Source organism: Sander vitreus, chromosome 4 (assembly GCF_031162955.1).
Source record: "Sander vitreus isolate 19-12246 chromosome 4, sanVit1, whole genome shotgun sequence".
In the NCBI taxonomy this organism is placed as follows: Eukaryota; Metazoa; Chordata; class Actinopteri; order Perciformes; family Percidae; genus Sander; species Sander vitreus.
The window spans coordinates 34083888-34155071 of record NC_135858.1 but is presented as its reverse complement, the minus strand read 5'-3'; the positions used below and the strand labels follow the sequence as shown (position 1 = coordinate 34155071).

Sequence of the window (71184 nt, the reverse complement as noted above, 5' to 3'; positions counted from 1 at the left end):
ACTTACAGTGCTGCTCATGAGTTTAGGAACCCATGCTAAAGTTAAAAAGAGGAATAAAAAAAAAATCATCTTTTGGAAATTGATGCCTTAATTAAAAAAAATGAGGAAAAATACAACCTTTAAGGACACCAATTTTCTTTGTGAATGAATAATGTATCGTAAAAAAATAAATGTTCTTCCTTAAAATACAGGGGGCATAAGTCAGTACACCCCTATGTTAAATTCCCATAGAGGCAGGCAGATGTTTATTTTTAAAGGCCAGTTATTTCATGGATCCAGGATACTATGCATCCTGATAAGGTTCCCTTGGCCTTTGGAATTAAAATAGCCCCACATCATCACATACCCTTCACCATACCTAGAGATTGGCATGGTTTTATTTCGGTTAGCCTAATAGCTGGTTTGATTTGCATTGAGAGATGATTTTATGGAAAGTACCCCATGCCAATCTCTAGGTATGGTGAAGGGTATGAACAAACACAAACAACGAACGCCATATAACTTTGTTTTATTATCCAGAATTTCACATTTTATTCTGCTTCAGCTGATCTGCTGTGCACCGACTAAATAACTCTTGGTTAATCAACTCTAAGTTGAATTAAATAATTTGAAATACCAATTGCACACGGTCTCTAAATACCAAATAATTTATTTGAGGAAATGATAAGACATGCATGTGGAAGTTTTGGACCTGTAAAATATAACCCAAGAGGATTGTTCAAGCTTTTATATTTTTGGAGAAAACAGCCGTTACTGATCTCAAAACATTTTTTTCGAAACCTTTCTTTGATAGAATTTTAATGTTGAGAATTTCGTCACACCTCAAGTTGCATTTGAAAGGCGACAAGTGCCCTAATGACCAAAGTTTAGTCTCAGGAGGTCGACAGTAAGGTTTGTTTTTGCACGAAGCTAACTCCTTGTGGATTGCGTTTAAAGAACAGCTCCGCGGGGACCAGTTACCGCGTCATTACTGACAATGACCTTTTGCACAATTTCTCAGTAGACTGATGCAGTACTATTTCTTTCTAACTTTCTTTCTATCCTTTCTTTTTAACAAAACATGACTATATGACTATAACTAACAATATGTCTTACTAAAATTGATCAGATTTGTTATTAGAGCTTGTTGCTCAGTAGAGTGATGCAAGACATGTTTGTTCCGGTGGTTCCTTCCTTTCTGATTTTCTTTCTTTTGAATAAACATAACTATAACAATATTTTTACTAAAATTGATCAGATTTGTTATTTGGGCCGTAATTAACAGATCTGATTATCGGCTATGACCTGACTGATCCACACCAAAAACTTTGTCAGCGCCCTTCACATCCGGTTATATAAATGAACTCACTGCCCGACTCCATTTTGAGTGCCACAGTAATCTCTGGCTTTATGTTACCTACTTTCAAATTGCTCCACACAGTGAGGTACACAGGTTTTATATTTGGGGAAAAGAGAGCACTGGTACAGTCCTGCATCAGTACTCTGTACAGGCAGATATTCTAAGTCGGCTTTGGGGACACTTGGGACTTGAACTGTTGTTACTGTCCTCGTCTAGGTTGACTACATGGAGAAAGGCACTATGACAGGTCTGGCCCTGAAACACATGCTGGAGAACAGCTTCTTAGAGTCAGAGGGCGCTCGTCCTTCCAGCCGCAACATCCCCCGAATCGGACTGGTCTTCACAGACGGACGCTCGCAGGACGACATCACAGAGTATGCCAAGAAGGCCAAAGAAGCCGGTAAGACTCAACTGCCGTGAGGGTCTAACCACATCTACAGTAATTCTCTTATTCCAGTCCCTGGCTGCGCAATAATGCTGACATGAAATGTGTACACAGGTATCACCATGTACGCCGTGGGCGTGGGAAAAGCTGTGGAAGATGAGCTTCGTGTAATTGCATCTGAGCCTCAGGAGAAACATTTCTATTACACCACCGACTTCACCGCCATCAGCAACATCGCTGAGAACCTCAAACTCAACGTCTGCCCAGGTACAAGACTCAGGATCGCAACGCGGTGGACAATGCATAGGGTCAGTATCACACCTGAAAGTCTGAACCAAGGTCCGGACCAAGGATCATGTTTTTGTTACGTTGTATACATTTGACTTGGTAAGTTTGGTATTGGCTACGTGACCACGGTGCTATCCGTGTCACGTCCTGCCTCCTACACGCTCTACCCAGGCGCCACCCCTCGCCTTAACCAAGCGAAGTATTCCAGTATGTGAGAATGTGTCTGACACGGACAATCTCCTGTTGTGTGCTACGTGTGAGAAAGGGAAACAAGATAATGCCAATGACCTGACTCACCTTACACTGTCCAAATTTTATATTAGAAAACAGCTTTGGTCTGTAGAGCGTAGTGGAAAATTAGTTGCAAAGTAACACATTTGTTTAGTAAAAACAAAAAAAGTACCAATGGACGAAGTGGATTATTTCACTTTTGTGCAACTCTCTCCCCTTTTATGTATTCAGCTGTCCTATAAAAATAAAGGCCTAAAATGCCCCCAAAATATAAATATAAGATTATGTTCAGCATAAAGTTACATTCAAAAGATGACTCACATGTAAAAGCAGTCCCAGTGTAAGCTGACAAGTCACTGTAATGATGTTCTTTGGCTCCATCTGCTGACAGAAGTACATGATGACAGCTGGAAAAAAACAAAAAACTCACTTAAATGTAAAGAAATAAATACCCAAAGAACAAAGGTCAAACACAAGAAACATAATAAAATAAAGGTAGTTTTTTTTCAGAGTTTTAACTTGTTGCTTTAATGTGTGAACATTTTAAGGTGGTCCAAAGGGAAACACTAAAGCTAAATAATTCACAAACTGCTGAAGTGCAGTTTAAACTGCATTATGTTTTATGATCATCAGTTTCTTCTTTAAGAAAAAAAGAAATATCTGCATCTTGAAGACAAAATGTGTTGAAGTGAAACACACTTAAGCAAAACCAGACAACCCAAGACGTTATGAATTTGGTATTTCCCCATTATTTATATAAGTGTATATATAAGTGACATTTATTTACAATGTTTGGTGCGTTTGCCAAAGTGCAGTGTGAACACAAACCGAAACCAAATTAAAAATGCAACAATGTTGCAACTTCACACCCGATTTTTAGCATTTATTTATTCTCTGGTATGATTAATGGGGACTATGTATTGTTATATGTTGTGATTGAATGTGCCTGACCACAAACGAAGTTCCCTCACGGGAAAAATAAAGTTCTTTTGATTTGATTTGATTGAGTCTCCCGAACTACATGTGTGAACGTGACCTAAAAGTGAAATTGTTTGTCTGTCTGTAACCATTTCTTTGTGTCTTTGCAGAGGAGAGTCAGGGGGAGATTGAGGTGAAGGACCCGTGTGCCTGCGAGAGTCTGGTGGAGTTCCAGCAGGCCACCATGAGCAGCCTGGAGCAGCTCACGCAGAAACATATCCTTTAAGTCTTTGTCCAAGCACCAAGGAACCAAAACACTAATTATTTAATATTCTTTAGAAGCCTCAGTGACAGGCAAGTTTCTAATTTGGATCGGTGGTAAGAAACTGGTAGCAGTTCAAAACAAGAACAAACAGATAAAGTTACCAATGACTAAGACAGGAAATACATTTCTCTGTGCAACATTTGATTCAGTGGTAATATAAAAAAAATTAGATTTTAAGGCCAAGATAATGGATATTACAGATGTGGAACTATGGCTTAAGCTACATTGTTCTTTTGACTGATTTGACGTCCATTGACAAACCTATACCTTACATCAGTCCCAAATTCTTCACCACAACTGTTCCAGGTCTCGCCTATACACTGTATATAAAGATGGACGACGCGTCTTCACTTCCTCCCACTGTACAAAAGTGAAGCCAAAATCTCCCAGATACGGGCGCTGCCATCTTGTAATTTTGTAGCCAGAGTCTGCGCAGTAGTGATTGGGCAGTGGAGACGCGGTATCAAAGTCCCGCCCATACACCTGCCCGACCAATCAATCACAGCTGTCAATCATGACGTTTCAGCCTGTTTGTACAGCATTAAGTAACTAATAAAAACCAAACTGGTCAGAAGAATAGACACTTGACCAAACCGTGTGATCAGAACTTTCTAAAATGACGGAAACCATCTTTGGAAAAAAATTATTTGACGTGTACTTTGATTTTTTTTAGTTCAGTCCATGTCCCATCTGCTAACATGGAGGAGGGCGGGGCTTATGACCTATACTGCAGCCAGCCACCAGCGGATGATCCAGGTGTTTTGGCTTCACTTATACACTCTATGCATCAACCCCTCCTGCCACGTAACAAACAAATCTGGGAACATTTAAACAATAAGGCCACTGATATTTTGCTCTTGTCCTAATTGTCAACAAAGAACAATGAATGTATCTACTAACAAGTATTATGTGTGTATGAAAGCCTGATGTATCTTCTTCCTCTGTGACTCTCGCATGATCGTGTGATATCACGAGAATCCAGCTGCCGTGCAAGGTACACTTTACACGTTTAACACGTGCATGTCATTATTATTCCTTAATCAGCTGTCTACTATCTGGGATGACTGCTCGTCTGGAGCAGCTGGAGAACCAGCTTCTCTCCAGGAAGTGAGGAAGTGATCTTCATGACAGTGAGCGGACGGGACGCCACAGGGAAAAAGAAAGAATAACAGAGTGAGGAAGAGGAGGGCACATCAGAAACCTTTCCAATCAATGGACAAAACCAAAGTGTCTTTTCACAAAGCCTTTGTAGCCTTCAGTCGGCTCGTTGCTCTTTATCCTTTATGAGGATGACATGTATCTGAAAGCTTATGATATAGAATCATATTTCTGGTATCAATGTAAATTACCTAATTTGTACACTTTGTTTAAAAGAATACAAAATACAACAAACACTACATCCACTTTCCCACCCATCACTGGGCAAAACAACTGCAAACAAATGCCTTCATAAAACAGATTACATTTCCAAGTTACCCCAGGACATCTGTTCAAGAGTTATTTCGGTATTTTGCAACATGGATCCTATTTTCCCATGCATTACTGTCTAAGTGACTGATGTGAACAAACATCTTTGTAACCAGCAGCCACAAACTGGAATGTAATCAAATACGTAGGGCAGATGTGAATCAGCAATTTCAGTTCACTAAAAGTTCTGTTTTTTATTATTCTAAGGGTCTGACAACATTATGGAGAGGATCCCTACAGAGATGGACCTTTTTGTTAAAGAATAAGATCCTTTTTGATTAAGCAGAAACAGCCTAGAAATCGCTATTGCCAAACTCACCAGACTTCATTTAAATAATCAATACTTTTAGCCTGTATAGAGCCAACACATTTATACATGTAAATAGGTAAATTAAGGGGTTTAGTTTCAATCAATCCAGAGTGGTGACTGTTGGAAAAGTAGAAAGACGAACCAAGACGGCTTTTGATAGTTTTATTTTGTTTCTGTTGACTTTGAATGAAGTGTGTTTTTTTACGATGATAAAGATTGTTCTTCCCATCAGTCACTTAGACACAAAAACAGAAGTAAATAGGGTTGAGAAAATACCAAATTTACCCTTTCACTTTTGGGATTTGTGTGTACCTACATAAAGGATAAACAGTCACACACACAAATGGGATTGCAGGCATGTTGGCTATCTTTGTAAACTAGATGTAATCAATGTACTGTAGATATTAGACACAAGCACAAACTAAATAATAGTGAAAACACACGTTTTCATCACGCTCAGTATTCATTCGCCGCCACGCACCATTCGTCTGTTAGTGCCGTTTATACTTGATATGTTTTGTACGGTTTGTTAAATGTGATGTATTTATAGCAGATTGTTTGTTTGCTTTTCTACCACATTAGAATAGCAATTTAGAGAAAAGAGATTTTATAAAATGAAGTGTTGTTACCACTCCCAATATTAAATTGGCTCGGGTCATGTTCATACCAAATCATTACTTGTTTCCCCGTCTAAACTAGTTTTGAAACTCTAAACTAGTTTGGATAACAGGTCTGAGGACTGACGAAGAGGAAAGTGGTTTAGATTTAAAACAAAAAAGGGAAGCTAAGAAGTTTCAAGTATCACTGTTCACTAAAGCTGTGGTCTGTTGTTGACAGAGAAAATGTGATGAACCAGATATGACAGGAACCAGTATTTTACTCAAAATAAATATGGTCTCACATTTGTTAATCAAATTTGTTCTCTACTCTGCACTTTCTAGATGTTGTCTTACAGAGCCCTAAACATGTCTGAGTATTATTAATAGCAAAAAAAGTGGTTCACATTACATTATTTTGTCTATCTTTGCCCTAAAGTGGTCCGTTATATCATCAGCAATGCCTGACCAGTCTGACATTATCTAGTTACTTCAGACTAACGGAGAATAAGAGGCCTCACAGGGCACTGTATGTAAATTAATGACCAACATAACTTTGGTAGATTGTCTGTCTCTCTCTTGTAGTTTTGTATGAAAACAAAAGACCACCACAAATGTATACCCCTTTATATTTGAATGCCTGTATGGTTTGTATATTATTACCTTTTTGTATTTTTTTCGGATGATGTATTACAGCACAGAAGGCAATAAAAGAACTTTTCACTTTTGAGTGATGTGTTGTCTTGGGAAAGGAAGCCTTCATTTCAGGTTTCATTTTTTCACTTGAGAATTCCATATTTGTTTTAAAGGCGAGACACTACATGTGAATAAAGTAAAAACTAAACTTCCCTAGTTGATTACTGACATTACAACAATTATTTTGTTTTTATTACAAGTTTTCTGAAATGGCATTATCTCATTAAATATGCACTAATTTGCATACATTTCCAGAACAGAAATGTTAACATTGGATAATGCCAGGTTATAAATCCCTGTTTCTTTGTGCTGACAGAGTCAAAGGCTTTAACAAAGGGATTTTGGATTTTGGAGACTGTCATTAAAAAAAATCAATTTTCATAGTTTTGGGAATAAATGTTGAATACATGTATAAATCAGGCTATACATGATATCTAAACCAAGTCCTGTGTAAAAAGCTTCAGAGATGGCAATGAAAGTGAAAGGTTTGGTGTCTGTAAGTGTAAAAATTTCATCTACAGGCGCAAATATGCAAAGTGTAGTAAAATAAACACTTACAGTGCTGCTCATGAGTTTAGGAACCCATGCTAAAGTTAAAAAGAGGAATAAAAAAAAAATCATCTTTTGGAAATTGATGCCTTAATTAAAAAAAATGAGGAAAAATACAACCTTTAAGGACACCAATTTTCTTTGTGAATGAATAATGTATCGTAAAAAAATAAATGTTCTTCCTTAAAATACAGGGGGCATAAGTCAGTACACCCCTATGTTAAATTCCCATAGAGGCAGGCAGATGTTTATTTTTTAAAGGCCAGTTATTTCATGGATCCAGGATACTATGCATCCTGATAAAGTTCCCTTGGCCTTTGGAATTAAAATAGCCCCCACATCATCACATACCCTTCACCATACCTAGAGATTGGCATGGTTTTATTTCGGTTAGCCTAATAGCTGGTTTGATTTGCATTGAGAGATGATTTTATGGAAAGTACCCCATGCCAATCTCTAGGTATGGTGAAGGGTATGAACAAACACAAACAACGAACGCCATATAACTTTGTTTTATTATCCAGTTTGACAGTAAGTCCATAAATTATTAAATAAATTATTAATTGTATGTTTGCCTGCATACAAATTTCACATTTTATTCTGCTTCAGCTGATCTGCTGTGCACCGACTAAATAACTCTTGGTTAATCAACTCTAAGTTGAATTAAATAATTTGAAATACCAATTGCACACGGTCTCTAAATACCAAATAATTTATTTGAGGAAATGATAAGACATGCATGTGGAAGTTTTGGACCTGTAAAATATAACCCAAGAGGATTGTTCAAGCTTTTATATTTTTGGAGAAAACAGCCGTTACTGATCTCAAAACATTTTTTTCGAAACCTTTCTTTGATAGAATTTTAATGTTGAGAATTTCGTCACACCTCAAGTTGCATTTGAAAGGCGACAAGTGCCCTAATGACCAAAGTTTAGTCTCAGGAGGTCGACAGTAAGGTTTGTTTTTTGAAAAGGTGAGCAGAGTGCAAGTGAGCACGAAGCTAACTCCTTGTGGATTGCGTTTAAAGAACAGCTCCGCGGGGACCAGTTACCGCGTCATTACTGACAATGACCTTTTGCACAATTTCTCAGTAGACTGATGCAGTACTATTTCTTTCTAACTTTCTTTCTATCCTTTCTTTTTAACAAAACATGACTATATGACTATAACTAACAATATGTCTTACTAAAATTGATCAGATTTGTTATTAGAGCTTGTTGCTCAGTAGAGTGATGCAAGACATGTTTGTTCCGGTGGTTCCTTCCTTTCTGATTTTCTTTCTTTTGAATAAACATAACTATAACAATATTTTTACTAAAATTGATCAGATTTGTTATTTGGGCCGTAATTAACAGATCTGATTATCGGCTATGACCTGACTGATCCACACCAAAAACTTTGTCAGCGCCCTTCACATCCGGTTATATAAATGAACTCACTGCGGCCCGACTCCATTTTGAGTGCCACAGTAATCTCTGGCTTTATGTTACCTTACTTTCAAATTGCTCCACACAGTGAGGTACAAAGGTTTTATATTTGGGGAAAAGAGAGCACTGGTACAGTCCTGCATCAGTACTCTGTACAGGCAGATATTCTAAGTCGGCTTAATAGAACAATAATCAGATAAGAAAAAGTTGGAATTGTACATCACGTGCATTGAAAGTCACAAAATAGTAACACGTTCATTACAATCTCTCAGAGCCCAATGTTATATTTGAAGGTATAATATGTAAAGTTTTCATATTTAAGTGTCTAAAATGACTAGACCGATGTTATATATGTTGTTAAGTTGTGTACCTACATTATCCCAAATGTTTCCAATAATGCCCAAACCCAGATTAATCTGTCATTTTATACAAAGGTACATTAAATAAAACATTACGGTACATGTGGTCGCCTGTTGAGGGCGTCATAATTGTGCATGTGTCAGCATTGTGCTCGTCTGCCTGAAGCTGCCATAATTCGACTTTTTATCCAGTTTTAAGCAACATTTTTACAATACACTTTTTAGATCTTGGTAGATTTTAACTCTATATTTTAACCAGATGAATGATTTTAGTGATCGGATCTTAAATTATCAGAGAAACAAGCTCAGCAAACATTAGTGGCAAAGTTGTGATCATTACAAACTAACTTTGAACTGCTCTAAAAGGAAAGTTTCTGTTAATTAGTTTCTAAGAAAAAGTTTGACAAACGAGCAAACAAGTCAGACATGTGAGGAACAATGTTCTTGAGGATTACCAGTTGATAAAGAGCTGGTCCACAGAGTATTTCTTTTTGTTTCTAAACATCCTTATTAACGAACTTAATTACCTGTTCTCCATTGAGAATGCTGCAACTTGTTTTTAGTTTACTAAAAAAAGCCATTTAAAGTAACTCATCTTAAATATCACCGCTAATAAAGTGGCCTCTGGCGCCTTCTAATTGCAGTTTCTTTTAATGACAGTGATGAGAAAGTCTCTCAGAAGACATATCTAATAAATCCCTTTGATGCTGTTTGTGTGTGTGTGTGTGTGTGTGTGTGTGTGTGTGTGCACTGCGTGCTGGATGCTACATAACAAGCTGCCCCAGTGTGCGTGACCTTTACTGATAATGAGGGCTGATGAGGCAGTTGCTCATTCTGTGTCCTGCAGCATGACTCACTCGCTGAATACACGGAGGATTATTGAAAATGTCAGGAGGTCCCAGAAGTCTTTTCTGTGGAAAGCGCAACAAAGACTTGCTTAGAGTAAGTTTACCGCAATACAGGAGGAAGTGTAGAGCGGGGCTGCTAAACAGAAGAAGTTTTGTTTAACAGGAATAAGTTCCAGGAATCACTGAGAGGTTTCAAAACAAGATATTATTCCTTAGGCATAATCTCCCTGTAACACTACATTTTTATACAGTTCTTCAAGAATGAAATGGGAATGAATAACAATAATAATAAAGTAAAGCTGTGAAGACAACATCTTCATTGAACCTAAGTCGAACTACACGTTTTAATCTGCCTTTCTGCTTAATGGCCATAACCTGCGACTTTAAACTTCTTAAACTGAACATATCAATTGACTGGAGGACGTGACCGGGTAGGAAGATCACAGTGAACGTGAGCACGCAACCCATGATCGATTTGTCCATTCATAATTCCAATAAAGTTTCTTTAAAATACTACTTGATGTTTTCACAGCAGCCATGAAGGAAATCAGACCCTGGAACTGGTTGATCCACAGAGAGCTGACCATTTCTCAGTTTAGCTCTAATGGCAACAATCATTTTATCTTTAAATGCGGCAATTACCTCGCAAAGTAATCTACCAGAATTGTGTGCTGCAGGTATCTGATTTGTTGAAACAATGCTCTGCTGGATTGCATCTGCACAGTGACCCCTGCTGCCCCAGGGCAGTTTGATCAACACAGTCACACTCCCAGTGTGTCAAAAAGTAGTTTTAATAGTTGAATAGGCTAACTCAGACCGAGTATTTGAATTAATGTTAGGGCTGCACGATATTTTGTTTCATCGTCTACATCGCGATGCGCGCATGCGCGATAGTCACATCGCAGGACGTTGCGATGTTGACGCTAAAACTTTTTTGTTGCTTGATAGAAAAGTAAACTTTCTCCGTTCACTTTTTACGTGATTGTTACCGGCCGAGCCTTGCCCTTTAAGACACGTAGCCATGTGATGTAACGTTAGTCCGACGGGGTTTGTTATGGGAAGTGAGGCTCTCTGTGTGTAGAAAAGTACCGTAAGCGGCAGGTGCCACTTACACAGTGATGCACATGTTTTTCCATGGGTAGTGAAGCTACAGTAGTACTAACGTCAATGCCATTTTTTCACCGCAGAAAGCTGCTACCAGCCAGCCTACAGCTAATATAGGTAGCCTAAAGAAACAAGACGTTTGTCCCAACTAACGTTATGGTTCGGAGCCGCGACGCTGGAAACGTAACACTAATCTACAACAGCAGTGTCTGATATAACCTAATTTACACTGATTTAAGTGCTTTGGAATCACAGTTTGTTGCTAGTGTGTGACATGCAACACTTGCACATACTTACTCAAAGAAGCGTTATGTCATAAAAGTTTATGACTTGTTTATAATGTTTAAGACGTGCATGACAGTGTCATGTCACTCTTATGTAGATACCTTCAAGTGTAACCAGATGTTCTTGTCCCATGACATGTGACCTAGGAATGAATGAATATTTATTTATTATATGAATGTTATTTAAGTTTTTCCCCTTCCTCGTCTCATCCTTACCACAACCTGGTGTTTCTGGAAATGCCACTATTTTTTGCAAGATTGTACATTTACTAATTTACATTCATTCTTCTAAAAACAAGTAGACACACAAACACGCACATATACTACATGATCTAAATATGCATACGCACACCCCTGAATCCTCTGATGATTGCCAACCAAACTACATATAAAGACTTAGCTTTAGGAACATTGTTGGTGTCCTGGTCTAAATGCGTTGACTGAGGTAAGTACCGTGGAGTCATTTGGCTTAAAATATGTCACAGTAGAAATGATTAGAGGTTGAAAAAAAAGTATTGAAACAACATGTTTGTTGTTGTATCAGTTCATTCATGTTTCTTTGAACATGTCTGTACTTGTTTCTGTGTTCTGACACAACTGATACATAAATTGTATAACCATGTTGGAGTTTGGTTGGTTGGTTCCGTATTGTCCATGTCTGCAAAATTAAATGAAAGCCAATGTAATATATGCTTGCACAGGACTATTGCTTGTTCGTGGTTTATTTTTATTTTTATTGGTAAATGTTTAATGTCATTCTTTTTTTCTGTTTCAGGACAGTTTATACTTTATGTTCTCTCATCCGTATAGATTGCCAAAACCCAAGTCTGAATGAAGCAATAAGTAGATATAAGTTGGGTCAAAAGCTCCAAATAAACAATTTGACAAAACATGACACACTAATTTTACATAAATTATTTTATAGTAAAAAGAATGACTGCATCTGCTGCTTAAAGGAACTTCAATGACACAACTATGATTTTTAAATATTTAAAAGACTGATCACCAAATGCAGATGCTTTAAATTACTACTACTTTCCAATTCCGAATCAGCTTATTTTATGAGTTTGAAAAGGTGAAAACAGTGAAAACTAAATTAATTTATTTTCATCTTTCAAGCTGACGCCCTGATGCTGAGCCTGAGGTGAGTGACTCTTTTTCTTACTGTTAATAAGAAATTATTGTTCACACCAGAAATGTTCAGCAGTTGCCTCAGATGTTTTGGTAGTGCAAATATTAAGGGTGGTTTTAAATTTGAAAATCTATATAGATAGAAACACTGTCGATGAGTGACATAAATGATAGAACTGTGGAAATTGTCACGATCCAGTTTAAATAGTGTATATCTCAGATTCAATACATCATAAAGTAATGAGAATTGATGCTTTAATGGAATATAATACACAAGAGTGTGTTGTAGAACTTTCTCTGCATATTTAAATGATTGACTATTAATAGTAAAATGTGTAGTGCGTCTTTATTTAATAGAAATACATTCAACAGAAACAGTATAACAATAAATATTGTTATGAAAATAATGAGTACAATACACTACCATTCCAAAGTTTGGACTCAGCTGTTACATTGACATTTTTCTTTCCTTCAATAATAACTCTTTCAAAGGTGATAAAAAGTATGAATCAGACACCAAATAAATTATTTCCATTTGAAATAGTTTCGGCCCAAAAAGAAGAAGAATGAAATGATTCAAACTTCCATTAAGAGGATGTCCCCACAGTGTTGCATGATAGGAGAAAAGTTAAATTGTGATTTGTCAGTACATTAACAGGGATGTTATTTTTTAATTTAGTAACTATGATGCACATCCATCCCTTCATGCATGCGCACGGTTAAATTGTGGCTCCTTTGAAAGGTTATGTAACCACTGTTCCTATGGTGGCATATTTACATACATTAGTCAACTATAACTACAAAATGAAAGGCTATTTTTGCTTTACTAGTTAGTTATGGACTAAGAAAAATGACTCAATTAAATGGCTGCTCAAAAACTACCGCTGGTGGAACGTTTAGGGTGGAATGTTTTCTTGCATGTTACTTAATGCATGAGTTGACGTCGTGAATCAACACAACTATCACACTACGTGATATCACCTATGTCACACTATGACAACTTTGACCATTACTTGTTTTTATTGTCTCTCTTGCATGACACACGCTTAAGTGATGATTGGATCCTCAAGCACTTTAAAAAAAAATGAATTTCAACCGGATTATGCAAACTGAGAATATTTTATTTCCACACCCTTCATACCAAATAACATCTATCTGTACCCAACCAAGCTTTTGTGGCAAGAGTTTCCGAACCTTTGGACGGAAACTCTTTTTGGGGAATTTGGATTTAAGGACCGCAAAATGACTTATATTTGGGTCTATACTGCAATGCCTTGAACTCCATAAACATATTTTCTCCTTTACAAGATCTTCAGCCTTCAAGAGATGAACGTGTCATCTGCCAATGTGACTGTGGTTATAGAGTATCGAGACTCCTTTACCAAAGCTGTGACCAAGAATGTGATTGTCGTGGTTCTTTGCATCTCCATCAACTACATCAACGCAGGCCTCATCCAAACTTTTCGTAACCACCAGGTCTGATATTCCTTTAAATAAATGAAAACAGAAATGAAAGATTTCCTGAAGAATTATGTTACACCAAGTGTCTATTTACAAACGAAGGTAAATATGGTGCAAAATGCGAGGGCTTGTAGACCTGATGTGAGTCTTTGTAGAATACGATGTGAGAACTTGCAGAACAAAAACCTGAACTTGTATGTTAAAATTTGCAAAATATTTGCAACATTTACTCATTTTTCTTTTTTTTAAGTCAAATCCATTTTCCATCAGAACCATTACAACCTCTAGAATCTGTCACTGCAACTTCACATATGTGTTCTCTCGCATCACAAAGTGGCGAATCTGCGCGTCTCGAATTTTGAAACACTTCTTGCGATACATTTGGTGCAAAACTAGTTTGTACTAGTAGACTTAGGCTGTGGATCTCTCAGCGAGCAGAGCAGGATTTCTATCGCCTGATGAGGGACAACTCTGTCAGACTCATTTAGTGTAGCATGGAAGCTTTGTGGAATTAGTAAGCTTGCGTTATTTAACTAGCCAGTCGGCTTTCCTCACAAACAATCGCTGAGTAGGGTTGGGTACAGAAACCCTGTGCTAATATGGCAAAGGTAAATGACTGGTATCTACCAGACCAAATAGCAACGCGGATTTCCTTGCCTCATTTCGGTCACACTGCAATCCCTGCGCTGCCCTTTGGTGCTCCGAAACTGACGTTACAGGAAACTCAAGCATCGCTGCATGTGACGCTAGTTAACCCTACCCTTGGCAGCAGGGAACGTTAGCTTACCGTTAGCTAGTAACTGGCTAAATCATGGTTAAAATGCTGACAGCTAAACAGTTTAACGTGGGGCTGTATTTCACTGGAAAGGATTCCAACACCGGGACGTACAACAGTCTGCAGCTAAAGACATAGAGGAGACTGGCTGCACCTTGAGACACCATGGACAACTGCCAGAGTCGGAAATAAGAAACAACCTGACAGGACCTAATGGAGATGCATTCAATTGCATTTCGTAAATTAATGGTGCATTAAAGTGCACCTCAAGAAACTCAAGCTGTTGATGTAAAGCACCCTTCTGCCACCTAGATGTTCTTCTTTTTGTTGTTTAGCAGAAATTCTATAGTTTAAGTTTTTTTATCGTTTTTATTTGACCATATGGCCTTAGCAATAAACAAATCATCCTTAAATGTTGCTGACTTTTGTTCTGTGCCCTTTTTTTTTTTTTAATAGTATCAGTTCAGGCATCGTTCCATCATCATCATTTTAGCACCGGTCTCGGGGAAAAAAAACCAAACAATACCCAACCCTAATCTCTACAAGTTTTATTGTCTCGTGATAAATATTGTCATAGTGTCCAACTAATTTATGCTGAATTTAAAAGTATTCATCGATAAATTATTTCACAACAGATTGTCAGAAATTGAACAAACAATAAGTTAACGTAATCATAAAGCTGATATTTGCTAATTTAATGTATAATGCTTTTCTACGTTTACTGTAGAATAAAAACATTCACTGCCCTCCTGTGTGCACTTTTTTCATTGCCCAGATCTTCTACATGAATCCACGCTACATCCTTTTTATTCACCTGGTGATCAATGACATGCTCCAAGTGACGCTGACTGTCATGCTGTTCATCATCAGCTACACCCTCTACAAAATAAATGTCTCCGTTTGTGGCACTTTCATCCTGCTTGCTCTTTTCGCCACTGAAAACACCCCTCTGAACCTGGCTTGCATGGCGGTGGAGTGCTACATCGCCATCTGCGTCCCCCTTCGCCACGTGCAAATCTGTACCGTCAACAGAACTTTAATGCTAATTGGATTAATCTGGGCGACAAGCATGTTTTCTGTTCTTCCTGATCTGTTCATCACTTTGGCCACAGAGCCACTGGACTTCTTTCATTCCCAAGTCTTCTGCCTCAGGGAAACTGTCTTTCGTAATCCCTACATTATCAGGAAGAGGGACATTACCTATATAGTGTATCTAGTTCTAGTTTGGTTTGTTATCTTTTTCACTTACTTCAACATCCTGTTCACTGCTAAAACAGCTAGTAAAGATGCCAAAAAGGCCAGAAACACAATCCTCCTCCATGGGTTTCAGGTGCTGCTGTGTATGGCAACATATGCAGATCCACTGTTAAGATCTGCTTTGCTGCAATGGTTCCCAAAGAACTATGCAGACTCCTTGTTTGCTTGTTATATTATCATACAGATCTTACCACGATCCATTTGTCCAATCATCTATGGCGTACGGGACAAGACTTTCAGGAAGTACCTGAAAAGGTATCTGTTGTGTAAAATGAGCCACCAGTAAGAATCACTTCATGGAGTATAATTTCAATTTCTTTACTCTGTTCCAGTTAGAAACTACTATGTTTGGTCAAAATTGAGTTCTATTTCGTATAGGCTCCGCCCTCTAAGCCACGCTATGGGTTTATCTCTTCGCGCATGCGCAGTCGTGAAGATTTTCTTTCCCGCCCTTCCCGTCTGCAAATACTGTATATAAACAGAGCGGACCCGTTGCTCTGCTCCCACTTTTTCTTCAAGCTAGCAGTATGAAGACAAGCTCGACTTCCAGCGGTGTTCACCTCTGCCCCACCTGCTGGACCGGCTGCATCCTGCCGCCGGACCTCCGTCCCCGCTGTGAGACCTGCCTGTGAGACCTGCCTTGGCGCCACTTACGCCTCCTGCCAGTTCTGCATCCGCCTGCCATCTAAAGAGCTTAACCGGCGGGCGGAAGCTTTTCTGGAGTGTCAGGCTAGCGGGGAAGGGGATGGCAGCTGGGCAGACAGACGGCAATCCGTCAACACCCTGGGTCCGCCGGAGAAAGGCTTTGTCGATGAGCACGAGTCCGATGGCTCGATTCCCTCGGATAACGCCTCAGTCACCGGCTGTCCCTCCTCCCCCCTGGGAGAACTGGGCTTCGAAACGGGGATCAATGCCCTCACATTGTGGCTCTCCCCATCTCCGGAATGGCCAACGGCACCGCGCCAGCGGTCTTCCCCTCTGCCTCAGGCGGCTCCACCCTCCACCGCTAAGACTCTCTTTTTGGATCTGCCAGAGATCATCAAGAAGGCGGCAGACCAGAGAGGCATAGCGCTCCCGGCTGAGCTTCCAGCCCCCGCTCGCGGCCTCTTGAGCGGGGATGTTTACCCTCAGGAGTCACCCTCCTCACGGGCTCCACTCTCCACAGAGCTTCGGCCGTTTGTGGAAGAGGCGCTCTCCCAGCCCGGGAAACTGAAGGCTCCTGTCTTTCACTACGCCCCGTTTACTCGGGTTCAAGGCGACACAGAAGCGGGCTTCCCTTCGGTCCCCCCCCGGAGCAGAGCCTGGCGTCTATCCGGCTTCTGAAGGCCACTTCTTTTGGCCACTGGAAGCCTACGCCTCCTTCGCCCCAGGATCAGGTATGTGCTCAGGTCACTGACCGGTCACACCAGTGTGCGGCCCAGGGTCTCGCGGCACAGAACAATATAGCTTTGCTAGCCTCCGCCGTCTCCGCCATGGCCATCACTCCGGGAGCTCTTACTCCGGAGCTAGCCACGGAGATTGGCAAAGCTATGACCGCGATCCTCACCCTGACCACGGCGTTCACGGTGGCGTTGTCCAGAGTCATGGCGTGGCAGATTGTGGCCCAGCGAAACATCTGGCTCCACATGACACAGCTACCCACTGACATCAGACTGATCTGTACGGCCCCATAGCTCCTGATGGACTATTTGGGCCCCGCCTACAGACAGTCACATCCCATTTGCACCGAGCGGAATGATTTCGAATGCTCGGCTCTTGGAAGGCGGCCCCTCCACAGAACCGCCGTCGCCATGACAACAGTCGCGCGCCACAGCCTCTGCTGCCGCTGCGTTTTCCCAGGCTTTGAGCTCCGCTCCTCTGCCCGGCTCCCCTCCGCAGCGACTGCCGGCCCCACATGACCGGCAGACTTCACGGAGCCGGGGGACCATGAAGGTCTAACCGACCCGCCGAGCCACCCAACAAACAGCGGCGTCGGGGCGCGGGGAAGGTCCGTCCCCATACGGTTCAGAGCTGGAAACACGCTGCTCTCACTATGCAGACAGCGGGAGCAAACCAGCAGGATGAGGATGACGATGACCCGCCACCCTTTCGGCAGGGCCCTACCATGGGCTGAGCAACACGATCTACTCATGTCTTCTTGCTAGCTATGTCTGTGAACGACACACAGACATGCGCGCGCCCGCTCTGACACACAGCGCGTCATGGATCAGGCTGACACACATGGACTTGTGGATGTCAAAACTGATATCGCAGGGCTACACACTCCAGTTCACCTCCCCCCGCCTCGCTTTGCGGGCGTGTTGGAGACAACTGTGTCATCCCAGGCAGAATCAGACGCAATGATGTCAGAACTACGGGAACTGCTGTCAAAGGAGCAATTTCCCGCGTTCCTCCCCATTCCTCCTTCAACCGGTGCGTCATGGAGCGTCCATTCCACATGCTGACTATCAGACATGTGTTGGAATGCGTGCTCCACCACGAGTGGTTTACGTCTGTGGATCTGAAAGACGCATACTTTCACATCCAAATCACTCCCAGGCACAGTCGTCACAGAATCTGTCGGTCATCCTGGTGGCACCGGAGCGCACAAGCACATCCTGGTTCCCGACGCTGGTCCAGCTGCTGGCGAGTTCCCCCTGGCAATTGCCGTGGCACGAGGACGCCCTGTCACAGCTGGACGGCGCGATATCCCACCCCCCGGTGATAACCCAGCGACTGTGGGGCTGGCTGCTGAACGGGAACGCTTGCAGAGGTTAGGCTTGCCTCCTGCAGTGGTGCGCACTATTCAGAGCGCGAGAGCCCCCTCTACAACAGCATGTTACGCAGCGCGTTGGTCCGCTTTCCAGCGCTGGTGCACTGAGAGGGAAACAGACCCTATATCGTGGTTGCTGTCTCTAAAAACGGCGCTTCTCCTTGCCCTGACATCAGCCAAGCGAGTGAGCGACTTATGCATGCTGTCAGTTTCGCCGTCCTGCCTCTCCATTAGAGTGGACGGGAGCGCAGCCACCCTACAGCCTAACCCTTCTTTCACACCGAAAATTTTAACAAATTCCTTTCGGTCGAGGGGTTTTTCCCCCCCGCCTCATAACAGCGACGCGGAGGAGGTTTTGGAGGAGATTGTGCCCGGTGCGTGCGTTATCACAGTACGTTTTACGCACAGCGGACATAAGGCGGACACAGCAGCTGTTTGTTCACTATAGGGAACACTCCCAAGGAGTGGCCCTGTCAAAACAGCGTCTGTCTCACTGGCTGTGCGAGGCTATCACCCAGGCCTATAACACGGAGGGGCACATTCTACAAGGGCACTATCGGCATCAATAGCTCTGTTCTGAGGCATGTCAGTAGCCGACATCTGCGCAGCGGCCTCTTGGGCATCCCCATGCCCTTTCATCCGTTTCAATTTGCGGGATATGTCCGAGCCCTCTCTGACCCACTCGGTCTTATCCTCACTCAACGACGAATGATGCCCCGTCGTATGTGTGTTCTGTCTGCTGCCAGGTGCCGTGAGGAGAGTGGCGTCCCACATATATGTGTAGCCTATGTATATATTATGTACATATGTATATATTTTTGTCACTATCACACATCCTCTCTCACTACCATGCACGCCTACAATCATGATATGTGCCGCTGCATGTGTACTGCCTGGGGTACTCCCCCCATCCCACTCTGGGTGGCTGGGAGGAACTCGGGCGTCCCATAATTATCAATCATGTATTACCCTCACCAATCATGCATGCCTGCACTCTCGACTTGGGCCTTACAGCCAGCTAGGCCAAATCATTACCATGGCAGGCTCTGTTACCTAGATATCGGCTTATCTGATACAGTCTCCTGTCAGTGCATGAGAGAGAGAGAGACAGTGAGGGAAAAAAAGTTTAGTCTATGTTCCACTTGTGGGCTCTGGGTTGCAGGTGGCATTGACTACATCAGCTTCGCCCTAACTCATAGCGTGGCTTAGAGGGCTACGCCTATACTCATAAAATCTGGAGTTACAATAACATAACTATCGTTACTGAGCCTTAAAAGCCTCCCCTTTGGACTACTGCAATGGAGTCCTGTCTTGGGTCCCCAGTAAAACCCTAGACAGGCTCCAGTATGTCCAAAAATCTGCCGCCATGGTCTTCACCCACACCAAGACGTGGTAGCACATCACGCCAACCCTCATCCACCTTCACTGGCTCCCAATTAAGTCCCGCATCACATATAAAATCCTCCTTCTCACCTACAAATCGCTCCATGCCCTGGCCCTACACCCACAGTACCTCTTCGACCTCCTCCATCCATACACCCCACCCCGAAAAATGCGGTCCTCAGACGCTGGCCTGCTCTCCATTCCCCACACCAGACTCTGCACCTTTGGAGACAGAGCCTTCAGTGTTGCAGCCCCCCCCTGCAGATATCTGAAATGCTACATCCCTGGACATTTTTAAAGCACCCATATTATGCTCATTTTCAGGTTCATAATTGTATTTTAAGGTTGTACCAGAATAGGTTTACATGGTTTAATTTTCAAAAAACACCATATTTTTGTTGTACTGCACAGCTCTCTCTCACTGCTGCAGATCCACATGCGCAGTAGCTTAGATGTAGATCCAAGGGGGTAAACTTCTCCTCGGACCGCAAACCTCCTATGGCACCATTTTGATGCTAATAAGCCATCACCTCCCATTAGCATTCCATTGACTGCCATTCATGTTGGCGCCACTTTGACAGCGAATAACTTTACATCTGAAGCGTTTAAAGACTCTATTTGTCCATTGTTTAGTTCTAAAGAAACACAACAATGTATAAAAGGCTCCATTACCTTGTACCTCACGTTATGGCTCCGTAGCAGACATTTCTGTAAAAATAGGCTAATGATTGTGTCATAACCACGCGACTTACTGTCGCATAGTAGAGGAATTACCATATAGTACAGGAGAAGCGCGCAGGCAGTTTCGTCTCACATTAGCTGTTTAAGTGTAATTACTAATGTTAACTAGCATTTTAGTTAGCAATAATTAGCCTGTGGCTATGTTATCTCCTTACATATACCTACGCTCTCCGTCTCTGCAATATTCGGAATGATTGAGATTTCTCTTGGCACAGCTACCAGAAGATTTACAACTTTCAGACAGGTTGCTCACGTCACATTTACGTCGTCTCTCTCAGTTGGAGGCTGCGCAGTAACGCTCAGCCATCACCGGAAAAGGGCTTCTAATGGCCTTCACTGGTCTCCGTCCAGAGCAACGAGATCTGTTGGTCTATTCTTATATACTGTCTATGTGTAGATCATGTCAGCTAGCTAGCTCCATAGACAGTAAAAGAAAGGCTGTTTCTCCAACTTCGGTCAGTTACAAGGCAGGATTAGCTGGGAGACTTCTAAATGAGGGCGCACATGTAAGTAGTTCTTCTGTAGATTATGGTGAACTTGTGTGCGTTGTAGCAGTGCTTTGCTATTGAGAACGAGGTAGCATGCTAGCGTTAGCATTAGCGCTAACGCTACAAGCTAATGGTTGCGGTTAGCCAGCTCGTTTCGGCTTGCTTGCTTTGAACAGCTCACCCGGAGACTGAAGACAGGACACATTCAGAAACCGTATCTCACTCAAAACAGCATGGATGGATTTTTTTCAAAGTTTGTATATGTGTAGAAGCACCAGAGACACAAAAGAACACCCCAAATCCCAGAAAAAGTGTTTTTTTTCATAATATGGGCACTTTAGAAAAACTCCTGTAACACCACCTGTTTACCACGGCCTACAACCTTCCTTAGTATAGCCACTGTAATTCTGTAAAGTGTCCTTGGGTTTCATGAAAAGTGCTTTATAAATAAAAGTTGTTATTATTATTATTAAAATTGTTCCTTTTTTTCTTTAGAAATTGTGAAATCATGGAAAATCAGTTGTTTAACTAACGGTGTTCAGGCTGGGTATCTAACCTCAACACTTTTTTGGAACCGAACATCATATCTACTGATGCAGTAGATGGCATTGAATGCCTGTTCTTTTTTTTTTTCCTTGACTTTTTCCCCTTTAATCATATCCCCAATAATTCAAACAGATTCTCATTTAAGTCATCATTTTACACCAAGGCCTGGTTGTGGTATTTGTCACTTGTGTTTTTTCCACCCACTCCTAGAAAACCTTTTATCTTTGCAATGAAAGGTTTCTGTAAAAAAAAAAAAAACCTGTTCATATCAATTTAAAGTAACTGAAATGTTATTGTCATTCTGCACCAAAACATTTCAAACAATACCCGGAACTATTTAAAACACTGAAATAATACACTCATTTGACCTGCAGGGTGAATTCTGTATGAATTCATAAAATAAATGTTATATAAATGTATACTTCAATCACATCTTGTCCGTTTATGTGTGGAATGTTAAACATGTGATTGTCCATGAAAACTGACGCTTTTAAGTTGTTGTTTTTTTATATTTATGATTGTGTCAATGCAGATTTGCAACATTCTGAAAATTCACATTTGTATTTCAAGAAAGCAACAACATTCATACACCTACTACTCTCATGTATGCATAAACATGTTAACATTTATGCACACTCCCATCTGAGGGATTTGCCACCGAGCCATATATAAAGTTTGAGATTTCCTGGAGTCATATTGTTGGCATCCTGGTCTACATGCATTAACTAAGGTAAGTACCACCTGCTGTGAACTGATGACAGATTTTGAACTATGCTCTGACTGGACTGATATTTTATCACTGTGGCATACAGAATACAAAGATGAGGGTTTCACTTACACAAGCCATTCTGTTTCTTATGATTGTTCAATGTGAATGTTTTTTTACCTGTTGTTTTTTTATTTTGAGTTAACACATTTTTTAAATCAGTTCAAAGTAAAAAGAAGAAATTTGTTCCTACTTTAACTGAAACAGACAGTTTAAAACACATGACTCTTCAGACTCTTGTTAATCCTACAAACAATATTAATAACAAAATGCTAAAGAACTATATCTTGATCTGCAATTTGTACTCAGCATTAACATAGGTTTATTTTCAGGGTTTGGAAAGTGTCAAGACTGAAATTACATTGAAAATTATTAAATGAAGACACTTCTTAATATTTACATTATCATATTTTAATTGTATGATTGTAAATGCATTCAATTCAATTACAAGAGAAATATATTGATTTTCAGTTTTGAAGTTGATGAATAAGTGAAGACTTTCCTTGCATCATTATTGTTATTGAGTGGCTTTATGCAGGACTATCCAGACATTGTTTTAACTCATAACACTACTTCTGAATATCCAGCAAATGTTTGGAAAAAGTAACTTAACTTACAAAGGGCCTATTTTGGAACTCAAAATAATTATTCACAATACATTTTTATGATGTCGAGGGTTTTTTCCCTACCATTTTAAAGCTTAGGCAGAGCACCCCAAGCAGTTTTGGGTACCTCCTAAGCCAAATGAATATACAATCAATGTGAGCGTAAAAACTTATAGTGATCATATTATGCTCATTTTCAGGTTCATAATTGTATTTAGAGGTGGTACCAGGATAGATTTACATGGTTTCATTTTTAAAAAATATCATTTTTTGTAACCTTATTTTTCACCCTGTGTGTTGAGCTCTCTGTTTTAGCTAGGGAGTGAGGTCTCACACTTCAGTTCCATCTTTGTTGGCAGTCGCACATGCGCAGTAGCTAGGTAAGGACTACTAGCCAGTCAGAAGCAGAGTATGAGGGCGTGCCACGCTAGCAGCTAGGCGAGCATTATAACATGTGTTACAAAGTGATGCACGTTCGTCTCTAAAGTAAAGGCTGGACTACAGTAGAGCTGTTTGGAGCAGTTTGTGAACAGTGTTTTCTGTTGGAGATGGAAGATGGAGATGGAACATTGGTGTGGACTTTGGGCTTTTTCACTTTGTAAACCTATAATGTGCACAAAAAAGATATATAACACAGTAAAGGAAAGGTAAAAGCCAAAAAGCATAATATGAGCACTTTAATGACTTTTCTCTGATCTAATGATAGTTGTTCTCCAGCGGAGCTCTTTGGCATGTTTTTAAGCTTTTTGAGAGTTATTTATTTATTATCTGCTCTAGGTTTTCCAACGTTTTAGACACAGATATGTTAACAACAACGGTGCACAATTATGTATAATTGCATATTTTATTGAAAAATCTTTTTCCCACCCCCCTGAAAAAAGAATCCTAGGGAAAACACTGATATGTGCAACTAAGTCTTCAACCAAACTTTGGGGAAGACTTAGTTATATATAACTGTTTGCACACATCTTTCCTGGAAAATAAATGTATTTAGATCAAAATATTAGATCAGGAGATTAGACTCTCTCTCTCTCTCTCTCTCTCTCTCTCTCTCTCTCTCTCTCTCTCTCTCTTCCTTAGCAGTGCGCACTGCACACACACACACACACCCACACACACACACACACACACACACACACACACAGAGGCAGGCAGGCAGAGAGGCCTGTGCCTTGCCTTTACAGATAGTTAGCCAACAGACAAAACAAATAGTTACCTTCTGTCTTGGTAACACATAGCATGTGCTACTAGCTTATGTAATATGTTAGCTAAGGTGTATCTGCTGAGGCATTTTGGCCATACAGGCTAATGTACTGTACTTAATGGAGACACTCCAGGTGAACAGCTACAGTAAAATCTGTCTAATAACGTCATTACAATCGCCACATTGATATGCAAATTAGGCGTTAACTAATTTAAATGCACTAATATGCATACATTTGACAAGGCACTGCAGGTGAAGAGGATAAACAAAACAACTAAAACATATCAGCACAGCACTTGCCCAGTTAATAAGTTATGAGTCTTTTCCCCTTACATGTTAGGTTTAAATACGTAGATTAATTTAGAAGAAATGTACAGAATCAGCCTAAAACAAATACCATCTAAATGTTTTTTTCATTATTGGTGCAGTGTTTTTCCTGTAAAATTAACAAAATATCCGCAATGAAATTATTATTATTATTATTATTATTATTAATAAATTATTGCCATTTGAAAAATAAACACAACCATGTCTCCCTCCTTGGTGCAGTCATTTATTCTAAATATAAACAGAAAACATGCACATTATGGCAGAGTTAACCTTTGGTGTTTGTGATTAACCTGGTGAATGCTAAAAAGTCTGTGTGAACTGATTATTTTGTTGAGTATTTATTAAACATATTAAACAATTGCGTAAGGAAAATAAGATAAATTAGTAAGGTAGTCAGAGTTGTGTTAATACATTTAATGTTTTGTTTAAATTTCAAATAAATAATTATTAACTATTAGGCCTTTTTTTTCTTTGAGCCCCTGCCACCCAAAATGTCTGTGCACGTCGCTGCCTAGGGGAAACACTGATGTCCTCTCATTTTCTTTTACACAAATGCACCATTCTGAATTCATTCTGAACTTACTGAACTAACTAACTAAAAATGTCAGATATGTTATATTAGTCTACCTTCTTTTGGTCAAAGTGTCTCTGGTTCTAAGGCTGCGTCTCATTTCTCTGTCTTACCCCTTACCCTTACCCCTTACCCTTAGTTTTGCGTGTTCACGTGAGAGTAAGGGCTGTCCCAATACTCATTTTGATCGAGGGGTAGGGCTAAGGGGAGGGGCTAGATACCCCTTAAACACCAAGCAAGGACGCGAGCTTACTTGAAAAGCAAGGGGTATCCAGATTAATTGCGCAATAAGGAACAATGGCTGCCAGATCGACCAGAGAGACCCATAAATATAAGTGTTTTCGGCTTAAAGAATTTATTTAAAAATTACGAAAAGTCTTGTTTTGTGCTCTACACAGTCCTGTACATATATATTTGCAACCATATTTGTAATTGAAACGTTTTTAAAAAATTGCTAGCTAGCTTGCTATGCTAACACTAACAATAACGCTAACGCTAACGTTACATTGCTGATTTGCACAACAGTCCCACATTTCTCTGCCTTGAATGGACTCCATGCATGTCTACAGTGTTAACTAAACTCCATTAGCAGCAAATTTCGTTTGATATCAGTGCATAACACTACTTGCTTTGGAGACATCAATACATGCTTTACATACACCGTCCTGTATCATACAGGGACGCCTGAGGAAACTCAGCAGCTGATCCACTCTCTCCAAAAGTTTCTGCATTCATGTTGTAGCCATTCAATATTGTATTGGTACTGTATTATTGTAATCTTGTAATTAATTTCTGTTCATGCACCTGTACATTGTTGTTGGTTATGATACAGGACACTAATGAAAGAAATGGGGTATGGAGGGAAAGGTTACTGGCCAAAAGGCATCAGACTGTGGTCTGGAATTTCAGAATAGCTGTAGTTTTTTGTTTTTTTGTGGTCTTGTGTGTCTTTTTTTTGTTTTATACATTTCAGTGCCTTTTTTTATAGGTGTGTGACATGTAAGTTATGGTTATAATAGTTGTAATAATGTTTACTTTATTGAGCAATAAAGACAGCTTTTGTTAACAAAAAGTGTTTCTGAACATCAATGACATTCTGAACATCAATGAATTTAAAACAATGATAACTGAAACATATATACAACACGCCATGCAGTGTGTATACAAATATTTATTGCAAACAGACTTAAGTATGTATGATGATGTAACCAAGTGGCGTTTCATTTCATAGGGGTATGTTTTCACTCCTACCCCTTACCACGCGGCTTTCGAGGGACAAGGGCTAGGGGTAAGACGAAGGGGTAAGGGTAAAACAGAGAAATGGGATACAGCCTAAGTAAGTCTACCACAAACAGGTCTTAAAATCAGTGTTGTCTTATAGGGTCATTGTCTAGTCTATTTACCCTGTACTTTGTATAGTCTATAATCATTGTAAATATTAACTAAAGAATATTTCTTTTCTTTTCAGTTCAAGAGATGAATGCGTCATCTGCCAATGTGACGGTGGTTTTACAGTATCGAGACTCCCTCACTAAAGCTGTGATCAAGAATGTTATTATTGTGGTTCTCGGGATCTCCATCAACTACATCAATGCAGGCCTCATTCACACCTTCTGCAAACACCAGGTCTGATATTCATTTGACATGCAGGCACTAAAAATGAATTTAGAGAAGAAGTTATCAGCTTTACATCGGGTTCATGTTAGCAGATTTCTTGGTATTCTGGGAATATTTTGCTTTGCTCTGTCCTAATTAATCAGGAGAAGGTGACATATCCATAGTGCCATTTTCAGTTAGCATGGAAGTTGCTGTAGTGGTTGCTAAGAAAAGTTAACTCAATGTTTTTCATCACTATAGGAGAACATTTAGAGTTTTTATTTCAGCGAGTCATAGAACCTGTACAGCTGCATCAATCTCATTGACGCTTGGCAAATCTTCTGTGGCCATTTTACTGTCTACTTTTCCACTGATGTATTTAGGTAGCTATTAAGTGACAGGGAGATGACATCTCTAAAAGATTGCTTGATTGCTTGTCCAACTAGTTGTCAATGGGAGCAACACTCGATCTTTATGAATCACTGCACCGATACCAAAATCTTGTAAATTTTGAAATCGCTTTCCAGTTCCTGTTTGTTAGTCTTGCATGGAGAGAACTATTTTCACAGCGCTGTGGAGTAATGTCTGGCCACATCACAGATAGATTCTGGGATAGGAGAAAAGAACTCTCTGGGTTGTTTAATTTTTTTAAACCAATCACAATCATGCTCTGCAAATTTTTCTCAGGAAGGAACTTGTTTTAGTTTTTGCAGTAGCGGTGTAACGGACCATAGTTGATCCGTGGTCCGTACGGATCAATACTCGGTTCGGAATGCATGTTAAAATTGAGATAGATAAATAGATACTTTATTCATCCCAAGGGAAATTTAAGGCATCCAGTAGCTTAGACAACCATAACACAACAAACACACATACAACATATCTCACATACATAACAGTCTGAAGAAGAAATGTAAAGAGTTAACAATTTGTGAAGTGATTACAAAGGTCTGGTATGGACTGACCATGTGATGCAATAACCATGATAAGGTGCTATGGTAGAGTGTGTGCAATGGTGGTAGTGCAAAAGTGAACAGTGCAGGGATTGAACAGTGCAATAGCTTATTATTAAATATTAACTATGACTATGAGAAGACAAGAATGTAAACATAATTGAATTAATTACAAAGGTTAACCATAATTATAGTGTGAAATACATTTTTACTGTCGCTATTACTTAATGTAGGTTGATAAATCTCTATGGAGGGTAGCCATGAAAAGATACAGGCTGCGCAATTTTCTGTTCACGTGAACAGCGCATGTTAAAATCCGGTGCCTAAACGACCGGTAACGTTATCTACCAGACAAAATAGCAATCCAGATTTCGATGCTACTTAAACGTCTGCGCTGCTCTCTGGTGCTCCGAAACAGACGTTGGAGGCAACAGAAGCATCACTGCATGTCACGCTAGTTAACACTAATGTTACGCTTGGCAGCAGGTAACGTTGATGTTAGCCTACCGCTTGATTAAACACGGTTAAAATGCTGTCAGCTAAACGGTATAAAAGTACATCTGTATTTCAATGGATTCCAACAGTGGGACGTCTGCAGCCAAAGCTATGAGCTAAAAGACACAAAGTAGCACTCGCTGTTGTCGGAAAAACAAAACAGATGGGACTAAATGGTGCGTTTACTTGAAACTAGTAAACCTTGTGGTGCATTCAAAGTTATTGTAAAAATACACTATTCTTATCTGTTTTTGTCATTTAACAGCAATTTACTGGTGCAATACGTAAGTATTGCTATAAGTTATTATTTCATTTTTAATAAATCATTTAAATTCCCACCCATTTTTTGTGTTGATCCGAAAATTGATCCGATCAGTGACTCAAAACCGTAATCGGATTCGATCTGTGCGTTTTGTGATCTGTTGCAACCCACAAAAAAAGCCACATACAATATTAAATGAAGTTAACTGTTTAAAAGATACAGTAACATGAGCTATTTAAATTAGCTGGATACATGGTTAAACCACATTAGCTCTTATCAGTGTATCGCCGTGTGTACTTTGTCCACAGCAATCCCACCAATCGGTCCCAGAACGTCCCAGTTAGAGAGGAAATGCCGTAAACATCTTCTTTGTAAATATTCATAATGACTCCCCAAAAGAACTGAGCAGGCCTGCCTTGGTGCAGGATCCAAATTTTCCTTGCCAAACTTGCCATTTTCGGGCGCCCAGATAGCTCAGTTGGTAGAGCGGGCGCCCATATATAGAGGTTTACTACTCAACGCAACGGGCCCGCGTTTGACTCAGACCTGCGGCCCTTTGCTGCATGTCATTCCCCCTCTCTCTCTCCTTTCATGTCTTCAGCTGTCCTGTCAAAACAACAAATAATCTTAAAAAAAAATAAGCTTGAGACTTGGTATCTCAAAGTTTGTTGTTTCCTGATACAAACAGAGTTTGAGAATGGCAACACAGTGAGAGCTGAAGGCAATGGATATCCGGATCCGCCGGGTGAGAGACAATAATCCTGGAAATGTACTTTAGTTGATCCAGACTACCGTTTGTGGTCCAAGTGGCATTGTCCAATATTGTTTGAGCGGGCTTGGCTGATTGCTTGCAGGTAAGCACTCTGCAGTGTTTCCCACAGGTTGAGAATTTACTTGGTGCGCCCAAGTAGAATATATGTATGTATATATTGTATGTGCAAAGAGCAAAATAGGTGAAATGCATTGTCCAAAATGCAAGCTCTGCGACAATTTAGCTTTTTATCCGATTTCTTTTCAATTTATCTGCATACATACAGTATGCAGATAAACAATCTGGTTATAGACGTCATCTCTCAACTCTTTTTGTGACTCAAGTTGCTGATTGTACTGTAAAAAATGACCGGTGCATGGAAGAGAAAGTCTTAGCCTGGATATATATGCTGGATAAACTGGAACCCCAGAAATATTGACCCTTGCCAACTTGTTATCACACTGATATCAGATGGGTTCTGATATTTGGTAGCTGTCGAATGTAAATTATTTACAACTGGCAAATACAGTGGTAAGGATTCCCCATTTAACTTTTGAGCATGGCGCTGTTTTACACTTAACGCTTTCAAACCTTTTCTCCCTTCCTTTGTGCTTTTCTTCCCACCCTCTAGATCTTCTACATGAATCCTCGATATGTACTTTTCATTCACCTGGTTGTCAACGACATGGTCCAAATGACATTAACCGTCATCCTGTTTGTCATCAGCTACATCATACACCAAATAAATGTCCCCATCTGTTGTATCCTCATCCTGTTTGCTCTTTCCACCACTGAAAACACGCCTCTGAACCTGGCTTGCATGGCGGTGGAGTGCTACATCGCCATCTGCGTCCCCCTTCGCCACGTGCAAATCTGTACCGTCAACAGAACTTTAATGCTAATTGGTTCAATTTGGGCGACAAGCATGTTTTCTGCTCTTGCTGATCTGTTCATCACTTTGGCCACAGAGCCACTGGACTTTTTCTATTCCCAAGTCTTCTGTCAAACACAAACTGTCTTCCCAAATCCAATTATCATCAAGAAAAGAGAAATCACATATGCAGTGTTTCTAGTTTTAGTTTGGATCACTATCTTTTACACTTACTTCAACATCCTTTTCACTGCACAAACAGCAAGCAAAGATGCTAAAAAGGCCAGAAACACAATCATTCTGCATGGGTTTCAGTTGCTGCTGTGTATGACAACATATGTAGCCCCCCAGTTATCAACCGTTCTGCTGCAATGGTTCCCTAAAAATTACACAGACTCCCTGTTTTCTGTTCATCTTATTGTACAGGTTCTGCCACGAGCCATTAGTCCTATCATCTATGGCGTACGAGACAATACTTTCAGGAAGTACCTGAAAAGATATCTGTTGTGTAAAATGAGCCCACAGTAGGTATCAGTTCATGTGATATAATACGGATGGCCTCTTAAAAACATTCAAAAGCTTTAATCCTAAAACTTGCCCAATTATTTTGTTGACTTTACTTTGTTCACGTTTAAAACCACTATGTTTGGTCATAATTTAGTTATTGAGATTTAATTAGTTTATTTTTTTTGCTTGGTTTATGAAATTATAGACGAAACAGTTATTAAACTAATGGTGTGTTAAAATTAGGGCTGGGTATTAAACCTCAATACTTTTTAGGTACTGAGTATCATATTTACTGATACAGTAGGTGGCATTCATGTTCCTAACCTTTTTTTGTACTTTACTTTTTTACTTATTTTTAGTACGTATACAAAAAGATTCTGGTTTGAATCCTAATTTTACTTAGGTAGGCCCGTTTGGAATGTGTTTTTCAATACAACCTTTTATATCTTTCTCTGACTTCTGGAAAAATGTTTGAAATCTCTTCATTGAAATAAGAAATTAAAGGTTTCTTTAGAAAAACATGTTCATATACCTCAAAGCAACTGTAATGTCATTTGGCATTTTAAAAACACACCCACTACTCATGTATGAATGTACACCTGAACATGCATATGCACGCCAGGGAATTTGAGGACATTCTCCACCAAGCCATATATAAAGTTTGAGATTTCCTGGAGTCATATTGTTGGCATCCTGGTCTACATGCATTAACTAAGGTAAGTACCACCTGCTGTGAACTGATGACAGATTTTGAACTGTGTTCTGACTGGAATAATATTTTATCACTGTGGTATACAGAATACAAAGATGCAGGCTTGTGGTGTATTTTTCACTTGTTTTGATTATAAATATGATGTTTTTTTCCTGTTGACCTTTTATATCTATAGTTCCTTGATTTCCAGAGCACAGTTTTAAATCAATTCAATGTAAAAAGAAATGTATTCCAACCTGAAACATGAACCGTTTAAAACATATGGCTCTTCAGCTAATCTTACAGACAATACACTAATAACAAAGGAAGTGATGCTTTTGACGATGCCGTTTAAAGAACTATATCTTGTTTTACAATTTGTACTCAGCTTTAGAATACGTTTTATGAAACTTTGGAAAGTATACAGACTGAGAAATTACATTGAAATACACCTGTTGATATTTTCATTACATTTTAATTATATGATTGTAAATGTTTTGATTTTTAGTTTTGAAGTTGATGAAAGAGTGAAGACTTCTTTCTTGTGTCATTAAGTGGCATTATGCAGGAATATCCATTAAAACATTTAATTCACAATGGCAGTTCTAAATGTCCTACAGTGTCTAGGTTTTTCAAACATGGGAAAATACATTCTAAAAACTATCTACCTTAAGCTGTAATGAAGCTCTTAATGATAGTGATAATACAAGATGTAAGCCTATTGTCCAAGCTTCTGAAATTAGATTATGAAGCACAAATTAATGACTAGAAAACAACATTTTAAGAACGAGACATGAATGACATTATGGATTTATAACCCTTCCTGTATGTCTGTCTTTACTGTTGATGGAAATATAATGCGTTGATAAAGAAGGTGGTTTAAAACACCAGTTAGTTCTCATACTCTTTATTATTGTACAAATGACTGAGAAATATGAGTGGGCTGTCTGCAGGTTAACATGTTTACTGTATGTCGCTCATATACTCTAACTACATTTTCAAATGTTATTCCCATAGATCTATTTCATGTTTTTGATTTAGTATGAAGGGCTTTTCACACGGGGAGCGATTGTCATGAACAATAAGAAATTGATTCTTCTGTTTGTGAATTCACTAAAATATAAAAAACTGTTTCCCTAACAGTTATCAGGACATAGACAACGGGGCCTCTGCTTGCCAGAGCATCGGCACAAGACTGGATTTATCAGGTAGCATCCGTAATCATGACTATGCAACTTTAGCTGACTTTAGCTAACAACAATAACAGTCTGTGGTTAGGAAAGACTAGGATTACCACCATTTGTTATAAATCGACCTGTGACTAGGGATAAATTATACCACAGTCAGCTAATCTCATTCAGTTGTACGGCAGGGATACAGTAGTGCACAGAATCTCCATGGTTACCACACATTGATCGCCTGGCGATTAATCGGAGCATTGTCCTTCACATGAGGAATGTAGTAGACCCCGTGGACCCACGCAACTACGCAGGCGAAGTGTATTCCAATATGTTCATTGTTTTTTTTGAATGTCAAGCTGTGTGTTTTAATGTTAATATATTTACCTAAAAATTATCTTACCTTACAAAGGGCCTATAATTCAGAACTGATTAAAATTTTATTGATCTCCTCCTCTCATTTTATTTTCCACAAATGCACCATTATGAATTCATTCTGAACTTAGTGAACCAACATAAAATGTCAGGTATGTTTTATTGCTCTAACTTCTTTTGGACAAAGTGTCTCTTATGCTCAGAAAGTCACACAAATACAGTATCTCACAAAAGTGAGTACACCCCTCACATTTTAGTAAATGTTTCATTATATCTTTTAATGGGACAACACTGAAGAAATTACACTTTGCTACAATGTAAAGTATTAAGTGTACAGCTTGTATAACAGTGTAAATGTGCTGTCCCCTCAAAATAACTCAACACACAGCCATTAATGTCTAAACCGCTGGCAACAAAACTGAGTACACCCCTATGTTAAATTCCCATAGAGGCAGGCAGATTTTTATTTTTAAAGGCCAGTTATTTCATGAATCCAGGATACTATGCATCTTGATAAAGTCCCCTTGTCTTTTGGAATTAAAATAGCCCCAAATCATCACATAGCCTTCACCATACCTAGAGATTGGCATGGTTTTATGTCGGTTAGCCTAATAGCTGGTTTGATTTGCATTGAGAGATGATTTTATGGAAAGTACCCCATGCCAAAGATATAATGAAATATTTACTAAAATGTGAGGGGTGTACTCACTTTTGTGAGATACTGTATGTAATAATTGCTGTAAATGCTTACTTATAACTGAAGAGTATGTATATTTTCTTTTCAGTTAATAGAGATGAACGCGTCATCTGCCAATGTGACAGTGGTTTTACAGTATCGAGACTCCTTCACTAAAGCTGTGATCAAGAATGTGATTGTTGTGGTTCTCGGGATCTCCATCAACTACATCAATGCAGGCCTCATTCACACCTTCTGCAAACACCAGGTCTGATATTCATTTGACATGCAGGCACTAACAATATGAAAACTAAATTTGTTAAGTCTGGCTGGAGTTCAGTAGCCTGCTATTTCCTTTGACTTCAGTAATTCAGCTTTACATTGTGTTAATGTTAACTGATTTCTTCTTGTGTGGGAAGATTTTGCCTTTGTCTGTCCTAAACAATCAGGGACAGTGAAGTTTCCATTGTGCCATTTTCAGTTAACATGGAAGCTGCTGTAGCGAGTGCTATGACTTAACTTTTAATTTAATGTTTTTCATGACTATAGAAGACATTTATTATTTCAGTGAGTCAACTAACCTGTACATCCGCATCAATCTCATCATGCACTAAGCTAAATACTAAAGGGGGAAAGTTGACAATTTGAAACCCTTCTGAAGAGAGTCATCCAGTGGAGATTTACCAGCAGGTAAATGGGGACCTCCGGGTAATGGCGCCATTTATCTTCATGTACGGCAGAACAGAAAATCAGCAAGCTTTTCCTTAAAGGGATATTTCACCGCTGGAAAGATTAATATGTATTTAAATTGGGTCATTTATGTAGTAGAAATGTGAAATAATTTTTGAAGTTGGTGACTTCTAGACCAAGAAAAGCCAGAAAATGTATTTTTGGCTCATGTGGACGAAAAACAAAAACTCCCAGAATGCACTTGCTTCATTTCCTTACGAGGCCACTCCCAAGCCACGGCTACCGGTTATGGAGGACAGTATCGGAGGGAAATGAATAATACATACTAATACATACTTAATAGAGCAACAGACTATAATACGAACCACAACCTTTGTGAGTTTGAACTTTTAATTAGAAAACATAATATGAACAATTTTACACTCATCCAGAGCTTCAGCAGTTTCTTTATAGCCGCAGTATTGCCCATCAGGAGCTGGATATCTCTGTCTGATGTCCTAAACAACACAGGCAGGCAAAACAAGACAATATGCTTTCCCCAGTCTCTGGCCTTGCAGGACCCATTCCACGAAGTGACGATAGACTGTTAGGCGATATTGTGTACAAAACAGTAAGCGTTAGCGATGCAAGCTATTTGCACCTACAGTAGGCTAGCATAGATGCAAATATAACAACGATAGTTCAGCTGACTACATGGGAAGAACGTTGTGATAATGGGTCTCTAAACTCTGTACATAACGTGAAATACAAACGAAATACTCACTTTATACTCAGGAGTCCGTTTGTCCCTGCAGGCTTTGGCTGGCGTTTCCAATTCACCTTCGGGATCCTGAAATAAGTTTCCAGGATCCCCCTGTCCATGTGTCGATCAAAGCTAGGGTGCTCTGTTACACATGCTGGCGGCCTATGCGTCCATAGGCGCAGAGCGAGAGCACTGACACCACCAGTCCGCCCCAGCTCGAGTCTGCCCAGGCCCTTCCTCCTGACCGCCATGCAGGTCTCGCTCCTCTGCTACAGCAGCTGCTCAGGCCGCCTCTTGTTTCTCCATCATCCAGCAACTGTTCCTCGCTGTATTGCTGCTTGTACAGGTAGCCACGAGCATCGGCTTCGCGCACCAGATCTTCAAAATCCCCTCCTGCCATATCATCTTCCAAACTACCTTCATGCATCGTGGTTAGCCTACTACTCAGCTTTCTCCACAGAGCAAGAGCCGGTTAGCTTAGCTTCAAGATGGCTGATCCTATTTGGACATTCTGGGTGTGAGGTCCCAACCCCTATGGGTGGGTTGAAAACATGCAGAACTAGCTCCTACTGGCTGGAGTCTCTAGCCTCTGGCCAAAAAAGCCTCTGATGATGCAAAATGATGATTTTTGCATCATTAGAGGGTTTTTTCTAAACACACAATACAGAGATCTTTCATCTCAGGGGGACATGAGGGAGGGAAGCACAGTCATTCGAAATTTTCTACCGGGTTAGTACTGATACAAAGCTTAATGCAAATCGGTGAAGTATCCCTTTAAGTTACCTGCTAACGCTCGTGGTAGCAAGGTAGCTTGGCTCTGTCCTGATTGACAGGTCCTAAAGTCTATCGTCTGTTTTAGAATAAATGGGACCATAATTTACTAAATGAACATCATGCTATATATAAGAAGACTTGAAACTAGAAAAATGTTTACTGAAGTAATAAATCAAGTGAGAAGTAGGGTTATTTTCTTATAGACTTCTGTAGAAAAAGGCAGAATTCATTGGCTGAAATGCAAGCTCATTGACTATCGTCCATCAACGATTTAGCTTTTTATTAGATTTTTCAAATTTATCTGCATTCATATGCAGATAATCAATCAGTTCTTAGACGTCGCCTCTCAACTCCAACTACATTTTTGTGTCTCAACTTGGTAATTTGACGGTAAACAATGTTCGGCACATGGAAGAGAAAATCTTGAATAAATGTAAATGTTTAACAAATGTAAATTATTTACATCTGGTGGTTGAGAACTTTTGAGCATGTCTCCGTTTCAAACTTAAAGCTGTCAAACCCTTTCTCTTCCTTTGTGCTTTTCTTCCCACCCTCCAGATCTTCTACATGAATCCTCGATATATACTTTTCATTCACCTGGTTGTCAATGACATGATCGAAGTGACAGTGACTGTGATCCTGTTCGTCATCAGCTACACCATCTACCATATTAATGTCTCCGTCTGTTGCGTCTTCATCCTGTTTGCCGTTTCTACCACTGAAAACACCCCTCTGAACCTGGCTTGCATGGCGGTGGAGTGCTACATCGCCATCTGCGTTCCCCTTCGCCACGTGCAGATCTGTACCATCAAGAGAACTTTAATGCTGATTGGTTTAATCTGGGCGACAACCATGTTTTCTGCTCTTGCTGATCTGTTCATCACTTTGGCCACAGAGCCACAGGGCTACTTTTATTCCCGACTCTTTTGTCTCCCAAAAACTGTCTTCCCAAATCCAGTTATCATCAAGAAGAGAGATATCACATATTCAGTGTATCTAGTTCTAGTTTGGATCATTATCTTTTACACTTACTTCAGAATCCTGTTAACCGCTAAAACAGCTAGCAAAGATGCTAAAAAGGCCAGAAACACAATCATTCTCCATGGGTTTCAAGTGCTGCTGTGTATGGCAACATATGCAGAACCCCCGTTAAAAGAGGCTCTGCTACAATGGTTCCCTAAGAACTACACAGACTCCCTTTTTAGTTGTTATATTATTATACAGATCCTGCCAAGATCCATTAGTCCAATCATCTATGGAATGCGAGACAAGACTTTCAGAAAGTACTTGAAAAGATATCTGTTATATAAAATCAGCACATATTAAGCAATAGCACATATTGACTATAACAAGGTCTAAAGGTAAAAACATTTGTCTGTTTAAACAACTTCCTGTGCTTTTCTTGCATTTACACTTGAGTTCATTCGGCCAAGTAACATGCAGACACTGTAAAGTTCAAACAGCTGTTAGAAACTTGTGTGAATCAAAACTTATCAACTTAGCACAAAAAGTAAGGAAATGTGTGTTTGGTAGATTATTTCTCTGTGGTAACAATGCTTTTTGGCAATCAATCTTATACCGTTGGAAAGCCTGTTTAGTTCCCTTTCAAATGGTGCCCCATTTGTAAGGAACATGCATTTGTGGGATGAGCAACAGCGCTGAGTATGTGGGTTGCGCCCATGAAAAATTTGCCAAATCTTCTCTGCCAATGCCAAACACCTTATTCTGCCATTGACTCGTTTGGTGGATTGGATGATTGAAGTTTGAAGAAACAAGACATATTGGCAATTTAACAATTTCTTAATTTCACAAACAGGAGCCTCAGGAGCGTGTGGAAGCCTGGCACCTCCTCATCATGCTGGTCACCAACCTGGTCACACACTGCTGTGGGATGGCATCCCATTCTTCAACCAGCATTTGTCGCAAGTCAGCCAACGTGGTTGTGTTGGTCACTCTGGCACGAACAGCATGCCCAAGCTGATCCCACAAGTGTTCAATGGGGTTGAGGTCAGGACTGCTGGCAGGCCATTCCATCCTCTCCACTCCCACATTCTGGAGGTAGTCTCTGATAAACCCCGCCCTGTGGGGCAAGCGTTGTCATCTTGGAGGATAGCGTTCAGTCCCAGACTGTGGAGATATGGGATTGCCACTGGTTGCAGAATCTCATCTCTAAATCAGGCACCTGATTGGCAGCACCTGGGGGTACTAGAAGCTCAAAACAAGTGTCAATAGCAACAGCAAAATAACCTGTTTGGCAATGGCAGAGAAGATTTGGCAAATTTTTCATGGGCGCAACCCACATACTCAGCGCTGCTGCTCATCCCAAAAATGCATGTTCCTTACAAATTGGGCACCATTTGAAAGGGAACTTCAGGACTACAGGTGAAAAATAGCATTTATGCTATAACCTGGCTCATTTACAGTCTGTACAGAAATGTTTTATTTTATAAATGATTGTTCATTAATGTGCACTGTCTTGAATAAATAAATAAATAAAAAACTAAACAGGCTTTCCAACGGTATAAGATTTACTGCCAAAAAACATTGTTATCACAGAGAAATAATCTACCAAACACAAATTTCCTTACTTTTTGTGCTAAGTTTACATGGTTCATTACATGTGGAAGCTGTACAGTATGTCAAGTTATTGAGTGTTTCTGATAGACTGCTGTACAATATGCAAAATATGGTAACTACAAGTTTGGAAAAATAGAATACTCAGATTGGTAGGGGTGTAACGATACCTGGATCTGGATCGATTCAATGATTAACGATCCAAAATCATCGAATGTAAATATTGATACAGAATGCGCCTTTATTTTGAAATTCCCACTTCATATTTTTTCCTTCTATGAAAAGGAATAGTTTGTTTTTCATTTAAATGTCTAGAAGAGCTTAATATAAAAGTATCTTTAGTTACTTTACTTGGCTGATATAAAACTAACTGATTGTGCTGAATGGTGATTTGATAAGCCTGTTTTCATCATCCATACATTCAAAAAGCTACGAAAAGTTAATAATAATTCATAAGCATTTCACGTTTTTTTTCAGACGGAGGTCTGTAGCGACTTAAACAACTAGCAACTTCTGCTCAGCGTCATGGAGCTTGTAGCCAGCCACTGTAGCCGGCGTCACGTGACCAGCAGGCAGTCTCCTAGTTTCGTACGATAGCTTACATTTTGCTGTGCATACATTTTCGTATGATTTTGTACAGACACGCTCATGAGAATGCGTTGAAATGATATTATCTCATATCGATCGCAGGCCCATGAACTATATCAAATCAAAATCATATTGTGGCAGACTTTGTAATATCTGCAAATATTTTATTGTTGTCCAAATAATCTGTTGTTTTAATCAATGACATGTTAAAATAAATGAAAAATGTCAATAATGTTTTCTTTGCTCTCTTATAGAGCTCAACAGTCCCGCCCACAGCGAAGTAAAAATACAATGCAATTTCTTCATTGACAAATTGGAGTATAAGCCATAAAATCATTACCATCGATGGTAGACTTTAAACCAGCATGCAGACATGACTCAGCGATTGTATATGCTCATATAGACGCCAAAAATCATGGGGCACTACCCTTGTTTTGAAATAAATGTCTTTTATTCGCGAAGTCTTGGATAAGTACTTCATTACCCACAATCCTGACCAATCCCAGAATCCCACAGTGATGCCTCTGATTGGTGGAACTCATGCTGGTGAGGAGGGGGGGGTGTCAGTACCCGATCTGTGCTGCCTGCACGATCCGTCATGAGGATTTACGACACTGCACGAATCACGATCTGTTCCACGCTTCTGCCGTTAGCCTCTGCAGGGAAGCTAACGTTAGTTTAGCTAACAGCTAATTCGTCTAACCGCTAGCTGACAGCTTGATTCAGTCTAAAATAACGTTAACTCAAACGTAACACTGGTTAAAGCCGGCTACGGCTGATGTAACAGACGTTATATATTTAACGGTTATTTTCAGATTTTATTTTGAGGGTCTTTTAAAGTTATTACATGCTGTCTCAGCTAGCAGTTAGCCGAATTAGCTGTTAGCTAAACTAACGTAGCTTCCTTTATTCAGTATTGCACGGTGGTTTATGGGATGAGTAGTTCCTTCGCTCTGGAATGATGATATGTACACAGTCTTGTACCTTTGACTTTTATGGGATTTTCTGTTAATTTTTTTACTCAAAATGATACGTTGTATGCTTATGAGTCCCGTACCACCTGGTTAGCCTAAGGCATGGTCTAAAACTCTTTATATACGGATTTTTCCAGACGTCAATCGGAGAAATGAATAGGAAATTTACTTCCGGAACCCAAGGTCTCTCAGAGGAGGGTCGGGACTGTTGAGCTCTATTCCTTTCTGCATTAGGATGCAGTCAAGGCAACACACAAAGACACACACACACACACACACACACACACACACACACACACACACACACACACACACACACACACACACACACACACACACACACACACACACACACACAGTGTAACATGCAAACACACCCCTGAATCCTGAACATATAAGGACAGAGATTTACTGGAGTCATTATGTTGGTGTCCCTGTCTAAATGCATTAACTTAGGTAAGTAACTGTGGTTAATTATCTACTACAACTGTCACATGAAGTACTACAAGCCCAGTTAACTCGTGCCTCTTTAACTTCCCAACTGATACTGTATATCATCTCGTAGTCACCAGCTCTGTTGGTTGGTTATTTGTACACAGGTCTGTTTTCAACAATTGTGAAATGTGATACATTTTTCCTGTTGCAGAACTTTTTATCTTTTCATTTCCCTCATTCACATTTCTAAAACACTATTTTGACTGTTGGGTGAGACGACAACAAATTATTTGCAAATAAAATGTACATTATTACATTATTAAATCTACTGAGGACACGGTTTAAAAATCCTTTATTGGTAAAACTTTAACAAACTGAATGAGTAGCTTCTTTCATTATCCTTCATTCTTTTTTTCCCAGATCATACTTTTATTGAATGAGTCTTAATGCATCAATGTCAATTCCTGTAAGTAAATCTTTATTTCTTCATCTTTTAGATTGATGCTCTGATCTTCTGCCTGAGGTCAGTTATTCTGTCTCTAATGCTGTTATCGCTGAGTGATTGACTTTTTACAAGATCCAGCTGTTTCTACTTTGTTTCATCATGATTTGGTTGATTTCAAAAAATTGGTAACAATATGTTAGACTATTTTCAAAGCTTTTGCTTTATAAATAATTATGTTTTGTAATTCCCAAATCCTGATCTTGTAATGGTAATATTTTCTCGTAATCTGTTTAGGTTTTGACTTCAGTAGAGCTGCAAAGATTAATCGATTAGTTGTCAAATGTTAAATTATTGGCCAACTATTTAGACAATTAATCGGTTTGAGTCATTTTTAATAAAACAAAAGTCATCAGATTACAGCTTCTTAAATGTGAATATTTTCTAGTTTCTTCACTCCTCTGTGACAGTAAACTGAATATCTTTGAGTTGTCGACAAAACAAGACATTTAAGGACGTCATCTCGGGCTTTGGGAAACAGTGATCCACATTTGTTTTTACCATTTTCTGACATTTTAGAGACCAAACAACTTATCGGTTAATCAAGAAAATAATTAACGCATTAAACGATGATGAAACTAATCTGTTGCAGCCCTTAGACATCAGCTACTGTTTCTTAGGTGCTGAATCATCTTATTTTCTCTTGAGAGATGAACGTGACATCTGCCAACGTAACGGCGGTCTTACAGTATCGAGACTCCTTCTCTAAAGCCGTGACCAAGAATGTGATCGTTGTGGTTCTCGGGATCTTCATCAACTACATCAATGCAGGCCTCATTCACACCTTCTGCAAACACCAGGTCTGATACATTTTTCATGCTGTGCTACCAGTAAAACATAATTTACTTTAGATATTTGGTAGAAATGAATATTCACATCATCAGCTCTATAGACCTTACTCTTCAATAACACATACATTAAATGTTAGTGATAATTCTTAAACACAAATAAGATGAGGTAGGTTAGTGAAACAGTCAGTCACTACACTTTAACCAAATACATCCAACACAGAAAGCATCACTCATTTGATCTAAAATATCCACTCCTTGATGTCTGAGTGGTGACAATGCATGTCTACATATAGACAACTATGTATAGATTTGTCAACTTTTGATACAACAGTGGCACAAAGTAAAAGTTCACCATTTATACCTGGCATTAACATGCAATCTGTATCTGGATATGCTGTTTGGACATAGAAAACTGCAAGTTCACAGCTGCAACTTGATGGGTCACCTGACCCCGCCTCTTCCTGTAAGCTCAAGCAAGTGTGACAAAAGCTACATGAAGTAACAGTAGCTCTCATGTCTTTCCATGCAAAAAAGTGATTTAAAAATGACTGACGCCATTCCACTACACTCAGCATCCAGATTTGGAACACATGTTAATTCCGACTGTAAATGGGGCAAATGTTAGCACAAAGATTGAAAGTAAATATTTGCTAATGTCAATACTAAAAAAATCTACCCTCTGTTGTTAAAACGTTCCTCCATACTTCTACCCTCCAGATCTTCTACATGAATCCACGCTACATCCTTTTTATTCACCTGGTGGTCAACGACATGCTCCAAGTGACGCTGACCGTCATCCTGTTTGTCATCAGTTACACCATCTACACAATTAATGTCTCCCTCTGTTGCATCTTCATCCTGTTTGCTCTTTTCACCACAGAAAACACTCCTCTGAACCTGGCTTGCATGGCGGTGGAGTGCTACATCGCCATCTGCGTCCCCCTTCGCCACGTGCAGATCTGTACCGTCAAGAGAACTTTAATGCTGATTGGTTTAATCTGGAAAACAAGCATGTTGTCTGTTCTTTCTGATCTGTTTATTACTTTGGCCACAGAGCCACTGGACTTCTTTCATTCCAAAGTATTCTGCATCAGACAAACTGTTTTTCCAAATCCCATCATTATCAAAAAAAGAGACATTACATATTCAGTGTTTCTAGTTCTAGTTTGGATCACTATCTTTTACACTTACTTCAGAATTCTATTTACTGCAAAAACAGCGAGCAGAGATGCTAAAAAAGCCAGAAACACAATCCTCCTCCACGGGTTTCAGGTGCTCTTGTGTATGACAACATATGTAGCACCCCAGCTTTTAACTGTTCTGCAGCAATGGTTTCCTAATAATTACACAGACTCTCTGTTTGCTTGCTATATTATTGTACAGATCCTGCCACGATCCATTAGTCCAATCATCTATGGGGTACGAGACAATACTTTCAGGAAGTACTTGAAAAAGTATCTGTGTAGAGTCAGCATACTGTAAAACATAGGTCTTTTCAATAAAAGTCAAAGAAAAAGGAAAGTTTGCACAACTTCAGGCTCCAATTATTCTGGGAGTTAGACAAATATGTAAGCTCCTGTTTTCAATTCAATTCAATTTTCTTTATAGTATGAAATCACTACAACTGTTATCTCAAGACACTTTACAGATAGAGTAGGTCTAGACCACACTCTGTAATTTACAAAGCCCCAACTATTACAGTGATTGCCTCAAGAGCAAGTATTAGCGGTAGCTATTGCGACAGTGGCAAGGAAAAACTCCCTCTTAGGAAGAAACCTGGGAAAGACCCAGACTTTTGGTAGGCGGTGTCTGACGGCACCGGTTGGGGGTGTGATGAACAGTGGCAATAATAGTCATAATAAAGATAGTGGAACAGTGACCACAATGGTAGTCGTAGTAGTTCATGTCATAGTAGGGCACAGCAGGGGGTTATGGGGTGTAGTGTGGCACGGCAGAGCATGGGTGGACGCGGCAGGACGCAGCAGGATGCAGCCGGACACTGCAGGGAATCGCAAAGCGTAGCTTGGTGCAGTAAGTCCACAGCGACAGCTGCACCCAAGACCCAGGTCTTGGTGCCACCCTATTCCAAGGCGATATTCTGGGTGGAGAAGAAACATAAGGACTTCGGGGAGTAAACTCCCCAGAGCTAGGTTAGTAACAAGCATTTCTGGGACTATGATGGACACAAAAGGAAACAAGTGAAAGAGAGAAGAGAGAGCAGCTCATTGTGTCCTTGGAAGGAAGGAACTTCCCCAGCAGTCTAGAGTTATAATAGCATAACTAAGAGAGGCAGGCTAAAGAGAGGTGCCGGATCGGGCTTGAACGCTCCCCTGCCGGAACGGGCTGTACTCGCCTGCCTCCCTCTACTCTCACTATATTATTGTTTATATCAGTGGTTCCCAACCTGGGGTCTGGAGACCCCTTAGAGGAGCGGAAAAGATCACAGGGGTTATCTGGTTTGAGGTTGAGGTAAAAAAAAACTATTTGCACATGTTAAACAAATTATGATAATACACTAGAATATATAATGTATACAAAAGTCTGTATAAAAACTATATATTTTTGTTCTCGCTTAAAATTGTAGGCAGGCTACTTAGTAGGCCAAACCTCCGGGACCTCTTAACCTGTGGCCCTTGCTGTCATCAGGTCATCTGCTAGCTGCTATCATCCTCATTTTTTCCTGCCGCCACGGCATCACTATTTTATGAATGAAACTTGGCGGAGAAACGTAAAAGTGCTGATAACTCCTCTGTTTCAAAAAAGAAAGTAAGGTTCTATCTCGAGAGTTGCCTCAACTTCAGTTTCGGAGGGGGGGCTCAGCTTTTCTTAGACATAAGTAGGGGGGGCACCAAGGAAAAAAGGTTGGGAACCACTGGTTATCTATCATATGATAGATAAATCTGATGACAATGAAGAGAAGCAGGTGGGCCGGGTTAGGCGGACGCTGCAACTGCTCACTCCCGAACTATAGGCTTTATCAAAGAGGATGGTTTTCAGTTTATTCTTAAATGTGGTGACGGTGTCTGCCCCCCAAACCGAAATTGGGAGCTGGTTCCACAGGAGAGGAGCCTGGTAGCTGAAGGCTCTGGCTCCCATTCTACTTTTAGAGACTCTAGGAACCACAAGTAGCTCTGAGTTCTGGGAGCGCAGTGCTCTAGTGGGACAATAAGGTACTAAAAGCTCCTCAAGATATGATGGTGCTTGACCATTTAGAGCTTTGTCAGTCAGGAGAAGGATTTTAAATTCAATCCTGAATTTTACATGAAGCCAATGCAAAGAAGCTAATACAGGAGAAATATGATCTCTTTTCTTAGTTCTTGTCAGAACACATGCTCCAGCATTCTGGATCAGCTGGAGAGTCTTAAGGGACTTATTTGAGTAACCTGATAGTAAAGAATTACAGTAGCCCAGCCTGGAAGTAACAAATGCATGGACTAATTTTTCAGCATCGTTTTGAGATAGGATGTTCCTGATTTTGGCAATGTTACGAAGATGGAAAAAGGCTGTTCTTGAGGTTTGTTTTAAAGGATAAATCCTGATCAAAAATAACTCCTAGATTTCTGGCAGTAGTGCTGGAGGCCAGGGCAATACCATCTAAGGTAGCTATATCTTTAGGTAACGAAGTTCGGAGGTGCTTGAGTCCCAGCACAATAACTTCAGTTTTGTTTGAGTTTAACATCAGAAAATTGTGGGTCATCCAGGATTTTAAATCTTTAATGCACGCTTGAAGTTTAGCTAACTGACCGCTTTCGTCTAGCTTAATTGACAGGTATAATTGGGTGTCGTCTGCGCAACAGTGAAAGTTAATTGAGTGTTTCCTAATAATATTGCCTAGAGGAAGCATATATAAGGAGAATATAACTGGTCCAAGCACTGAGCCTTGAGGAACGCCATGGCTAACTTTGGCGTATTTGGAGGGTTTATCGTTAATATTAACAAATTGGGATCGCTCAGAGAAGTAGGACTTAAACCAGCTTAGTGCGATTCCTTTAATACCAACTAAATATTCCAGTCTCTGTAACAGGATGGTATGGTCAATAGTGTTGAATGCAGCACTAAGATCCAATAAGACAAGTATGGAATCAAGTGCTTTGTCAGCAGCAGTTAGAAGGTGGTTAGTGATTTTCACCAGTGCGGTCTCTGTGCTATGATGCATTCTAAATCCTGACTGAAAGTCTTCAAATATACTATTTCTATGTCGAAAGTCACATAACTGATTAGCGACTACTTTCTCAAGGATCTTGGAGAGAAAGGGAAGGTTAGATATAGGTCTATAGTTGGCTAAGACCTCTGGATCGAGGGTGGGTTTTTTCAGAATAGGTTTTATCACAGCTACTTTAAATGACTGCGGTACATAACCTTAATTAATTAATTAATTAATATAGACATATTGATCGTGTCTAATAATGTGGTGTTTACCTAGTACTTATTTAAGTAGCCTCGTTGGAATGGGGTCTAGGAGACAGGTAGTTGGCTAAGCTGAAGAGACCTTTAACATTAATTGTTGAAGGTCTATAGGAAAAAAGCAGTCTAAGTATGTATCGGGTCCTGTCGTTCTCTCCAGCCCCCCTGCGCCCAATAGTGAGCCATTAGAAGCTGTGGGCAAAAGGTGATGAATTTTATCTCTAATTGTTATAATTTTATCATTAAAGAAGGTCATGAAGTCATCACTGCTCAGAGCTATAGGAATAGATGGCTCAATAGAGCTGTGGCTATCTGTCAGCCTGGCTACAGTGCTGAAAAGAAACCTTGGGTTGTTCTTATTTTCTTCTATTAGTGTTGAGTAATAGTCTGATCTGGCATTTCTGAGGGCCCTCCTATAATTTTTCAGAATATCTTGCCAATCTACACGAGATTCTTCCAGTTTGGTGGAGCGCCATTTACTTTCAAGTTTTCATGAGATTTGTTTTAATTTGCGAGTTTGGGAGTTGTACCAAGGTGCTAGTTTCCTTTGCATCGCCATCTTCTTTTTGATAGGAGCAACCAAGTCTAAAGTAGTCCGTAGGCAGGCCGTAGCAGCGTCTACAAAGTTATCAATTTGGGAGGGACTAAAGTTAACATAAGGGTCCTCTGTTATATTAAGGCATGACATTGAGTTAAGTGCTGTCGGAATGTCTGTTAGGCTATGGTTCAAACCCAGCACACAGAGAAAACAACCACGGACTCAGAGTGTAGACAAATGAGCTGGAGACACGGAACGCCACGGCAGCAGGTTGAGTGGTGTGGGTCTGAGCGGAACATAAATAAAGGACGTTAGCAGGAGCAAGAGATAATAAGAAGGAGACAAAACAAACGAGTTAGCTAACTGCAACTTGGGAGCCTAGTTACCGCACGATGCAACAATCTGGCGCCGATGGAGAGCCATGCCCAGGAATAAATACTGCCAGGTTGATAGTGGAATTAGATGCAGCTGCGCAGGTAAGAATCAGTGGAAGCGCCCGCAGCTGTACGGAGAGGTAGGTCTTCCAGCCACGCCCCTTGACCTACTTTCAGGCGAGTCTGCCATACACACCGGCAGACACCACAAACACAGTGGGGACACACACATACAGACACCACCGACAAAGTGGGGACAAAACAAGGGAGGAAAGGGACACAGAATGGGAAGAGAACAGCTGCCCACATAACAATGTATTCTTTAAATTTAGCTATAGCGCTGTCAGATAGGCATCTAGTGTAGACACTTTTATTTAATTTCGTATAGTCTGGTAGTAGGAATTCGAAAGTTATTAAAAAATGGTCTGATAATAAAGGATTCTGCGGAAATACTATTAAATCGTCAATTTTGATGCCATATTCTAGCACAAAGGGCCAATACTTCTGGTGCCCCTCCATTTCACATAGATTACCATCCAACCTGGCCTAGGTCGGGCCAATCGCAACCGTTTATCTAATATAGGGCAAGCTTCAGACAATGCCAGACAACTTTTGGAGCATTCGCGTGACACTGTGGTGAGCATAAACATAGCTAGCAACCTAACTAAGTAAAGAGGAGCGTTGTGATGGCTGCAGCTGGTGTGGAACTTACTGTTGAAATACTATTTTCAAATGAATGATGGCAAAAACGGCAATTTTAACAGACATATTGACGCTACACCATTACAACTATAGACTGTAAAAAATAATGAATCAAAGCTTCGGGACTTCTTATTTCCAGCAGAGGACCACTCCACTGTCTATGTGTTAAGGCTGTGGCTAAGACCCAGAACACAGAGGATCACGACACGGACACACAGAGGAAGTTTTAAGTGTCTTTTAATGAATGTTCACAAAAAAAGGCAACGAAGGCAGGGACAGCTTGCAGCGCTGGTGGTGGGGACAGGATGGCAGTGGGCGAAGCAGAGTGTAGTGTGTCTGTTCAGACAGAGAGGGAAAAGGGGAGAGAGAAACAGACACAAACACCCCAAGGACAGCTGTCCCACGACACTATGAGAAAATAAGCCTACTATATACTACCACTATATTTATTGTCGCAGTAAACATTTTCATAATGACTTTATAATCTCATCACTAGTTTCAAGTCTTCTTCAAACCATAGACTGCAGTGAAAATAATTAAGGAGTCAAACCCTGTCATTTCTGCTGCTACGTTTCCTCCAAAACCAAGATAATTATCACCCTGTGCTGAGTGTCAGGATCAAACTGCATGCACAGTGTCATCTAAAGCCCAGTTCAGACCAAAGATTCGCCACGAGACAAAACTATTTAAGAGCGTTGCAGGGAAAGCTGCAGTGGTCTGAACTGGCCTGTCTCAGGTCGACTCACACTAACTGATGGTGATTTTGTGTGTCTTGTCATTCAAATATCTCAAGAACTGTTCATCCGATGTACTTCACACGTGGCGGGAGTGTTGCTGGGGAGCCGATGGCCTGCAGTGTCAAATTTGATGTAATTTGTAAATTGCGTACAATTTTAATAACCTGAACAACACTAGGCAAATAAGTCCGTGGACTTCGAGCATGTTTTCCGCTGTGTCTTTCATAGTGTCTTTCCGAGTGTCTTTCATAGTGTGCGTATGCTGAATATACTAATGTGACAACCGAACTCTTCTTTATTTCCCTGAAGTTAACAACTAAGAGCGGATAGCCTACAGGACAGAAAAAAAAACTTTTATTTGTAAGTTTGTTATTTGTGCTGCCATTAAAATGATTGCGGTCGGTATGTTGTCTGAGTTACAGATGTAAATAAGATTATTTTAAGTCACTTTTTACAGAAGCATTTGACAAATCAATACGAGACAGTAATGTCTCGTATTTAATTGTAATTTTATCTACAATGTACAACTTCGAAACCAAACTTATGAGGCACAGTGCACACACGCACACACACACACACACACACACACACACACACACACACACACACACACACACACACACACACCTGATCTTGATCCCATGACAATTGCATTTAACTACTATATAACAAGTAATTTCAAAATGCATCTGTCACTGTGTGTATGATTGCCACATATGACCTTTGCCAAGGTGGGTACATCTTTTTTTCTGTTATTATCTGTGTATTGGGAGACATGGCTCATTTTGTACATTACATTTTAAGAAAGATTTTCTCTACTCTAGAATGAAACAATATATAACAAAAAAAGAAGTTTTAATATCTCTTAATATCATGGTTTGAATCTTGCTCTCTTGATTGCTTCGAAATGCAAATGATTTGTGCTTAAAATATTATTTGTTTCTGTGTTGGTGTTCCAAGAATAACAGCAAATGTACAGAAAATAGTCTTTTTTTCACAGCAGACATTGTTACTATTAGTAATTTTTCATACTATTTTCATTTAATCAAGGACAGACCTAGTCATCACAGACCTAGTCATCACATTGTTGTGGAAAAAAACAAAACGTTTTAATATCTCTTTATGGCCTATATGAGTCCAAATCTAATAATGTTTTTCATTTAGCATTGTAAAGCTTTGTATTTAAAAGAGAAGCTTCGTTCCAGCTGGTGATTTGTGTCTGGCAAAGAACTCGACCTTCTGATCAATAATAATCTATTATTCTTTTCTCTTCAGCTGTAAAGTAACCAACAGTTTTCTGGTGAAACAGGTTTGGACAGTCGACACATGAACCTCTCAAATACTGGCAGTAATTTCACAACAGCTGTGTATCGGGACACTTTAAACACAGCTATAATCAAAAATGTGATTACTGTGGTTCTCTGCATCTCCATCAACTATGTCAACAGTACCCTGGTGTACACATTCACAAAACATCAGGTCTGAGTCTCGTCTATTTCTAGAAATCCGTTCAGCATTTATGTGTGTGTACCAAGTTGAAATTCATTTCATCACTTCATAGGATTAAACAGTATGTTTTGATATATTTTAATATCAGTGCCTGATTTTTGTTCAAAAGTATGATGTTACTGTATATTTGTGCCTCATTCCTGAGCGAGCAATTGTATATTTTGAGCACATTCATTACATTTTGACAATAAGTTATACACAAGCAAAAATGTATTTCATTTGAACAAACAAAAATATATGCGGTGCTCAATAATTGTATTTGCGTGTTTGCTATTGTCCATAATAACCTGCAATAATAACCCTTCTCACGCAGTTTACTCATATGTCCTCTCATATACTCTTGCTTGGTGCGCTGGCTGTCATGTCTCTCTCAACCTCTCCACTCTGCACGCACTGCCTGCACACACACACACACACACACACACACACACACACACACACACTAAATATATATATATATAATTTTTTTAAGGTTATTGTTGGGGCATTTCTGCCTTTAATCAAGGCTCAGACATAAAAGGGAAGAGGGAGGGGGAAGACATGGAAAAAAGACAGGAAAAAAAACCAATTGCTCGCTCAGGAATGAGGCACAAATATAAAGCCATACACGATTACCATTACTTCTTATTACTTACCTCCTATGGTGAGTAGGTACGCACCCCTAAACACCTGCGCAACTGCGTCTCTCACATAGCAGCTTAAAAAAAGAACTAAAAATGTCCTGTTTGACTGTTAACATGGACAATTTGTACTGGATAGACTACTAGTAGTAGTAGTAGTAGAAGACTACCGTGCCACCGCTCAACACAGGAGCACAGCTGTGATCACACAAGAGGGGTGAAGCCGAGGCAACGTTTGAGCCTGTGGCAGAAAAACATTTTGACAAGAGATTTGTAAATTAAGTATAGTGCGCGTGCAGCAGGACAACAGACTTTTGCTGTGTTCGATCTGCTTCTTGTTAACATGGCAGCTGCTGACTGCTTGATGCTGCTAGCTTCAATTAAGCTACTACACCCCAGTACCACGTATGCAATAAGAAGCTTCTCTTTTTACGTCTGTGTTGTCTTAATCGGTTCGTTTTAATACAAAAGGAGCTTTACACACAACCCTATCACAGCTGAATATATCGTGACTGCTGTGTTATAGCCTACATCTTATTGATTTGGCTGGTGTCATTTACATTTAAAAGGATTGTAAATCTAGTTCGTCATTGTATCCCACCATAGTCAACTATGATCTTTAATATAACATAATATTGTAATATAATTTCAAACAAAATAGTGGCTAGTGAAAATGCTGCGCGGCTAATGTTGGAAAACCACAAGTTACAGTCGCTGGTGAGCAAAAAATGTCAATTTTTCTAATGAAATGCATACAAAAATTAATTTGAAGTGATACATTAAGAAGATATGGGTATGAATATGAATATATCAAAGACAAGTGCGAGAATGATGCCGTGCAACTGCTGAACTAGGCTAATAGGACCTTTTTGGTCCAATTCAGGCACTGAAACTGAACAGTCTTGTTTCCTAATCACTTGTGTCCTCCCCTGCAGGTTTGCAAAATGAACCCTCGCTACATCCTGTACATCCACCTGGTGATCTACGATATCATCCTGTTGAGTCTGTTTACCCTCCTTCAGGTCCTGAGTTACATCGTTTTCACTCTTAACGTCTCTCTATGTATCGTTCTGCTAATGATTTCAATATTTGCAAATCTAAACAATCCCCAAACACTAGCATTTATGGCAGTAGAGTGTTACATCGCCGTATGCTTCCCTCTCCGCCACACCCAGATCTGTACAGTCAGGAAAACGTATGTTGTGATTAGCCTGATTTGGGCGATAAGTATACTCTCGATCCTACCAGATTTATTTGTGGCCTTGGCAACAGAATCCCTGGAATTCTTTAATTCCAGAGTTTTTTGTCTCAGAGTCAATGTTTTCAGAAACTCTAATCTGACAGTGAAGAGAGATGCCTTCAACGCAGTGTTAATGGTCATTGTTTGGCTCACTCTTTTCTATACATACTTCAGGATCCTGTTCACTGCAAAGGCAGCTGCCAAAGATGCCAAGAAAGCGAGAAACACTGTCCTCCTCCACGGCTTCCAGCTGCTGCTTTGCATGCTCACCTACGTTTATGATCTCATGTTACAGGGTCTGACATACTTGTTACCAAAAGAGGTGCTGGCCATTCGCTACACCGTTTCGGTATTTGTTCAGATTCTGCCTCGACTCATCAGTCCGGTTGTTTATGGGCTACGTGACAAAACATTCAGGAAATACCTGAAAAGATATCTGCTCTGCACAACTACGGCTAACACTCATCCACAAGCAACTTTAAAGATGCCGTAAAGTACTGGTTTATTCATGCTATGCTTACACCGTTTCATAATAAAGGGATAGTTCAGATGTTTAGAAGTGTGGTTGTATGAGCTACCTTTCCATAGTCAGTGTATTAGTTACAGTAGAATGCGGTCGGCACGCCCCCAGTTTGAAGAAGCAGGCAGGAGTACCGACACGGAAGCTAAGCAATGTCCTGCTGTGGACGGAGGCAGCAGCTAAACGCATTTCATGCAGATGAACATATACAACACTGGGTTAACACAACATTCTCTCGAGCTTCGCCTTTTGTTCACATATGGTTACATCTGGCTCCAAAATGGCGGCCGCAAAAAATGCAAAGTGCTGGCTTCAAAACGGCAGTCAAGCCAACAAACCAGCCACAGCCACAAACCAATGGGTGAGCTAGAGGTCACGCCCAAACAGGCACATTTTCAACGGGCACAGCTAGTTTACACAATGTGAGGAAAAACCTGCTGCTGTATTGATACGGGGTTTTCTATTGGACAGTCAAAGCAGAAACAAAAAAGCTTTTTGTTTTGTAGTTTTGTGCCGACATATTATAATGATTGTGGTCGTATTGTTGTATGAGTTACAGGTGTAAATAAGATTATATTTAGTCTTACAGCTAGTCACTTTGTACGGAAGCATCTGCTAAATCAATGTACAGTAATGTAATTTTATTGTAATTTTAGCTAGAATTTACAACTTGGATACAAACAAAACGTATGAGGCATACCGCACACACTGCATGAAAAGTTTCAGGCCTTCCCCAATGTTCACTTACTGATGACACACACACACACACACACACACACACACACACACACACACACACACACACACAGCCTGACCTTGATCCCATGACAACTGTATTTAACTTCTATATATATACACACACACTACAAATACTATATCATAAGTAATTTTAAAAAGGCATCTGACTTACTGTGCGATTGCCACATATGACCTTTGCCAAGGTGGGTACATATATTTTTCTGTGTTATTATCTGTGTATTAAGTGATCATATCTTGATCTTTATTTTACTTTTATTGTGTGTATGGCTCATTTTGGACATTAAGAACGAAGTTCTCTACTGTAGAATTAAAATTATTTGGAAAAAAACGTTTTAATATCTCTTATTAACACGGTTTGAATCTTGCTCTCTCGATGGATTCGAAATGCAAATTATTTGTGTGCTTAGATATATATATATTATTTATTATTTTCAAAAGCTGTCAACTGTTTCTGTTTTGGTGCTCAATGAATAACAGCAAATGTACAGAGAATAGTCTTTTCACAGCAGACGTTCTCATTTCAAGTCATTTTTTTATGATTTCATGTATAATCACATCTCTGGTAAAAACAAAGATTTAAAGTTGTGTTTTGCATTATTCTTTGAGGAGAAACTCAGTTTTTACAGATCTGTCGATTAAATCAACTAATGGATTAGTCGACAAAATCATACGAGTGTTAGTCAGGACAGACCTAGTCATCACTTTATTTTATGGTGTTTTTTTGTAAATGTCAGTAATGAAATTAACTACATATCAAAATAAAAATAACATAATTAATAATAAAATAAAAAATTGTGTGTTGTTGAGAAATACACAATAAAAGTGATATTTATTCAAACTGAATTGACTCTTTATGGCCTATATGAGTCCAAATCTAATAATGTTTTTCATTTAGCATTGTAAAGCTTTGTATTTAAAAGAGAAGCTTCGTTCCAGCTGGTGATTTGTGTTTGGCAAAGAACTCGACCTTCTGATCAATAATAATCTATTATTCTTTTCTCTTCAGCTGTAAAGTAACCAAAAGTTTTCTGGTGAAACAGATTTGGACAGTCGACACATGAACCTCTCAAATACTGGCAGTAATTTCACAACAGCTGTGTATCGGGACACTTTAACCACAGCTATAATCAAGAATGTGATTACTGTCGTTCTCTGCATCTCCATCAACTATGTCAACAGTACCCTGGTGTACACATTCACAAAACATCAGGTCTGAGTCTCGTCTATGTCTAGAAATCCATTCAGCATGTATGCGTGTGTACCAAGTTGAAAATCATTTCATCACTTCATAGGATTAAAAAGTATGTTTTGGTATATTCTAATATAATCAATGCCTGACATGGACTGGTACTCACTTTAGTATGGTGTTATATTTGTGCTTCATTCCTGAGCAAGCCGTTGTATATTTTGAGCACAGAGAAATATGTCTGGCAAGCACATACATTACATTTTGAAAATAAATTATACACAAGCAAAAAATTATTCGTTTTCGCAAACAAAAATATATTCTGTGCTCAATAATTGTATTTGCATGTTTGCTATTGTCCATAATAACCTGCAATAATAACCCCTCTGACGTAGTTTACTCATATGTCCTCTCATATACTCTTGCTTGGTGCGCTGGCAAACCACTGCTGCCTACCGTCGACTCCATGCACGCTCAACTCTGGCCGCACAAACTCACACACAGGCTTTCTCTTCAAAATGTAATGTATGTGCGTGCAATATATATTTCTCTGTCACAGTTGCTGGTGAGCGAAAAAATGTCCATTTGTAATGAAATGCATTCAAAAATGAATGTGAAGTGATACACTTATAAGATATCAGGGCTCGACAGTAACGGTTGCCCATGGCAATCAGATTGAGTCAATTGGCAACCGAGTCATGGCCTCTGGTTGCCCTCTTTGGCAACCACCTGTTTAATATTAGTGTTTTTTAATATATAAAAACAAATAAAAACCTAATAAACTGGAAATTCTTATTTCAAAAGAAGTCAATATTGTATTTGGTTGTCTCCGTAAAGTTTAAACACTACGTTCATGCGCAACACAACATTTAACGGCACATGTTAAAATCCGGTGCTAATATGGTACCGGTGCCAGGTATCTACTGGACGGTATAGCAACGAGGATTTCGGTGCCTCATTATGGTGCCACCTAAATGTCTGCGCTGCTCTCTGATGCTCTGAAACAGACGTTAAAGGTAACAGAATCCTCGCTGCATGTCACTGCTTTTTAATAATCATTTACATTTCCCCCTTTTTTGTGCTGATTTGAAAATTGATCCGATCTGTGACTCAAAACTGTTATCTGATCGGTGAGTTTGGTGATACGTTGCATTTGAGAGGGATGGGAAATGATATTGCAATTATATTCTCTCATTGTTTCACTATTAGAATTTGTGGTATAGTTACAGAAAAAAATGAATAGCTCCAAATATAGGCAGTTTAAAACATGGCAACCATATTGTCAATTTCGACAACCAAAAGCTGATGCCTGGTTGCCAAGCCTGACAACCATTTTAAAAAGTTAGCGTCGAGCCCTGGATATGGTTATGAATAAAAATACATCCAAGACAAATGCAAGGATTATGTCATGCAACTGCTTAACTATGCTGCTAGGACCTTTTATGGTCCAATTCAGGCACTGAATATCATCAACGGTACAGTGCTAATCACTTGTGTCCTCCCCTGCAGGTTTTCAAAATGAACGCTCGCTACATCCTGTATATCCACCTGGTGATCAACGATATCATCCTGCTGAGTCTGTTTACTCTCGTTCATGTCCTGAGTTACATCGTTTTCACTCTTAACGTCTCTCTATGTATCATTCTGCTAATGATTGCTACATTTGCAAGTCTAAACAATCCCCTAACACTAGCATTTATGGCAGTAGAGTGTTACATCGCCATATGCTTCCCTCTCCGCCACACCCAGATCTGTACAATCAGGAAAACGTATGTTGTGATCGGCCTGATTTGGGCGATAAGTATACTCTCGATCCTACCAGATTTATTTGTGGCCTTGGCAACAGAATCCCTGGAATTCTTTAATTCCAGAGTTTTTTGTCTCAGAGACACTGTTTTTAGAAACTCTAATCTGACAGTGAAGAGAGATGTTTCCAACTTAGTGTTTTTGCTCATTGTTTGGCTCACTCTTTTGTATACATACTTCAGGATCCTGTTCGCAGCAAAGGCAGCTGCCAAAGATGCCAAGAAAGCGAGGAACACTGTCCTCCTCCACGGCTTCCAGCTGCTACTCTGTATGCTCACCTACGTTTATGATCTCATGCTACAGGGTCTGACATACTTGTTACCAAAAGAGGTGCTGGCCATTCGCTACACTGTCGCAATATTTATTCAGGTACTGCCTCGACTCATCAGTCCAGTTGTTTATGGGCTACGAGACAAGACATTCAGGAAGTACCTGAAAAGATATCTGCTCTGTACAACCAGGGGCGCCGCATAGGGGGGAAAAGTTTGGACAATTCCAAGGGCCCATGACTGACAGGGGCCCCAAAAATTAGGTAAAGACTAATATAAAATTACTAAACCATCATCATTCAGTATATATATATATATATATATATATTTCAAATATAATAATAAAATGAATGATCTCTTTGTTTTTACTTGTTTTTGGCAGTAAAAGTTAAATATCCCCATTGATCAAAAAGTAAACATCCATATTGACTGACCACCCCCCTGTATCTGCATGAAATGGTTTGGTCCTGCCTTAGCGCACTCTGACGGTGTTTAGTTGCAGTCAGTAGATGCGCTAGAACTACAGTGACCACAATGTTACCAAGTAACATTAAATCAAAATCTGGTTTTCAAAAAAGGAAAGGGAGAAAAGAGAGAAAGGAAAGACAAAGGAAAGGGTGTCAAACTGTAACCCAGTTTTTCACCAAGAAAGGTGGGTAGCCTATAGTCTGTGAATGGTGTTAACCTGTTGGCTTAATGTCCATAGTGAAATAAGCTAGCTAGCTACAGACGAGTGTTAGCCTACATTTAATCACCATTTAATCAGTGCAGGGAAACATTTAGCAAGATATTCATATTAAATCATTGTCCCTACCCCTTTTAGCAGACTTAACAACAGATGAGTCAGCAGCACCCCAGTCTCCCCCTAACTGTGCCCCTCCCTGTCCCAGTGAAGAAGGTGAGTAACATTGTGTTCAATGACATGCCAGTTAGCATCATTGCAGGGAGTCTGTGTGGATTTCTCTGTCTCTCTTGCTATTTTTACCATTACAAAAAATAAAAAGAATTAAAGCTGCAAGCAGCGATGGACAGGCCCTTGCACCTCGGCACGCCTCGGGCTTACAAGGGAACTCCCTCCCTACGTCATACATTTCATTAGCTGTGAAAGGGTGCATGGCTAAAGCATAGGGGGCAGTTCAAACCATCACCAATTAAAAAGGAACTCTCTGCTGAGTTCATTGATACCTCACATAAGACTCTACGTCATACAGTTCATTAGCTGTGAAAGGGGGCGTGGCCAAAGCATAGGGGGTCGGGGCGAACCTTTACCAATTAAAAAGGAACTCTCTGCTGAGTTCATTGATACCTCACATAAGACTCTACCTTAAATGGGTCAGTTATGAAAGGGGCGTGGCTTAAGCATAGGGGGGCGGGACAAAACATCACCAATGAATAAGGAACTATCTGCTGAGTTCAATGATACCTCACACAAGGGTCTACCTTAAACGGTTAAAATGTTATGAAAGGGGCGTGGCTTAAGCATAGGAGGCGGGCCAAACCATCACCAACGAAGAAGGAACTCTCTTCTAAATTCAATGATACCTCACACAAGACTCTACCTTAGATGGGTCAGCATTTATGAAAGGGGGCGTGGTTTAAATATAGGGGGCGGGCCAAACCATCACCAATGAAGAAAGAAGTCTCTGCTGAGTTCAATGATACCTCACTCAAGGGTCAACCTTAAACGGTTCAAATGTTATGAAAGGGGGCGTGGCCTGAGTAAGTGGGCGTGGTTACATTATAGGGGCTGGCTCAGTATCACATGTAGACCACACATTCTAAGTTTCATTTAAATCGGATGATGTTTGTCATATAAGGCAGATTTCCTGTTGCTAGCGGGGGGCATACCTCTACGCACAGTCTCGGTTCTGGAACCATACTCCTGGATAGGGGTTGGACTCTTTTCTTCTCCGGAGTTGCCCAGGGTGTGAGGTGCCGGGCGGGTGTGGGGATACTCACAAGCCCCCGGCTGAGCGCCGCTACGTTGGAGTTTAACCCGGTGGACGAGAGGGTCGCCTCCCTACGCCTGCGGGTTGTGGGGGGGAAAACTCTGACTGTTGTTTGTGCATATGCACCAAACAAGAGTTCGGAGTATTCGGCCTTCTACCTTGAGTGGAGTCCTGCATGGGGCTCCAGTGGGGGACTCCATAGTTCTACTGGGGGACTTCAACGAGCACGTGGGCAATGATGGAGACACATGGAGAGGCGTGATTGGGAGGAACGGCCTCCCTGATCTAAACCAGAGTGGTTGTTTGTTGTTGGACTTCTGTGCTAGTCATGGATTGTCTATAACGAACACCATGTTCGAACATAGGGATGCTCATAAGTGTACTTGGTACCAGAGCACCCTAGGCCAAAGGTCAATGATCGATTTTATAACCGTTTCATCTCGATCTGAGGCCGTATGTTTTGGACACTCGGGTGAAGAGAGGGTCGAGAGTTGTCAACCGATCACCATCTGGTGGTGAGTTGGGTCAGGGGGTGGGGAAGTGGAAGTGGATGGAGTGTCTTTTCCAGGTAGGGAATGAGTCCTTACCCCAAGTGAAGGAGTTCAAGTACCTTGGGGTCTTGTTCGCGAGTGAGGGGACAATGGAGCGGGAGATTGGTCGGAGAATCGGCACAGCGGGTGTGGTATTACATTCAATTTATTGCACCGTTGTGATGAAAAGAGAGCTGAGCCAGAAGGCAAAGCTCTCAATCTACCGGTCAGTTTTTGTTCCTACCCTCACCTATGGTCATGAAGGCTGGGTCATGACCGAAAGAACAAGATCCAGGGTACAAGCGGCCGAAATGGGTTTGGATGGATGGATGGATTTTTAATGTGTGATTGTGTGAAGGTGTTCACGAGATACCAAACTTTCGGGAAGGGCTGTGTGTGTGCGTATGTGAGAGAGACGTGTGAGTGACGGAGGGATAGCAGAGAAAGGAAATGCAGCTGACCAAATACTCTGCGTGTTTTAAATAGCGTTAAAAAAAAAAAAAAAAAAAGAATAATGAAACGCAACGCTGGTGTTGATTCTGTGGCGCACCGCCACAAATTAGTCTATGTGTGGGAAACACTGCAAATCATTGTACAGTAATGTTATTTTATTGTGAATTTAGGCCTACCCTAATGTTTACTTACTGATCTCACACTCTCTCTCTCACACACACACACACACACACACACACACACACACACACACACACACACACACACACACAGTCTCATGACATTTGCATTGAACTTCTATATATAGGTCATTTCAAAAGACATCTGACTAACTGTGCGATTGCCACATATGACCTTTGCCAAGGTGGGTACATATTCTTTCTTCTATTTTATTATCATTGTATTAAGAGACAATATCTTGATTTTGATTGCACTATTACTTTGTTGTGTATGGCTCATGTTCTCTACTCTAGAATTAAACAATTTGTTTCTCATTAACATGGTTTGAATCTTGTTTACTTGATGGCTTCAAAACGTGAAGTATTTGTGTGCTCATACATACACATATATACATTCATACATATATATATATATATATATATATATATATACATACATACATACATATATTTATTATTTATATTTATATTGACATGAATTCATTGTATTCATCATCTATTTTTCTTCAGTCTAGCATTAAAACAGAGCCTCTTAAAGATCAATCTCAGGATATTATGAATTCTGAATATCGGTAAAGATCGATTTAAATCAGAAAATCTATTTTTCGAACAGCAAAAAAAACTGCATTTCAGTTAGAGCCAGCATTCATTTTAATCGTCACATTTGTATTGCTGCTTAAAATTTACTTCATAAATGTCATGCATGTATTTTATAGATTCATATGTCTGATTGACAAAAAGGTTTATGGGATGTGCCTTCTTCAGCAGACTGTTTGACTTGTCTTTGACCTATTAGGAAAACTCCAGGTGTTACTAATAACCTCTATTATGGCTTTGTTCTGTGTCCCAGTAAGTTATGACAGTGTGAAAGTCAGTCAGCATGAACAAAACCAGGAACCTGAAACTGAAGTACTTATTATTTCATGTATTATTTACACCGGTGTTTTTGTTTTACTGTGACATTTCTAAATGTCTCCTGTAAAAATTGTACTTCAGATTTTGAGTGCATTGATGAAAAATAGCAGGTTTACGTCAAGTATTTTACTTTTTTATATCAGCTCAAAGGGTTTAACCAGTTTGTAATGGACACAAGGAGAATTAGAAATACTTTGATCTGTAACAGGAAAATACTGAATCCAGAGTGTAAATGTAATCATGTGTCTTCACGTCGTTTAAAAGTTATCCTTTCAGTGGATTAGTCAGTGTTTATGATTTTTTCGTGCTGAATGATTTAATACCAAGGCACTCATGAGTAGCGCTGGGTTAAAACAATTGTTAGTTTGGGTGATCTGATATCCATTCAGAAAATCCAGAAATTGATATTTGAATATATGCCTTTTCAATGACTGTCAAGTTAGTCCTGTTAAGTAAAAATACTTTAAACTAACTTTTTAAGGGTCAATTCTTAATGTTATGCATTATAAAAAATATTTGAGGGTTGCTTCGTGCTTGTGTTTTTACAGCAGAAGTTTTCTAAGAATCTCTTTCATCAATTAAATCATTGGTGATGCCCAGCTCTACTTATGAGCTCATCTCTGGTAGACAAAGATATAAAGCTGGGACTTACATGATTCTTTGTGGACAAACTCAGTTTTATAGATCTGTCGATTAAATCAACTAATGGATTAGTCAACAAAAAAAAAGTGTTAGTTAAAGTTAACTGCATGCATACAAATGTAAATAACTATTGTTGATAAAATACACAGTGCAAGTGATTTATTCAAATTTAATTTACTCATGCCCTATATGAGTCTGAATCTAACATTTTTTTATGTAACATTTTAAAGCTTTGTATTTATATGAGAAGCTTCTTTCCAGCTGTTGATTTCTGTCAGCAAAGAACTCGACCTTCTGATCAATAATAATCTACTACTTTTTTCTCTTCAGCTGTAAAGTAACCAACAGTTTTCTGGTGAAACAGATTTGGACAGTCAACTCATGAACCTCTCAAATACTGGCAGCAATTTCACAACAGCTGTGTATCGGGACACTTTAACCACAGCTATAATCAAGAATGTGATTACTGTGGTTCTCTGCATCTCCATCAACTATGTCAACAGTACCCTGGTGTACACATTCACAAAACATCAGGTATGAGTCTCGTCTATTTCTAGAAATCCATTCAGCATGTATGTACCTAGTTGAAATTAATTGTATCCCTTCAAGCCCAGTTCAGACCAAAGATTTGCGAGCCAATCAACTCATAGCACCGAGTGCCTGAAGAGAATCAAAATCAGAAAAGGATTTATTGCTAAGTAGGTAACACTTCAAGGAACTTGCCTTGGTGTATGGTGCATACATAACAGAGCCTGACTGATATATCGGCGGGCCAATATTATCCGCCGATATCAGGCATTTTCCAAACTTTCGGTATCGGCATTTATAATGGCCGATAAATGAGTATTTAAAAAATAAAATAAAAACGGACGAAACACCCTTCAACCATGTTATGAGTGTTGCCGGTGCATAGTTTGTCCACCCGAGGGCACTCTACAACGTCCCTTTTGGCAACACTCATGTTTAACCCTTTAAGTTAACTCTTAAGTTTGTATTTTCATACATTTTATTTATCAGAACTTTAACATATTTTGATGTTTCTCTGTTCTGTTGTGACAATTAAACAGAAAAGTTTATTTTTAAACTGCATTATCATATTATTTTAGTGAGGACTCATAAATAACTACAAATAACTAATGTTAGGGAAATCTGTTTGTTTTGTTAGGCGTTTCTGGATTTTCTTTTTAAACATACAGTATATTGGCCGATATATCGGATTATTGGATTTTTAAATCTCCAAATATTTGTATCGATATCAGCCTTAAAAATCCTTTATCGGTCTAATTCATGAACATAATAAAGGAAATAATGTCAAAAAGTAACATGAAAACAGAGTGTGGTTTCTTTTTAGCATCTCACATTACACTTTAAGTCACTATTAACACTACTACGGTCAGAAACATTGTGCCAACATATGACGTCGCTGTCAACAGGCTTATCTGCTAATGTTAGCTACCGACCATTATCTTGAAACCATTCAGCAAATAGACGGTGCAGTAGGGTGCCGTTACCTGAAACCGGTGATTTAACGTCACCGCTCATTTTACACACTTTAACAACAAAACAAAACACTGAGTGAACATTACTAGCCACGTTTTTCATGTTGGTTTTGATGCGTATGCACCTCTACTAACCTGGAAAACGGTTTTAAAACAGTAACGTTAATACAGTGTGTCGGAGGAATACAGCGGGTCGGAGGAATAAAGCGTCTCCTGCAGCGGGGAGTCAAAGGCAGAGGGACCGCAGCGTTCGCTATAGGGCTGGGACGATTAGTCGACGTAGTCGACATCATCGATTACGTAAATGCGTCGACACAAATAATTTGCGTCGATGCGTCACTAAATAAAATAAATAAAACTCGCCTGCAAATTAATTAATGTAATGTGGAACTAATGTAACGTTAGATACGCGGGTTCTAGGGACACCTAATCTGTAGCCCCGTCTTAGCTCTGAAGCTAGCCGAGCTCTCCGCCTACATGCAGTTATTTGTCAGGTTGACAAATGAGGTCCAGTGAGTGAGTCAGAGATAGCAGCACAAAAGGACGAGTATGGCGAGTAGTGGCGACCCACAAGAGTTAGAGGACCCGCCGGCCTCTTTAAGATCGCAAGTTTGGGAAAACTTTGAGACTGTATGGCTGCAGCCTGGAGCCTCCCGTGTCATGCCCTCCCGCCTGGTGCCAGCAGGCCACCACAGTAAAATCAACATAGAGGAAACACTGCCAGCTACAAAAATATGAAAAGTTGGAAGTTAGAACGAATACACAGAGAGTCGTTGCTATGGAGATGATACAGCCTGTCGCATTGGTGTAAACTGGCAGGTTTCAGAACGTTGCAGACCAGAGCATTGATAGTAGTTGCAAGTTTCAACTTGTCTCAATATGACTCTTTGGTTGAGCTGGGCCTTAAGTTTGATTTATGGTTCTGCGTTGAATCTACCCCGTAGGTACGGAGTAGCCTGACGTTTACCTCCCAAAAAATATAACTACACATCACAGCGACGCAGAACACAGCAAATGTGATTGGACTGTGGCTTGGTAGCGTCGCATTTGCACCTACGCATTCTCGGGTTCTCCTTCTCCGTGAACAACATGGAATCAAAGAGAGGTTTAACTTTTCCTGCTACAGCTTTCCGACCGTGGTCAGACTTGCAGGGGAGACACTTTGTCTCTCTGTCGCCACCACCGGAGTCGGTACTCGCTCCGAAGCCAATACCCATCACTCTCTCACTCGCTCTACCTCACACACACACACACACACACCGGCTGTGCTATTCTCTTAAAGAGATACTCTAGATCGACGTAGACACATCAGCGCAGAAGTATAAATCCTAACAACGGCGTAGGTCACTTACGAAGGCTACAGCGTCGGTTCTGCAGAGAGCCCAAAAGCAACCATAAATCAGAATTAGGTGTAAAGAGTATGTTTTGATTTATGCTAATATAATAATTGGTACAGTTCATACTCTTTCCCTTTGTTTTCTAATCACTTGTGTCCTCCCCTGCAGGTTTTCAATGTGAACCCTCGCTACATCCTGTACATCCACCTGGTGATCAACGATATCATTCTGCTGAGCCTGTTTACCCTCCTTCAGGTCCTGAGTTACATTGTGTACACTCTTAACGTCTCTCTATGTATCGTTCTGGTAATGATTGCTATATTTGCAAGTCTAAACAATCCCCTAACACTAGCATTTATGGCAGTAGAGTGTTACATCGCCGTATGCTTCCCTCTCCACCACACCCAGATCTGTACAGTCAGGAAAACGTATGTTGTGATCGGCCTGATTTGGGCGATAAGTATACTCTCGATCCTACCATATTTGTTTGTGGCTTTGGCAACAGAATCCCTGGAATTCTTTCGTTCCAGAGTTTTTTGTCTCAGAGTCAATGTTTTTAGAGACCCTAATCTGACAGTGAAGAGAGATGTTTCCAACGCAGTGTTTATGATCATTGTTTGGCTCACTCTATTCTATACATACTTCAGGATCCTGTTCACAGCAAAGGCAGCTGCCAAAGATGCCAAGAAAGCGAGAAACACTGTCCTCCTCCACGGCTTCCAGCTGCTGCTTTGCATGCTCACCTACGTTTATGATCTCATGTTACAGGGTCTGACATACTTGTTCCCAAAAGAGGTGCTGGCCATTCGCTTCACTGTCTCGATATTTATTCAGGTACTGCCTCGATTCATCAGTCCGGTTGTTTATGGGCTACGAGACAAGATATTCAGGAATTATCTGAAAAGATATCTCTTCTGTACAACTAGTGCTACCACTCATCCACTAACAACTCTAAAGAGGGCATAACATCCTGTTTTTGAGTTGTTCAAGCTATGCTTACACTGTTTCATAATAAAGGGATAGTTCAGATGTTTAGAAGTGTGGTTGTATGAGCTACCTTTCCATAGTCAGTGTATTAGCTACAGTAGAATGCGGTCGGCACGCCCCCAGTTTGAAGAAGCAGACAGGAGTACCGACACGGAAGCTAAGCAATGTCCTGCTGTGGACGGAGGCAGCAGCTAAACGCATTTCATGCAGATGACATATACAACACTGGGTTAACACAACATTCTCTCGAGCTTTGCCTTTTGTCCACATATGGTCACATCTGCCACATCAAACAGGCAGAGGAAAAACCTGCTACTTACGGTGGCCCTGAAGTGCAAATCACAACAGTAATAAAGAAACAATAAGAAAAACGCAACAACAAATCATAAAACACAACGGCAAATAGGAAAACACGACAGCAAATAGGAAAACACGACAGCAAATAGGAAAACACGACAGCAAATAGGAAAACACAACAGCAAATAGGAAAACACAACAGCAAATACGAAAACATTTCAATAAATCACAAAACACAATGGCATTAACTTCTACCGGAAAAGGTAGGACCTATCTAGCAGAGGATGGACCCTCCTGATTGGACAGATGCACTGTCTGTCTTTCACGCTCCCAAATCACCCACAATCCTATGCGCGCGCGGCTCGTTAAAAAAAAAAAACAACAATGGCGGACCTAAGTGGGAGTTGGAGTGGCATCGCTGATGGCACAATTAACATTTAAATGTAAGTATATTTAGTGTTTGCTGTACATTTGTTATCACCGTTAATGTGTTACATCAATGTAAAGTGTAACACATTAATGCTGGAACAAATTGCTATTTTTTGCTATTAATTGCTATATTGCTATTACAATTAGTTAGATACACCCCGAGCTAACGTTAAGCTAACTGAACCTATCATTTAACATTAGGCTGTTAGCTAGCTGGGTTGCTGTCTTTTATGCCATATGTGTTCGTAACGTTTAGTGTCCGGTGGCATTTTCATCTCTTTTTCTAAGCCGTTACTGTATATGCGTAATGTCAGCAGAGATTTAGAATTTGATGTGTTTCTCAGTTGTAGCTGCAGGATTGGAGGTAAAGCTGCACCTTGTTAACTTCACTAGCAACGTTAAATGAAAGCTAAAATGTATGAGTAGCTTCCCATGTAACAATTATAAAGTTCTGTTATAGAATTTATAACGGTAAAGATCTTTTTCTTGTGTTTGCTGTCTTTTAACAGGGGACTAAGGAACAAATGGAGGCTGCACTAGCGTCACCAGAACGGAGAGATGAGGAGGAGAGGGAAAGCAAAAGACAAGCAGGGAGACGGAGGCCAAAGAGAGATGTTGAATAGATTATTTGCTATATTAGAGATTGCCATTCAAAAAAATAAATGCATTAAATTAACTTGTTTGTCTGTGTCTTTAAGTTTTTGGGTGTGTATATAATATAAAATGTTTTTCAATGTTTATTTTTCCATCAAATTATGACCTGGACACAGGAAACTTCTAACTGAATAATTATAGTCAGATTATATTTAGTTTTACAGCTAGTCACTTTGTACGGAAGCATCTGCTAAATCAATGTACAGTAATGTAATTTTATTGTAATTTTAGCTAGAATTTACAACTTACAAACTAAACTTATGAGGCATACCGCACAAACTGCATGAAAAGTTTCAGGCCCTCCCCGATGTTCACTTATTGATGACACACACACACACACACACACACACACACACACACACACACACTGCAACTACTATATAATAAGTCATTTTAAAAAGGCATCTGACTTACTGTGCGATTGCCACATATGACCTTTGCCAAGGTGGGTAAATATATTTTTCTGTGTTATTATCTGTGTATTAAGTGATAATATCTTGATCTTTATTTTACTTTTATTGTGTGTATGGCTCATTTTGGACTCTCCAAGTCCTCTACTGTAGAATTAAAAAGTATTCGAAAAAAAAAAAAAAAAAACGTTTTAATATCTCTTATTAACACGGTTTGAATCTTGCTCTCTCGATGGATTCGAAATGCAAATTATTTGTGTGCTTGAATATATATTATTTATTATTTTCAAAAACTGTCAACTGTTTCTGTTTTGGTGCTCAATGAATAACAGCAAATGTACAGAGAATAGTCTTTTCACAGCAGACGTTCTCATTTCAAGTCATTTTTTTATGATTTCATGTATAATCACATCTCTGGTAAAAACAAAGATTTAAAGTTGTGTTTTGCATTATTCTTTGAGGAGAAACTCAGTTTTTACAGATCTGTCGATTAAATCAACTAATGGATTAGTCGACAAAATCATACGAGTGTTAGTCAGGACAGACCTAGTCATAACACTGCTTTATGGTGGTTTTTGTGTAAATGTCAGTAATAAAATTAACTAAATATCAAAATAAAAATAACTACAATTGTGTATTGTTGATAAATACACAGTAAAAGTGACATTTATTAAAATTGAATTGACTTTTTTTGTCTTATTTGAGTCCAAATCTAATAATGTTTTTCATTTAGCATTGTAAAGCTTTGTATTTAAAAGAGAAGCTTCGTTCCAGCTGGTGATTTGTGTCTGGCAAAGAACTCGACCTTCTGGTCAATAACATTCTATCATTTTGTTCTCTTTAACTCTAACGTAACCAACAGTTTTCTGGTGAAACAGGTTTGGACAGTCGACTCATGAACCTCTCAAATACTGGCAGTAATTTCACAACAGCTGTGTATCGGGACACTTTAAACACAGCTATAATCAAGAATGTGATTACTGTGGTTCTCTGCATCTCCATCAACTATGTCAACAGTACCCTGGTGTACACATTCACAAAACATCAGGTCTGAGTCTCGTCTATGTCTAGAAATCCATTCAGCATGTATGCGTGTGTACCAAGTTGAAAATCATTTCATCACTTCATAGGATTAAAAAGTATGTTTTGATATATTCTAAAATAATCAGTGCCTGACATGGACTGGTACTCACTTTAGTATGGTGTTATATTTGTGCCTCATTCCTCAGCAAGCAATTGTTGCAAGAATTGTGGAGGTGATATCAAAGAAGGGGTCCTATGTTAACATGTTACTTGCCCTGTTAAGATGTGTTTGATTGAAATAGCTTTTGATTTCAGTAAATATGACCTCTAAATGCTGCAAATTCAACAAATGGCCATTTTCGGTTCTTTACAACCTATGAAATGTTTTGAAACTGTTGTGCATAATAATGTGGAACAGTGCATTTTGAGTTTTCATTGGGTGGTTTGTTCAATGAAATTTGACTCATACCCTAACGGTTGGTGACTTGAAAATTATACTGACTGTCATTTGCATTGACTATTTAGGAAAATCTGTGTAAATATCATTTGCATAATAATTTGGAACACGGTGTATATTTTGAGCACATTCATTACATTTTGAAAATAAAATATACACAAGCAAAAAATATAAACAAACAAAAATATATTCTGTGCTCAATTGTATTTGCGTGTTTGCTATTGTCCATAATAACCTGCAATAAGAACCCCTCTCACGCAGTTTACTCATATGTCTCTCATATACTCTTGCTTGTGGCGCTGGCAAACCACTGCTGCACACCTGTCATGTCTCTCTCAACCTCCCCACTCTGCACGCACTGCCCGCACACACTCAAACACACACACACACACACACACACACACACACACACACAGGCTTTCTCTTCAAAATGTAATGTATGTGCTTGCAATATATATTTCTCTGTCACAGTTGCTGGTGAGTGAAAAAATGTCCATTTGTAATGAAATGCATTCAAAAATGAATTTGAAGTGATACACTTATAAGATATCAGGGCTCGACAGTAACGGTTGCCCATGGCAATCAGATTGAGTCAATTGGCAACCGAGTCATGGCCTCTGGTTGCCCCCTTTGGCAACCACCTGTTCAATATTAGTGTTTTTTTAAATATATAAAAACAAATAAAAACCTAATAAACTGGAAATTCTTATTTCAAAAGAAGTCAATATTGTATTTGGTTGTCTCCGTAAAGTTTAAACACTACGTTCATGCGCAACACAACATTTCAGCTGTTGTGCGACCACTTTCCACACACGCATGTTCACGTTAACGGCACATGTTAAAATCCAGTGCTAATATGGTACCGGTGCCAGGTATCTACTGGACGGTATAGCAACGAGGATTTCGGTGCCTCATTATGGTGCCACCTAAATGTCTGCGCTGCTCTCTGATGCTCTGAAACAGACGTTAAACGTAACAGAATCCTCGCTGCATGTCACGCTAGTAAACATTAATAACACGTTACACTTGGCAGCAGGTAACGTTAGCCTACCGTTAGCTACAGTAGTAACTGGATAACACTGTTAAAATGCTGACAGCTAAATGGTGTAAAAGTGTGAATGTATTTCGCTGTAGAGGATTCCAACAGCGGGACGTATAACCGTGATGGTGCTAAGGCTATGAGCTAATAGACACAAAGTAGCACCAGGATCTTTGCTAGCACGCACTTGGTCACTGCAGTTGTCGGAAAAACAACACAGACGGGACTAAAAGTTGTGTTTACTTAAAACTGGTGAACCTTGTGGTGCATTCAACGTTATTGTAAAATACCATTTTTTCATCTGTTTTTGTCGTTTAACAGCAAGTTATTGGTGATAGAAGTAGTTATTGTTAAAAGTTATTATTACATTTTTAATAATCATTTAAATATTCCCCTTTTTTGTACTGATTTGAAAATTGATCTGATCTGTGACTCAAAACTGTTATCTGATCGTTGAGTTTTGTGATACGTTGCATTTGAGAGGGCCGGAAAATTATATTGCAAGCCTTTTTCTCATTGTTTCACTATTAAAATATGTGGTATAGTTAAAAAAAAAAAAAAAATAGCTCCAAATATAGGCAGTTTAAAACATGGCAACCATATTGTCAATTTCGGCAACCAAAAGCTAATGCCTGGTTGCCAAGCCTGACAACCATTTTAAAAAGTTAGCGTCGAGCCCTGGATATGGTTATGAATAAAAATATATCCAAGACACATGCAAGGATTATGTCATGCAACTGCTTAACTATGCTGCTAGGACCTTTTTTGGTCCAATTCAGGCACTGAATATCATCAATGGTACAGTCCTAATCACTTGTGTCCTCCCCTGCAGGTTTTCAAAATGAACCCTCGCTACATCCTATACATCCACCTGGTGATCAACGATATCATCCTGCTGAGTCTGTTTACTCTCGTTCAGGTCCTGAGTTACATTGTGTACACTCTTAACGTCTCTCTATGTATCATTCTGCTAATGATTGCTACATTTGCAAGTCTAAACAATCCCCTAACACTAGCATTTATGGCAGTAGAGTGTTACATCGCCATATGCTTCCCTCTCCGCCACACCCAGATCTGTACAGTCAGGAAAACGTATGTTGTGATCGGCCTGATTTGGGCGATAAGTATACTCTTGATCCTACCAGATTTATTTGTGGCCTTGGCAACAGAATCCCTGGAATTTTTTCGTTCCAGAGTTTTTTGTCTCAGAGATACCATTTTTAGAAACTCTAATCTGACAGTGAAGAGAGATGTTTCCAACTCAGTGTTTTTGGTCATCGTTTGGATCACTTTATTCTATACATACTTCAGGATCCTGTTTACAGCAAAGGCAGCTGCCAAAGATGCCAAGAAAGCGAGAAACACTGTCCTCCTCCACGGCTTCCAGCTGCTGCTCTGTATGCTCACCTACGTTTATGATCTCATGCTACAGGGTCTGACATACTTGTTACCAAAAGAGGTGCTGGCCATTCGCTACACTGTTTCGATATTTATTCAGGTACTGCCTCGACTCATCAGTCCGGTTGTTTATGGGCTACGAGACAAGACATTCAGGAAATACCTGAAAAGATATCTGCTCTGTACAACTAGTGCTACCACTCATCCACTAACAACTCTAAAGAGGGCATAAAGTCCTGTTTTTGAGTTGTTAAAGCTATGCTTACCCTGTTTCATAATAAAGAGATAGTTCAGATGTTGTGGAGTGTGATTAGGGGCTTTCCGACCAGAGGGATTTTTGCAGTTCTTAGAACTAAACGTTCCTAGAACACTTTTTTCGGCCAAGTTCCTCTGGCCTCAGTAGCGTACTTTTTTAGCTCCTACTTCAGAGCAGGGTCTTTTCCCTTTTCCCTTTTCCTAGGTGTACTTGATTGGTCGACCTTATAAGTCATGCCCACTGCCAACTCTGAAACTTGCAGACAGAGCAACAACGGGACATTTTTAACAATTTTCACCATCTTATTCATCATTAAATTCACTTCTGACAACGTTTTAGGCGAGAAATGAACTGTTTAGATTTCGAATATAGGCAGTCTTGCGAAAATGAATGCCGAATTGACAATTTGATTCAAAGTTTTCGGAGTTCAGAAGCTCCATCAAGTGAGGCGACAGCCAGCAAGTGCCTGCCCCGGCTTCTAGCTCGTCGCTCGGCCAGTCATGCT

General features: G+C 39.8%; 9 protein-coding genes across 9 annotated transcripts; all 9 read left to right on the top strand.

The window, feature by feature from the left end:
* Positions 1-1559: 1559 nt before the first annotated feature.
* Positions 1560-6531, top strand: LOC144516362 (matrilin-4-like). The gene is made up of 4 exons (XM_078247589.1): positions 1560-1739; positions 1839-1991; positions 3332-3436; positions 4539-6531. Exons 1-4 carry the CDS (start codon positions 1565-1567, stop codon positions 4595-4597), a joined length of 492 nt encoding a protein of 163 aa, XP_078103715.1. The 5' UTR covers positions 1560-1564; the 3' UTR covers positions 4598-6531.
* A 7052-nt stretch (positions 6532-13583) lies between these two features.
* LOC144516361 (odorant receptor 131-2-like) lies at positions 13584-16036 on the top strand. The gene is made up of 2 exons (XM_078247588.1): positions 13584-13733; positions 15269-16036. Exons 1-2 carry the CDS (start codon positions 13584-13586, stop codon positions 16034-16036), a joined length of 918 nt encoding a protein of 305 aa, XP_078103714.1.
* Positions 16037-26612: 10576 nt separating this feature from the next.
* LOC144516360 (odorant receptor 131-2-like) lies at positions 26613-30592 on the top strand. The gene is made up of 2 exons (XM_078247587.1): positions 26613-26762; positions 29825-30592. The coding sequence occupies exons 1-2, from the start codon at positions 26613-26615 to the stop codon at positions 30590-30592; spliced, it is 918 nt and encodes a 305-aa protein (XP_078103713.1).
* A 3017-nt stretch (positions 30593-33609) lies between these two features.
* Positions 33610-37023, top strand: LOC144516140 (odorant receptor 131-2-like). Its single transcript, XM_078247338.1, has 2 exons — positions 33610-33759; positions 36256-37023. Exons 1-2 carry the CDS (start codon positions 33610-33612, stop codon positions 37021-37023), a joined length of 918 nt encoding a protein of 305 aa, XP_078103464.1.
* A 4397-nt stretch (positions 37024-41420) lies between these two features.
* LOC144516359 (odorant receptor 131-2-like) lies at positions 41421-43043 on the top strand. Its single transcript, XM_078247586.1, has 2 exons — positions 41421-41570; positions 42279-43043. The coding sequence occupies exons 1-2, from the start codon at positions 41421-41423 to the stop codon at positions 43041-43043; spliced, it is 915 nt and encodes a 304-aa protein (XP_078103712.1).
* A 6599-nt stretch (positions 43044-49642) lies between these two features.
* LOC144516139 (odorant receptor 131-2-like) lies at positions 49643-52178 on the top strand. Its single transcript, XM_078247337.1, has 2 exons — positions 49643-49795; positions 51381-52178. The coding sequence occupies exons 1-2, from the start codon at positions 49643-49645 to the stop codon at positions 52176-52178; spliced, it is 951 nt and encodes a 316-aa protein (XP_078103463.1).
* Positions 52179-54021: 1843 nt separating this feature from the next.
* On the top strand, positions 54022-56430 carry LOC144516138 (odorant receptor 131-2-like). Its single transcript, XM_078247336.1, has 2 exons — positions 54022-54174; positions 55660-56430. The coding sequence occupies exons 1-2, from the start codon at positions 54022-54024 to the stop codon at positions 56428-56430; spliced, it is 924 nt and encodes a 307-aa protein (XP_078103462.1).
* A 4844-nt stretch (positions 56431-61274) lies between these two features.
* LOC144516137 (odorant receptor 131-2-like) lies at positions 61275-64695 on the top strand. Its single transcript, XM_078247334.1, has 2 exons — positions 61275-61427; positions 63898-64695. Exons 1-2 carry the CDS (start codon positions 61275-61277, stop codon positions 64693-64695), a joined length of 951 nt encoding a protein of 316 aa, XP_078103460.1.
* Positions 64696-67401: 2706 nt separating this feature from the next.
* LOC144516136 (odorant receptor 131-2-like) lies at positions 67402-70655 on the top strand. The gene is made up of 2 exons (XM_078247333.1): positions 67402-67554; positions 69858-70655. Exons 1-2 carry the CDS (start codon positions 67402-67404, stop codon positions 70653-70655), a joined length of 951 nt encoding a protein of 316 aa, XP_078103459.1.
* The last annotated feature ends 529 nt before the right edge of the window (positions 70656-71184 follow it).

Excerpts from the sequence above, each read along its gene's own strand:
- LOC144516362 (XM_078247589.1), top strand. The coding sequence starts at position 1,565 with ATGGAGAAAGGCACTATGACAGGTCTGGCCCTGAAACACATGCTGGAG. Across the intron at positions 1,740-1,838 it reads CAAGAAGGCCAAAGAAGCCG|GTATCACCATGTACGCCGTG; the intron begins GTAAGACTCAAC and ends ATGTGTACACAG. Across the intron at positions 3,437-4,538 it reads GGAGCAGCTCACGCAGAAAC|TATCTGGGATGACTGCTCGT; the intron begins ATATCCTTTAAG and ends TCAGCTGTCTAC.
- LOC144516361 (XM_078247588.1), top strand. The coding sequence starts at position 13,584 with ATGAACGTGTCATCTGCCAATGTGACTGTGGTTATAGAGTATCGAGAC. Across the intron at positions 13,734-15,268 it reads AAACTTTTCGTAACCACCAG|ATCTTCTACATGAATCCACG; the intron begins GTCTGATATTCC and ends TTCATTGCCCAG.
- LOC144516360 (XM_078247587.1), top strand. The coding sequence starts at position 26,613 with ATGAATGCGTCATCTGCCAATGTGACGGTGGTTTTACAGTATCGAGAC. Across the intron at positions 26,763-29,824 it reads ACACCTTCTGCAAACACCAG|ATCTTCTACATGAATCCTCG; the intron begins GTCTGATATTCA and ends CCCACCCTCTAG.
- LOC144516140 (XM_078247338.1), top strand. The coding sequence starts at position 33,610 with ATGAACGCGTCATCTGCCAATGTGACAGTGGTTTTACAGTATCGAGAC. Across the intron at positions 33,760-36,255 it reads ACACCTTCTGCAAACACCAG|ATCTTCTACATGAATCCTCG; the intron begins GTCTGATATTCA and ends CCCACCCTCCAG.
- LOC144516359 (XM_078247586.1), top strand. The coding sequence starts at position 41,421 with ATGAACGTGACATCTGCCAACGTAACGGCGGTCTTACAGTATCGAGAC. Across the intron at positions 41,571-42,278 it reads ACACCTTCTGCAAACACCAG|ATCTTCTACATGAATCCACG; the intron begins GTCTGATACATT and ends TCTACCCTCCAG.
- LOC144516139 (XM_078247337.1), top strand. The coding sequence starts at position 49,643 with ATGAACCTCTCAAATACTGGCAGTAATTTCACAACAGCTGTGTATCGG. Across the intron at positions 49,796-51,380 it reads ACACATTCACAAAACATCAG|GTTTGCAAAATGAACCCTCG; the intron begins GTCTGAGTCTCG and ends CCTCCCCTGCAG.
- LOC144516138 (XM_078247336.1), top strand. The coding sequence starts at position 54,022 with ATGAACCTCTCAAATACTGGCAGTAATTTCACAACAGCTGTGTATCGG. Across the intron at positions 54,175-55,659 it reads ACACATTCACAAAACATCAG|GTTTTCAAAATGAACGCTCG; the intron begins GTCTGAGTCTCG and ends CCTCCCCTGCAG.
- LOC144516137 (XM_078247334.1), top strand. The coding sequence starts at position 61,275 with ATGAACCTCTCAAATACTGGCAGCAATTTCACAACAGCTGTGTATCGG. Across the intron at positions 61,428-63,897 it reads ACACATTCACAAAACATCAG|GTTTTCAATGTGAACCCTCG; the intron begins GTATGAGTCTCG and ends CCTCCCCTGCAG.
- LOC144516136 (XM_078247333.1), top strand. The coding sequence starts at position 67,402 with ATGAACCTCTCAAATACTGGCAGTAATTTCACAACAGCTGTGTATCGG. Across the intron at positions 67,555-69,857 it reads ACACATTCACAAAACATCAG|GTTTTCAAAATGAACCCTCG; the intron begins GTCTGAGTCTCG and ends CCTCCCCTGCAG.